The sequence below is a fragment of the Siphateles boraxobius genome, unplaced genomic scaffold (assembly GCF_051911475.1).
Source record: "Siphateles boraxobius isolate OS27281-9 unplaced genomic scaffold, OSU_SipBor_1 24, whole genome shotgun sequence".
NCBI lineage: Eukaryota > Metazoa > Chordata > Actinopteri > Cypriniformes > Leuciscidae > Siphateles > Siphateles boraxobius.
Window position 1 is genome coordinate 611,782 of NW_027508855.1, and position 72,089 is coordinate 683,870.

The 72,089-nt window shown below is 38.2% G+C and overlaps 3 protein-coding genes and 1 long non-coding RNA gene across 7 annotated transcripts in view; 3 read left to right on the plus strand and 1 right to left on the minus strand.

The window, feature by feature from the left end:
- The window catches only part of LOC143748509 (uncharacterized), a 4,241-nt gene extending 2,525 nt beyond the window's left edge, over positions 1 to 1,716 (plus strand). Inside the window, exon 2 of the long non-coding RNA XR_013206805.1 lies at positions 1 to 1,716. This exon is cut by the window's left edge and continues 2,187 nt beyond it. This is a non-coding gene — a long non-coding RNA (uncharacterized LOC143748509).
- A 26,956-nt stretch (positions 1,717 to 28,672) lies between these two features.
- On the plus strand, positions 28,673 to 32,858 carry ntmt1 (N-terminal Xaa-Pro-Lys N-methyltransferase 1). The gene is made up of 4 exons (XM_077240614.1): positions 28,673 to 28,825; positions 30,473 to 30,647; positions 31,425 to 31,677; positions 31,812 to 32,858. The coding sequence occupies exons 1-4, from the start codon at positions 28,773 to 28,775 to the stop codon at positions 32,066 to 32,068; spliced, it is 738 nt and encodes a 245-aa protein (XP_077096729.1). The 5' UTR covers positions 28,673 to 28,772; the 3' UTR covers positions 32,069 to 32,858.
- Positions 32,859 to 33,418: 560 nt separating this feature from the next.
- Positions 33,419 to 40,466, minus strand: ndor1 (NADPH dependent diflavin oxidoreductase 1). 4 transcript variants are annotated; one of them, XM_077240615.1, is made up of 15 exons: positions 40,185 to 40,466; positions 39,510 to 39,651; positions 39,323 to 39,400; positions 39,131 to 39,228; positions 38,842 to 38,940; positions 38,501 to 38,602; positions 38,190 to 38,393; positions 37,980 to 38,107; positions 37,643 to 37,860; positions 37,211 to 37,318; positions 36,243 to 36,357; positions 35,549 to 35,695; positions 35,128 to 35,246; positions 34,146 to 34,240; positions 33,419 to 33,959 (listed from the first exon to the last, which is right to left on the minus strand). In XM_077240615.1, the coding sequence occupies exons 2-15, from the start codon at positions 39,642 to 39,644 to the stop codon at positions 33,815 to 33,817; spliced, it is 1,791 nt and encodes a 596-aa protein (XP_077096730.1). In that variant the 5' UTR covers positions 39,645 to 39,651; positions 40,185 to 40,466; the 3' UTR covers positions 33,419 to 33,814. The 4 variants fall into 4 exon arrangements, with proteins under 4 accessions (XP_077096730.1, XP_077096732.1, XP_077096733.1 ...); XM_077240617.1 differs by having other exon boundaries at positions 37,643 to 37,857; positions 40,185 to 40,457; XM_077240618.1 differs by lacking the exon at positions 40,185 to 40,466 and adding an exon at positions 39,926 to 40,058 and having other exon boundaries at positions 37,643 to 37,857.
- gpr107 (G protein-coupled receptor 107) lies at positions 40,010 to 59,432 on the plus strand. Its single transcript, XM_077240619.1, has 18 exons — positions 40,010 to 40,604; positions 40,818 to 40,940; positions 41,153 to 41,203; positions 41,451 to 41,539; positions 41,649 to 41,791; positions 43,396 to 43,424; positions 43,534 to 43,590; positions 43,741 to 43,863; positions 43,947 to 44,080; positions 44,246 to 44,321; positions 44,572 to 44,645; positions 45,101 to 45,218; positions 45,495 to 45,625; positions 45,807 to 45,850; positions 48,539 to 48,588; positions 49,132 to 49,215; positions 50,620 to 50,741; positions 58,378 to 59,432. The coding sequence occupies exons 1-18, from the start codon at positions 40,506 to 40,508 to the stop codon at positions 58,466 to 58,468; spliced, it is 1,638 nt and encodes a 545-aa protein (XP_077096734.1). The 5' UTR covers positions 40,010 to 40,505; the 3' UTR covers positions 58,469 to 59,432.
- The last annotated feature ends 12,657 nt before the right edge of the window (positions 59,433 to 72,089 follow it).

Sequence of the window (72,089 nt, forward strand, 5' to 3'; positions counted from 1 at the left end):
TTCTTTAGAAATAAATAATGGACAAATGAAGTCTTGGACGCCTCAGATATAAAGTTATTCGCTGTCAAAGTGACGCCAAAATGAATGGGAGTCAATGGAATGCTAACAGCAGGTGAAGTTCTGATACAATGGCGGCTCCCGCGAGGCTTCCGTTTCCGGCTGATGGATTACCCCCTTGGGTGCAATCGAATTGACATGAGTTCAGGAATCAGAGGAAAAAATTATTTTGTTGATAGGCCTTACGGTTCAAAAGTTATTAGCATAATAAAAGTGAAATTTTGAACAGGTGGTGGCGCTAGAGGGAATGAGTTAGAGACACCAAAGTTTGTGTATTTAATGTTGGGACTATCCTCTATCAGAATGTCAAACCAAAACAACTTTCCCGCAAACGGTTCTATGGGCTGCCATAGACGCCCAGTCGGAAGAAGAAAAAGAACCGGAACAATTACAAAAATGTGCCCGCACCTTCGGTGCTTGGAAAACTTAGACTTGATGGAGACTGTATAGCCATGGTTGTTCACTTGAGCATTCTCAGTGATTTTTTAGCAGGACATGGATTAACTGCATTGAATGTTATTATTCTATTTATAAAATTTTGCTCAATTTTGACTTTATAAGAACAAAAATATAATTTCAGTCTGTCAATCTAGGAAGAGATACACATTAACCTTGAAAATTTTGTAAATTGAGTGATCTTCACATTTTCGTTTGTATCTGTAATTAAGAGGTGATCTTTCTGAAGCTCCATAATGCATAAAAATCGTAGATGCACCATAATGAGATGCTCATGATTAAATATTTATGTTACTTTTCTCAATCTCACAGCTTCATATTTAGATTCAAAAGCCCTCCTCCATCTACGTACAGCAGGGAATTTCCAATTCCATCATGTGAAACTTCTCTTTTCAACCTCTAGCACGAATCTGAAGATGTAGGGCCGGCCAAGGAGAGCCGGTTCAGCGAAGCCTTTATATCTTTCACCTCTTCATCCTCATTTCTCCCAGACTTCATTAGAGTGTACTGATTTTCCAAGTAGAAGATGAGCATTAAGAGGTGAGATAAACAATAAGAGGTGTTCTTCCAACCATTTGAGCAAATGAAATGTTTGGAAGATAAGGCCTTCCAGTAAACCTCCTCCCTCCCCTCTTCGTACTGTCCGCTGCCAGGACAGTCCCAGGGCCCTCAAACATCAGGCCGCGGCAAGGCGCTCAAGCGCTGTCTGTAATTGCTTCGGTCTAGACACTGTCTGGTATGGGAAACAGACACGCACAATGAGCATAAGAGGAGGGGGGAGGGGGATAGAGAGAGAATGCAATGGGATTAAAACGAGTTACAAACGGCCTGGATCCCTCCGGTGAAATAAAGGATGTCAGAGCCTGATTGCAGTGGGTGGATGATTTACAGTACAAGAGCTGCATTCGATGGACGTGTTTCGTTCAGCTTCAGTTCTCATGTGGTCTATGGTGGTGATCAAATGAGTTCTCCTGGATTACTGACCTCAAACCAGATTTGTTTTGACTCTGATAAAGTTGGTGTCTGAGAACAATGGTCCATGATTAGTCTACACATCTACAGCATTATTTTGTGTAGCTCTGTGCTGCGTCTTTGCATTTGTCATGGAAACCCTCATCAATAAGCATATGACCCTCTTTTGAGTTCCAATTGTTACATTTTATATATGAATACCTTATTAATAAAAAATCAAAACCAAAACAATCAAGATACTTAATTTTGTTAACTATATATGTCTCCATTTAATTTACTCTTAACATCCCTTAACATTGTTTTCATGCTTTTACTTTGTGTTTTCTGTACCAGAAATGGTGCTATTGCACTGATGAGCCAAAACATTATGACCAGTCACAGGTGAAGTGATATCGTTGATCATCTCCTAACAAGGCCATGTATTAAGGTGTGATTAGATTAGATGGTAAGCAAACAATCAGATCTCATAATCAACGTGTTGGATGCAGAAGTAATGGGCAGGAATAAAGATCTGAGCTACTTTGATGTGACTGGGTCAGAGTATCTCTGAAACGGCAAGGCTTGTGTGTGGCTCCCAGTCAGGAGTGGTGAGAATGTACCAACAGTGGTCTGAGGAGGGACAAACTACGAACCGGCAACAGGGTGTTGGGTGCCCAAGGCTCATCGATTCACAAGGGCAACGAAGACTATCTTGTCTGGTCCAAGCCAACAGAAGGTCTACTGTGGCACAAGTCACAAAAAATTTGAATGATTATTACATTATGAGAGGAATGTGTCACAACACACAGTGCATCACACTTTGTGTGGCCAAGGACCAATCAGAGTGCCTATGATGACCCTGTCATCGAAAGTGCCTACAATGGGCACACAAGCATTAGGATTGCTGCGATAGTCAGTGTTACACGGTGTTCGGCCGTACACTGATTGCATTACTTGCCCACTGTTGTTTTGCTGTTTTATCAAAATAAAAACCATTTAGTTCAGCTGGACAATGGACGTAACAATTTAAAAATGAAAGTCTCTGCTCTGCTTCATACAGCATGAGCATTCGCAGCAGGAGTAAGATTTCACTTATCATGTGACGAGAGTTAGGAGAGATGACTGGCAAGACGACGGAGTATGATCGCAAATTCGCCGGTTAAAGTGAAAAGCTTGCGTGCATAAAGCGATTTCAATACCCCACGTACCCTCACATGATGTGATTATATACAATATCCCCCTTCCCCCCTGGTGTTATCAGTAATACCGGTGTTTATTTACCGGTGTGAAAATTTCCTCACTGTGGCATCTCTAAAGAGAGCATTGGAAAAAGGTCACCTGGGGAAGTGATGTCACCAGGATGCACCGTGGGACTACGATAAACCAGCGGAGTGTGATGCTCTGGGCAATGTTCTACTGGGAATCCCTGGGTCCTGCCATTCATGTGGATGTAAATTTGACGCATGCCACCTAAACTGTTTTGCAGACTATGATGACAATGGTGTTTCCGGCGGTGGCCTCTTAAAAAAATTAATATAATTAAAGGGTAACTAAACACTAAAACTACTTTTTTTAGTTAATGATCTGTAAGAATGGAGCTTCATTAATGCTGTTCATTGATTCGAGTAAATTTTTTGACAATTGGGTTTAACGTGTTTTAATTCTACAATACATGGTGTAAAAACGTCTGAGTGATGCCCTCTTCAGGTTGAACGGTGGCTACTGCAGTTGAATTTTCCTATTGGAAGTTGTGGTACCCTCTGACGTCAGAGGGTACCAGCTAACCACGCCCTTGCCTACAAAGAGATGCGTCTCAGGTGCACGCCCCCCCTCCGCTGGGCTCTGCCCACTTTTCCAGCATTTTTCAAATATTGCCAGTGGGTGGAGTCAGGCTCTGACCATGGTTTAGTTACCCTTTAAACAAATGTATTCAGCAAGGACTCTTAAAATTATCCAAGGTGAGTAAATGCATAAAATCTGTTACAAAAGATTTCGATTTCAAAAAATGCTGTTCTTTTAAACTTTCCATTAATCAAAAAATCCCCCTCATAAAAGAATCACTGTTTCCACAACAATTTTAAGCAGCACAAATGTTTTCATCATTGATAATAATAGGAAATGTTTCTTGAGTAGCGAAACAGCATATTAGAATGATTTCTGAAAGATCTTGTTCTCCTGAAGAGTGGAGTAATGATACTGGAAATTCAGACAATAATTTTAAAAGTTTAGATTCATGCAAAAGCCGTATAAGTTATGAATATGGAAAGTCCCCATAAACCACGTGTGTGTGTGTTTGTGTGTGTCGGTGTGTGTGTCTGTGTGTGTGTGTGTCGGTGTGTGTGTGTGTGTCGGTGTGTGTGTCTGTGTGTGTGTGTGTGTGTGTGTGTGTGTGTGTGTGTGATCTTCTGAGAGAGAGAGAGAGAGAGAGAGAGAGAGAGAGAGAAGAATGAGTAAGGGACAGAGAAAATGAAGTTTACTGGGGGAAAAAGTTGTATGAGAGGAGTCGTCTTGTGGACGATGCATGCCTTGCCTGTGCTGTGCTAAACTGTAGTAACCTCTCAGTGTGTGGCTGCAGTGCTAGAGCTCAAACAGACATGAAAAGGATTTGGGGGACAATAATTTAGCTTTTCCTCTGCTTCTCGTTCAAACTCTTTCCATCTCTCTTTTTATAGGGATTTCAAAACCTGGGCAGAAAGGCAGAATGGGGTATTGTTCACACAATATTGTATCTATTCAATATTAAATTCGAAATGTTTGCACTGACACTTCAGGCCCCCATGAGTATACAGTTTATTTTTGGTTGTGCAAGTCGTTTGCAGGTTTGCCAGTCCTTCCCGAATTTAGCAGTGTTTTTGCGCTTGAAATACTGAGTGAGTTGGACTGGAATGGGTGTCCTGGAGTCCATTCCTAGCAGTGTGCAGTATGCCTGGCTTTCAAAATGTCATCACTACCATCATTAGTGCTGGTCTATTTTGTCACAGATGCCGACTACGTAAAAGAAGGACATGCAAATATCAGAGCATATCCACAAATAAGTCTCATTCTGGCCAAGAAAGCCTCTAATGTAGAGTGTAAGTCAAGTCTCAAGTCTTTTGTCTTGATGATTTGAGTCAAGTCTCAAATCCTTTTGGAAATTCCTTTTCTGTAAATACTAGTTCAATCCATTGTAAATGGGGGGTAACTGTGAAATTTGTTTTCCTTTGCTCAAAGTCTTAATCTCAGATTTAAGTTTCTATCTGTGGGCTGAGAACCATATACTGAACAACATATATTGACCAATCACAATTTAGTTTATTTTTATGTGCCCCTTAGGGGCATATCATATTCATAATAAAATAGTTATTTCTAAATTATAGACCAGCACAGAAACAAAATAATTAAAAATATGGTGTGGCAGTCTCTGCAAATGATAAAAAATAAAAGAAAAAAAGAAGATATTTTCATACAATAAAAAAGAAAATTGATTCCAAACAACATATGAACCCATATGCTTTCATTGTATGGACAAAAACCTTTTTCCGTGTTCCACAAAAACAAAAACAAAAAAGAAACCTTCATACAGGGTTGGAACAACATGAGGGTCAGTAAATTATTTGGTTACGCTTTAGATTACAGCCCGGAAGTACTGTGTAATTAAGAGGAATTTACAGTGTAAGTTTCTGTAATTATAGTGTACCTATAAAGTACTTTCATGTAAGTATGAGGGAACAATATTTTAAGTTTGGGGAATAAAGGGGTAACAACCAGGAGAATTAAAAAATATATTTATACTCTAAGTATTATAGAACTAAGGGGTACTTATTCTACTATTATGATACAACAATCTTACATTTGGGAGCAATGTGTAATTTTTTAATAATTGTGTACCAATACATACTGTGTAATTGCTCCCTTTTTGTTATAATTGTGTACCAATACATACTGTTTAGTCTTTTTAAAAATGACAGGGTACATATCTGTGCATTTATATAATTTTTCTTCTTTTTTTTAGCGCTAAAGTGCAGATGTTTAAGTTTGGGCTAGCATGTTTCAAGGCGAGAAAAGCTAAGACTATTGCAATTTTTTGTAAATACTGGGAAATATATCTTGTTTGATGTGGTTACAGGGTAAGTGGTGCTTGTATAATAAATAAAGGTTTCCGAATCAGTGATATAAGATTGTGTATGCATTTTTATTGTACTTACCCTGTAACTACATGGAACAAGAGGGTAACAAGCACCACTTTAATTTACAGCCCGCAATGTCACACTTACCCAGTAACTACATGGAACAAGGGGGTAACAAGCACCGCCATGAAACAAGAATATCTTTCTCCAATATTTAAGCAAAAATTGCAATAGTTTTCGTTTTTAGTGCATTTTTGTTAAAAAAGATTACTTTACAAATGCATAGATATGTACCCTGTAATTTTTAAAAAGGCTTTACAGTATGTACTGGTTCACCATTATTACAAAAAGGTACGCAGTAAATTGCTCCCAAATGTAAGATTGTTATATCATAATAGTAGAATAAGTACCCCTTAGTTCTATAATACTTACAGTATAAATATTTTTTTAATTATCCTGGTTGTTACCCCTTTATTCCCCAAACTTAAAATATTGTTCCCTTATACTTATATTGTAAGTACGTTATAGGTACACTATAATTACCGAAGGTTACACTGTAAAATCGCTTTAATTACGCATTACTTTCCGGGCTGTAATCTAAAGCGTTACCAATTATTTTATTTCTGAGGTATAAATTTGAGGCCTGTTTACAACAACAAGAATTTTCGCCACGAAAAATGGTCAGATTTTCGCATGCTGTTCAGACCAATGCGGAAAAAAAACTGCTAATGCAAATTCTCCCACTGACTGTAGGTGGAAATTCAGAAAAATCGTGGTACACAAGGAAAGTATTGCACAACTTTCTGTTTTTGTCACGGCGAAGAAAGGATGTCAAACAGAATTTAAATGTTCTCAAACAGCCATGTTTTTGTAATCTCAATAGTGTTTTTCAAACTGAATACAAGAGTACAGAGACAACAGAGAAGTTCCGGATTCTTCCGTTGCTATTCACTATCGCTTAGAAAAATACTCTGTTTGTGAGTGGCACCATGCCATAGTTTTATGTATCAGCAGCTCTGTTCATGTGGCCAAAAGCACAAATCTCATTGGGTTGGTCAGTTTTCTTCGCAGTGCGATGGTACCGAGATTTGAAAACCTTTCCTTTGCAAAATACCATCATATGGACAACATGCGATCGGGCCTTTTCTCTTTGCCTAACTGAGGCGTTTAACTAACTAAATGACTTTACAGCAACCACTTCCTACCGATTTCTCTCTGTCTTCTATGAATAGAAAATGACAAGGATGTTTGTTTCCGTTATGTATCTACAACACATAAACCAATAAAACTACAGCTCCATTCCCATAACCAATCAACCAGCTCCTGCCTCTCACACAAACACATACATGCACATGAACACCTATACATCGACTTCAGATAGGCCAGGCTTAGACAACCTCCTGTGGCCCTCAGCTAGCCTCCCAGAAAGTCTTTTCGTTTCACAGATCCATGGACGGGAGAAAAGGGAGGGAAAAATGAAGCTTTAGGAGGAGGGGGGGCCATTGTGGGGGAGGGACCGAAAGGGGAGTGTGTGTGTGGGGGTGTGGGGGGGTTGGGTGTTAGGCAGCATTGTAATGATGGAGAGCAACTCGATACTCTTGCATGCTGAATATTCCCCTGGAGGGCTTTTTCCATTACCCGAGCACAGCAGAATGGTAGAGTCGTTTAGTTTAGCCCAAGCTGCCTAACGCTCTCTCAAGCTCCCCCTCCCTTTCTCTGTTCCCCTGCTACCCCTCCCCTCTCTCTTTCTCCCTCTCTTGTGTTCTCTCCCCGCTCTGTGTTTTTCCATAGGCACATTGTGCAAATGTAACCTTTCAGTAAGCCCCTCCCCTCCAGGAAGTTGGCTGGCCCATTTGCTGCCAGGAAATATGAAAAACTGGCAGAATGCCCATTTAATCTCCAATCAGAGAGAGGGAGGGCGAAAGAGAGAGATATGGCAAAGCAGTTTAGATGGAGAAGTAAATGTTACAGTTTGACTCAACAGAAGGGAGGGGGAGAGAGGACAATTTTACTTTAGTGAGTCACATTAGCTATAGCTCTCTGAAAAAGTATTTGATTTTCTGTTTTGCTTATACTGAATGTCACAAGTTCTTTAGGTAGACTGGAGACTGTTGTAACATAGTTTGACTTGTAACACTGTCAGTTTAACCACTTAGAAATTAGGTAAGAATGAAATCTCTATGATAAATGAGCAGCATCTTCCAGATAATGTGTAAATAATATGGTTGCATAGGACAAAAAAACTATTTTGATGTAGAAAAATCAACATTCCACTTCAGTGTTACAATTTGACTTGCAATCAGGTTAATGGATGTTAAATAAGAGAACTGTTATTTTCTAAATCAGGTCCTCTTGTTTAATTTGATATAGCACTTACTCAAAACTTTCACCTAAATCTAAGTAGTCGAAATATAATTCCTAAATGTAAAAATAAAATATAATGTCTGAGTAGGCAAGGAGGGTTACAGCATTACTTTTCACATTTACTTATACTGAAGTAGTTTCGAACATTGAACAAAATGGGTTTGGGTTAGGGTGGGTTAGAAATAAAAAATATTTTTTAAATATTCTTTTGTAACTAAATAACTCAAAAATAAATTGGGTAGAGTTGGAGGTTGGTTTAAAAATAATTTTGAAAAAGTTCAAAATGAATAATAATAATAATAATAATAATAATAATTTGTTACATTTATATAGCGCTTTTCTAGGTACTCAAAGCGCTTTACATATGGAAGGGGGAATCTCCTCAACCACCATCAGTGTACAGCATCCACCTGGATGGCCATATTGTGCCAAAACGCCCACCATACACCAGCTTACTGGTGGATGAGAGACAGAGTGATGAAGCCAGTCAGTATATATGGGGATGATTAGGAGGCCATGATGGACAGAGGCCAATGGGCAAATTTGGCCAGGTTAAACCCCTACTTTTTTTTCGAAGGACATCCTGGGATTTTTAATGACCCATTATAATCAGTGATACTGTCTACATGTGGCATGATGCAACAAATCCCCATCAGTAAACTCAAGCCACGTTCTATTTCTGACATACTCCACATACCTCTGCGCTGCTTCTGACAAGAAGGACAATTGGATTTACAATGGTCACTTTGTCCCGTCTAGTGTGAAAGCCTCAAACTGTTTTGGCATGGCGTGACACGATACAATAACAATTACAAACATTCTCTATTTGGATATTATGGCCTTTTTCGTCATTAGCCAATGTTTTATGTATTTGTTCAATAATTTCATATTTCTTCTTTTTAAACTTTGTTAAATTGAATAGCTCATAATGAAATTGGGTAGAGTTGAAGGTATAAAAATCATTTTAAATTTGTAGCATATAAATGTGGAAAATTATATCAACATCCGGTGTAGACGGTGTAAAATTTACAACTTTTCCAAACAGTCTCGATTCAGACATTATGGCTCTGATCATGGTTCTTCTGAGCCCTAGAGCCTTATAAACGGTGTCGTAATTTTTTCCATACTGATAAGCAACTTTTTTTCATTCTTTTGGGGTAAGATACACCTGATTTTCCAAACGCAGTACTGTCAAATTCACTCTGACTCTAAGGGCAAATGTCTTATTTAAATTGGTTAGGGACAGCTTAAATAAACACTGCTCATAAAACAGCTAAACAAAATTATCCGTAGTTTGGCCACGACATTCTGGGGGCAAAAACACCAAAAAAATTAACAAAGATCTGTGTACAACCACAATCTTGCCACATACAGAGTTAAAAAAGAGCACAAACACAGTTAATTAGTTAATTAACCGTTAGTTAATTATAATTAAAATGAGATTACTAAATCAAAAGTAAAATTTTGGATTAAACTATCAGCAGCCAGTATATGTGAACAAACACAAACCTGCCTTGCCACACCCAGTCATTCAGCCTATTGAGCACGTCACACACCCAACACAGAAGGTGATATTGTTTCTTGGTATGGTGTAGCCTAGTTAACATTCAACGAACTGGTTTTAAAGATTGCTCCATACCACTTTTTGTGCAAGGCAGACTCAATCTTATGTAATGTCCCACGTCATTCTCTTCCCGGTAAATAAGAGCTGCTCTGGAGCTGAAAATGGTTTAGAGCTCACATTAAACCTAACTTTGACAGAGACAGTTTTGCCTACAGTACACAACCATCCAGCTCTTCTTTATGCCTCCATGCAAAGACACATGGAATGTGGTGTAGAAGAACATTGTTATAGGTTGAGCTGGCAAAACTTGTGTTCATGAGGTTTGTCTGTTAGATGGGGAGAAAAAAAATATACGCTTGAACCCTGTTGAGGTTTTAGTAGTAAAGTAGCTTCAAATATGTATAGCAACTTTTAAACTTTTTGGAACCGTTAAAAAGCCCTTTACATTTTATAAGATGTTCGTTTAAACCTAATTAAATGAGGTTGAATTGAGCCGCTTGTCCTTGTTCCCAAAACTGTGGAATTTTATTGTTAGTGAGTAAACGGGAACAACTTTGATTTTTCATCAACAAAGTGAGGCTGTGAATGTATTGCTGATCTACTTGCTGATAAAAGCATGAGTAGGCTCAAGAGTTCTGCTGAGGCAGATGAGGTTGACTCACCTCCGCTCCCTGCCCTATCTCCTCTGTGATTTCCAGTCATTGAACTCAGTCCCATGTACTTTTGTTGGACCAAATAGTCCACTTCATCTCTTTCTGTGCTAGCAGCCCTGAGTAGCTTGCAAGTGCTGGGTCAAGAATACTGGGAAGTGCCCTAACTAACAGTGCCACCTGATGGCTAATGGTTGCTACTACGCTAATCACATGATTGTGGATAGGAACTAGAGCACCACCACAGGATAATTGCCACAACTGCACAGTTGAGATTTTATCAGCCTTAACCTATTTGTCATAGCACTACTTTGATTTTTAGAAGTGAGTTTCAGTTAGACCTAAATATTTGTATTCTAATTTTATTTATTTATTGCACATTTTGATGAAAAAAATAAGCAAAAGAAAGAATTGCCATTTCTTCAGCATATTCATATCCACCCCCTTAATTTTGTGCTTTTGCTCCGTTTCCTGGAAGTACTTCCTTTAGTTATGACGCACTTCCTGTCTGTTTCTGTGCAATAAGGGGAAATGGTGGGTGGAGGAGAGAACTCATGGAAGGAGATGACTGTTTTCCTGACTCACATTTTCAGATTGCATCAATATTATGTGGAAGGAGAAGGTTAATCTCAGAACAATAGGTGACATGAAGAACAGAAGATGATCATTATGGGGACTCCAGCTCAGATGGAGATATGACATTATATGTATATTACCCTCATGTTATTCCAAACCTGTTTGACTAACACAAAAAATATTTTGAAGTAACGGTTCCCATTGACTTCCATTGTATGGTCATAAATATAATGGAACTCAATGTGAACCAAATCTGTTAGGTTACCAACATTCTTTAAAATATCTTTATGTTCCACAGAAGAAAGTCATACATGTTTGATTGACACACGGATGGGTAAATGTTTTTCGTTTTTGGGTGAACTGTCCATTTAACATTCTAAAAACCACAAAGGTTCGCAAGCACAGTACAAAATCACACATCAAGACCAGCAAATTGATTTCACCATTGATATATTTGCACTATGAATGGCTGCTATTCCTGTATTCTAGAAAACCCTGTCTTTTATTGAATTCTGGAGGTCATTTCTCACATGAAAGAGAGTGAAGAGCTCTCGTTTCCATAGATCACCAGTCATCTCATCTGTTGAGAAGGACAAATATCATTTCTCTCATAAAACAGAGTGGTAATTCCCACAAGCCATTTGTTTGATAGAGTTGCATGTGTTACGGTTAATCTTTACTCTTGGTTAGCCATGAGACCAGCTCCCCTCTCTGGAACGTGGGTTATTGGACTACTAGAAATTAGAGGTCTAATGGACTTTACACCAAACACACACACACACACACACACACACACACACACACACACACACACACACACACACACACACACACACACACACACACACACACACACACACACACACGGACAGACACACATACACAAAAAGAGGCTAAACCAGAGCCAGGTGATATGTGGTAGGTTCCAGGAAGCACTCTTTTTCCATTTGGGAGAGCAAGTGGGGGATCCCAATAAAGTAAACATTCCTTTCACCCCACAATCTTGCTCTCGCGATGACCCCAATACACCCTCCCTGCCACATCCCACAACCATGCACGGCATGAAGACCCTTATCGTACCACACTCCCCCTGAAGCCAAGCTGTACAGCTACCCCCGCACTACAGAGCCCTGACAGGCGCATGAAAAGGCGGGGGCTGGGAGGCATTTGGGCCAAGGAGGTTCGAAGGGAGGAGGGGGAGGATGAGGGGTTCCATTTAAATTCCTGCTTTGTTCCCGTGTTCTCCACCACCCCCTTTACTATTCCCGTTCCTTAGTTTTCTCCTCCTGGAGCCCTGTTTCCCAGCCTATAGAGATCAGAAGAGAGCAAGAGCGTACGGAGCTCTAAGAGCAGGAGGGCTGTGGGTTAATTGAGCTGAGGTTACTGCTTCCTGTTTGACTACAAAATATAACTTCTGCTTAAGTAGTCTCTTGGTAAAATTGTAAGGCTGTCAATGTTAGCAAAAACTAAATGAAAACATTTTTGTTAATGGAATGAAACTAAACACTAATTGAAACATTTTCATGATGTCAAAACCCTTGCAACTAAAATAAAACAAACTAAAAATCTTACTGATCCCAAAGCTTTGTATGGTACATTCAAATGTTATATCCCACCTTCATTAAACATGAAAATTCCAACAATAAAAATCTAAACAAAAAGCCATAGAGTGAAATAAATAAACTGAAAACGAAAAAGTTATAAATGATAATTACCCTGAAAACGGTTTAGGGGTCAAAATTAAGCAGGAAGAAGAGAATTAGAAGTTAAATCTATTTCTTAGATGTAAAATTTTCCTTTCATTTGTGCAGCCTTAATCTGAACCCTGACAAACATGAACAGACAGCTGTTTTCCAGAACTCTGGTTTTGGTAGACAAATGGCGGCAGCAGGATAAATGAGCCAACAACATTGTTGCCAAGCACAGAATCTTCCTCGTTCCCTAACTGAATCACTTAAGTGTACATGTCAGTTCATTTTTGTTGTGCAATTGTAATTTGAGCACAAATCATTGACACTTCAATTAATGGCCCAATCAGAGGCCAAGTCCTTTTCAAGCTGCCTACCTGGTGGCGTCTATACTTGATATGAGAAAGCAATGCAGCCTGGGAACATGAGTCAGAAACTTTACCCTGACTTTTTAAAGCTACTGAATAATAAAACGAATAATAGTTTTACGTTAAGTATCAGTGCTATACTTTTTCTGTATATTGTACGAGATTAATAGTGTAAGGCAATGTTTACTGCGTAGGCTACATAATTTTCAGAGTTCAGAGATCAGTTAAAGCAACACCAAGGAACTTTTCCTCTGCGTTCGCCTCTACAGGTTGGAAGCGGAATTGTCCATTACCGCTGTCGTAAATATTTTAGCCTACCGCAGCCTACTGTCACACGCGCACGCTCGGTGTTTATCCAGCACCGGCTTTGGAATCAACAATGGCCACAGACAAGGTAGAGTATGATGCATGATTTTATGAAAGACATCACAAACAAAGAAAAACTATGTATGCCGTAAAGCAGTCGAATTTTGAAGTTCTTTTTGTGCTCCGGTTACTACCTGAAACCCGAAGTTACATAGTGCCAGTAAAAGCGATACAGACCACGTCAGGCTATGGCAGACGTCTCATTTAACCTATTGTAAGTCGATGTACCATCACAAGGGTCTTGGAAATATATTATGAAGGTTGAAAAACTACATAGTGTTACTTTAATGTGAGGGAAAGCTAAGGTAGAGGGAAAGGTAAGGCGTGATCCTCCATCTTCAACAGACTTTCAAATCTGCCGGCAGTCACAAGTAATCTCCCCCTCGCATTTGTCACGGTGCCACTGACTGAAATTTCCAGGTATGTCCCTCTTTGGCTAATGTAATTTCAAGATGGAGGCGCAACATGGCTGCCGCCATTCGAGCGATTCGCTCATATGTATTCTGAAAGGGAGATTCTACGTTTACGAGAATACTTGATTAGTTGGTGGAAGTAATTACACACGAATGAGCACATGTAATTTTGAAAGAACAAAGTTTTTTTTTTGCTAAGAATCAACTTAAAAAATAACACAGTGTAACTTTAAGAATGTCAGTTCAATGTTCTCTCCACTAGTTAATGCTTATGTGCCCGAAGGAATTAAATTAAGTAATGTGGGGGCCTCTCTCTGTCCTGCTAAAGGAAAGAAAATGAAAAAGAGAAACAGAAACAGAAGACAATAAAACTCCAGAGCAACAACATAGTGCCACAAAACTTTCTCTAAAGCTGTGTTTTTTTTTTTTTTTTTTGGTGTGTGAACCTCTTTTTATTATTATTTACAATGCAAGATTTTCATGAAAAACTACCACCAACACAAGAGTTATAAAGGAACATTCACACGCATTAAAGAAAGATGTGTTCTATATATATATTTATATACCCCCTTTACTATTCCCGTTCCTTATTTTTTCCCCAGCCTATTGTGAGATAAGAAGAGAGCAAGAGGCTGATGGGCTACAACAGCAGAAGACCCCACCGGGTACCACTCATCTCCACTACAAATAGGAAAAAGAGGCTACAATTTGCAAGAGCTCACCAAAATTGGACAGTTGAAGACTGGAAAAATTTTGCCTGGTCTGATGATTCTCGATTTCTGTTGAGACATTCAGATGGTAGAGTCAGAATTTGGCGTAAACAGAATAAGAACATGGATCCATCATGCCTTGTTACCACTGTGCAGGCTGGTGGTGCTGGTGTAATGGTGTAGGGGATGTTTTCTTGGCACAGTTTAGGCCCCTTAGTGCCAATTGGGCATCGTTTAAATGCCACGGCCTACCTGAGCATTGTTTCTGACCATGTCCATCCCTTTATGGCCACCATGTACCCATCCTCTGATGGTTACTTACAGCAGGATAATGCACCATGTCACAAAGCTCGAATCATTTCAAATTGGTTTCTTGAACATGACAATGAGTTCACTGTACTAAAATGGCCCCCACAGTCACCAGATCTCAACCCAATAGAGCATCTTTGGGATGTGGTGGAACGGGAGCTTCGTGCCCTGGATGTGCATCCCACAAATCTCCATCAACTGCAAGATGCTATCCTATCAATATGGGCCAACATTTCTAAAGAATGCTTTCAGCACCTTGTTGAATCAATGCCACATAGAATTAAGGCAGTTCTGAAGGCGAAAGGGGGTCAAACACAGTATTAGTATGGTGTTCCTAATAATCCTTTAGGTGAGTGTATATATATATTGAAGTTTGAATATATATATATACATATATATATATATATATATATATATAACACTTTGGCATGATAACATTATTGGTATTACTCAAGAGTCGGCCCATTCTGACCTAGAATTATTCTAGATTTATTCTAGAATTATCTAGAATTATTATTCTGTCCATTCTGATCTAGAATTTATTAGGAACACCATATTAGTATGGTGTTCCTAATAATCCTTTAGGTGAGTCAGGGCCGGATTCAGGCAGCCCCACTAGGGGGTGCAGGTAGAATATCAGGGGGGGCAAGTCATTTAACGGAACATTTAAATTTGACAAATATAGTGATTTGATTTATATTGTGATATATATCGATATGGCCAGAAATGAAAAAATATATTGTGAAATGAAAAAATCCTACATCGCCCAGCTCTAATCTATCAGCTCAAAGCTATCAGGATTTGATTTGTCTTATAGGTTTTATGTTGGATGCCCTTCCTGACACTACCCTCTGCATTTACCCGGGCTTGGGACCGGCACAAATAGGACACTGGCTTGTGCCCTGTTGAGGCTGCATTTATTTATTTATTTATTTATTTATTTATTTATTTATATTTTATTTTCTGTCTGTCTGTCTTGTCTGTCCTTTTCGTTTTTTATTTCAATCTTTTTTTTTATTTTTTTTTAGCTCTGTACACAGCATGGCTTATATCAGTCATTATAGCATCAGTCGTCTGCTTTTCTGTGCAAAAGTCCTAACAAATGCGTCCATATCTAGACCTGTTGTTATGGCCTTCTCGTGAGCCAGAATAACTAAATTTCTTTTTCTCTCATGTAGCATAGTGTGGCGGAAGGGGGTAAGAACACGAGACAAAGTGGAGAAAGAGCCCTCGCATGATGCAGATAAAATTCCAATCACAAGTGAGGTCACATACATGCGATGGAGCTGAGGAAAGGCATTCTTATACCCGTGTAGATATGTGCAAATGGTGGAGAGGTCTACAAACTCTACTTTCTCATCATCATTAGTCTTTTTGAATTTTTTTTCCAACATAATTTTTGCGACAAGAATGTCATTGCAAAGTTTGTCACTGTCACAGTGTGTCTGCGTGCTCCGCTCTGCAGTGACTGACTGAGACGTGAAGCTCAGCAGGTTCACCACAAGCCGGAGAAGCGACCACGCCCTCCCTATGCATCTACCAATCAGTAGCTACTTTGAATGAGGGATAGAGAGCAGAGAGCGCTCACTCTGACCATTTTTCTTGAAATATTTTTTAAATTTGGGATCTTTGCATGCCATCACGTTTGGGGGGGCAGTCACGGCATTTGGGGGGGCATTCCCCCTCCTTGCCCATGCCTATATCCGGTCCTGAGGTGAGTGTATATATATATATTCAGAAGTTTGAATATATATATATATAACACTTTGGCATGATCACATTATTGGTATTACTCAAGAGTCGGTCCATTCTGTTCTACAAAATGAAGGAAGGAGTCCCAGATCTTGTAAAAATTAGTGTTTTGTTGGATTGAGTAATTCTTTCCATTGCTAGACAAGAAAACAATTCTTTGATCCAGAATGATAAAGATGAACCATAAATACTTTTCCAGTGTATGGCAATCAGGCGTTTCGTTTGCAATAAACACAGGTTTACAAACTTCTCTTCGTGTATTTTCAAAGATAAGGCAGGTGCAGACAACAGATTTTGGGGCAAACCGATTTATTTACTAATCCTTTTAGATATTACACCAACTACTTCTTTCCAAAAGGACTTTAGTGCTCACATTGCCCAATATTGAAATAGTGTTCCCTTATGAGTTGTACATTTTCCACAGACATCCAGAATATTTTGGATCAAATAAATGTATTCAACTTTTCAATAAAGTCCTCATTATCCAATTATATTGGAATTGATTGGTAATGTTTGCGCTTAAACGCAATTTTTTACCATTCACTTTCTGTAACTGCCATTTGAAGATCATCAATCCAAGCCAATCTTTTATGATTTGTTGAGTCTTTGGCTGCTTTAACAAATTTGCTATACATCACAGATATTTTACATTTAACACTGGGATTTTTAACTGCCATTGATTTAGACTCTTTAAAGGTATAGTTTTCATTAATGAACGAACTGTCTTAAACTTGTATTAATGGCATGTTAAAGACAAGTCAGAATGTGTTGTATAACTTGTGTACAATTTAAAGATAAGTTGACTGCTCTTTAACATGTTTTTATCAAGCATACTTTGCCATACCTCTATATGCTGATAATATGATTCCATAACTCAGAAGACACAATGCAATTATATTAACTGCAGCAGATAAATCCAGGCACTGCTCAGAAGGAAGTTCAGAAGTTTGAATAGCGCTCATACAGACTCTATTTAAGCTTTGTTTTGTAGATGATATCAGCCTTAGATTTCTGTTTTTTTTTAATTTTATACTTGAAAATGTAAGGTTCAAGTTTGAAAATATACAATGACGATCATTGTAATATTTGCATATGTAGATTATGTAGACGTGCAAATGTTGATTATTTATGTTTATTGATCAGTATATCCAAAGAAGACCAATTATAATTATTTTTGCGAGAAATAATTGTAAGATGTAAGGAATGCTTCTTTTCAAAAACGTTATCAAAATCTTACTGACTGCAAAAATTTGAACAATACTGCTGCAATTCTGCATACAGAATTGTAAATGGTCTTCCTTTCTTGCATCTGTTTGATTAGTTATAGCCACTTTGACACTGTTTCTTTACATATTAATGCTTATATACAGAACACAAGGCACACACTGAGTGTCATGACAACAGCGTCTCATTTACACAGAACCTAAGTCTTGACTAAAACTTAAACTCACCTTTAGGTTTAACATTATTTTTTGCTGCATTGCGATTGCAATAATCATATTTTTTAGCTACACATAAATCTTGATCATGTATTAGTCACAATGGCATCATGTGTTTCTGCTTAGTTGTTGTGTGTGCTAATATGTGAACACATATTTTGTTTTGTGTGTAAATATGTCTTTTTTTCTAGGATTATGGCGTAACCATTGACACATTCTTAATTTCCTGTCCCCTCACTGCACCAATTACATCTGCATTTATCCCTCAGCACTGTCTCTCTCTCTCCGTTATCTCTCTTTTTCTTGCTCTCTTTCCTTTAAATTATAACTAGTGTGTGCAGCTGACTGCAGAATTGATGCAGCTGAGAGAAAGGAGGCGAAGACGAGAAATAAAAAGCAATGGAAAAGAAAGTCACTCGTGGATGAGAAAAGAACAACAAGGGAGAACGATAGCACGACAAGGTTGACGGAAGGCAGTGGATGGGAAAGAAAACAGAATTAAAAAGAATGATAGGTAGGCAAAGAGATAGAAGAAGTTATGGTATAAGAAGAGAGAAAGACATCGGCAGAAGGTTAACCAATCAGAGAGCCACTGATGAGAGAAAGAGAATTGATCAAAACCACGGAAGGCTGGTTCTAGGCAACAAAGGGCTGAAAACGTTAAACACGGATGTATGTATGGAACGAAAAGGGGTGTCTGCTGAAAGAGAGAGCCGGGGAACGAATGAGGAAGAGGGGAACAAATGAAAAAGAGTAGGAATCAGCAGAAGAGGCTATTGCGGTCCCAAAGCAGAGGGGGAGGAGGAGGGCAAGAGAGAGGCAGGTTGGGGATGGGAAGGCAAGATCAATAACTAATTTCAGTGGCGAGCCTCAGTCGGACTGTTTTCCAATAAGCCCTGGACATAACGAGTTAGCTTGAATAGCTGTGCTGCTGCTATTGCTCTCCCTCTTTCTCTCTCTCTCTCTCCCTCTTCATCCATCCCCCTCTCGCTCTACCCGCCTCATGTCTCCCAGGGCCCTGGTGCTAGCGATGGCTGGATCGATCCTCTGCACGCACACAAACACACACATACTTAGACACACAGGCCTGAGTTCTGCAACAGGATCTCAAGACATGTCACTGCTACTGCTGCAGCCTTGCATACTGTTTGAATGCGTGTGTGATTGTGTGTTACAATTATTTCCATCATTATGAATCGTCTCATATGCAAGTATGGTGAGCAGATTTCCATGATAAAAAAATAAATGTTTTTAAGCATTGGAAAAAAACTACTTGTCAGCAATGCAGCAAATCTTCTTTGCATGTGCAGCTTGTGAATGACAGGCAAGGCAGGCAAAGATAATTCATATCCATATATTTATAACAAATCAAAAATCTGTTTCTTCAAACTTGAATCTATTAAATAAATAAATAAAAATGCAAGTAGACCCCTTTTTACGCTGGCTCAAGTTCTAGTTAAATACTTATGTGCCCCAGTTAAATATTACTAATGATAAATGCTTGTTCGACAATGAATTTGACCAAATACTCACCTGTGAATTTTTTTCCTAATATTATTTCCACAATCATGTCACATGTGCGTTTTCTTATCAGCTGTTTCGAATCGGAAATAGAATCACTCTTTTGAACAAATGCCTTATGAAATTGTATCCAACTCATTTTGATTCCTTCAGAACGTTCACTCGCATACTGAAGCGTCTGCAGTGGTTTCTCACACCCGTAACTGGATTTATTTATAAGAGCACTGGATGACGTGGATATTAACCTACAATGTTGAAAAAACAAAACATGCAATTGTCTTCTATCGAATGTTAGCGATGAAGCAGCTCGTTATTGAGCAAGCAGACAGTAAAAGACTATACTGCAAGTGAAGACAATTTATGTATACATCCATAACAGTATTTTAAAAAAGAGTATAAAAATATGGGGACTTTTTTTTCCCCTCAGTCCTGATGAAAGGCTAGAGACACTCCCATGGTCTGAACTGAAAGTGATTGCAAAGAAATCGTGGGTGTTATGAAATAAATAAGACAATAAACAGACAACATGTCCTTATATTGTGTTATTACATGCTTGCCCACGGCAACAAAAACTGCAGCCAGTTTGTTCCCATGAGTTATCAGTTTAATTCAGTCTAATAATCTCTCACTAAATCAGTCAAAATGGTTGTTGATTTACTCACTGAGCAATTTCATCATGTCCGACTCAAAATTAGTTTACAAGTTAAATTGTTTGTTGTTCTAGAACTGCACAAAATTATCTCTTTGTGTAATTGTTCTTATGTGTGTCTGCAAATGTGAGTGTAAAGGTGCTTTTGCAATGCAAAATAAAATCCATAAGTATCCATGAGCACAACAGTTACTTGTGTCATTTTCACACGTTATCTTTTGTAGCAATGCCATCGGTTTCTTCAAACTTGTTCCTTAAATAAATACAAACGCATTTTGTATGGCATTTATATGTGAACTTACAATTAAAGACAATTTCATTCAATCATTTCTAAAAGGTAAGAATAAAGGGACGACCAGAAACTGACTCATAAAATAGTTGTTTGTATGGCTTGTATCACTAAAATTACAAGACATAATACAGTTTGGTGAAGAAATGCAGAATGATAGAGATGAAATGGTATGGTTAATGCTTTAAACTTTTAATTATGCTTTGATTATGCTGCTTCATACAGTAGCTAAGTTTACTAAGTTTACTAATTTTGTGGATATATACACCACCATTCCAAAGTTTGATGTTTTCTGATGTTTCTTAAACACCAAATCAGATCATATTAGAATAATTTCTGTAGGATTATGTAACACTGATGACTGGAGTAATGAGGCTGAAAATTCAGCTCTACCTTCAAGGGAATAAATTACAGTTATTGCTGTTAGTACTGTAATTTTTATCAAATAAATTCAGCCTTTGTGAGTCAATGTCAATGCTAACATGGGGGTCAATGTCTTTTATTCTTCCTAAATACAATTTGTGCATACTACCACTAGATGGTGCTACTCTACACTATAGGCTTACAGTGGTCATTGAAACTTATTCACTTCAATGCAAAGAGAAAATATACTTGGTTATGAATAAAAAAAACACTTCTGCTGTACTGTCACAAGAGTTGGTCATGTACTTGATACATACTCATGTTTTGTACAAAAGTGAGAAGCACAATTCACAAATTTGGTTAAATACACATTTCATTAAACATTTGAGCTTTAAATCCCCCAAAACATTCTTATGTAGGCTATACCTAGTCTTGCTTGCTTCACATGATTCTACATATTGATGGTTTAAGAACAATAGTCTGGTTACATTGGAAAACAGGGTTCCATCCTATTTTCTTTTTATTCACCACATTCCCCTCCTTTTCTTCTTCACTCTTTTATACTCTTTTAGTCTCTCACTTTCTTTCTCTCCCTCTCTTCCCTTCTCTCTGTACTGCTTGCATGGTTATAGCTGCACTGGTGATAGGGTGCTTACTTGTGTGAAATATTAATAAGAAAATGGCTTATGCATTTTTAACTATGTGCCAGGCAGACGTAGTCTCACAGAGGAATACGAGTGTAAATTCTCTTCCAGACCAGGAGTGGAGCTCCTGTTCAACTAACTAGTTTAGTACCTCATAACCTGGACGAATCGTCTTACACAGTACATCTTTAATGATATATTTTGTCTTAAATTCAGAACATTATGTTCATTGCACTAATCTTTCCCATGTGAGTTCAATACTAGCCTTATATATGATTATAGTTATGAATCTTAAATGTCCCCAGTGGAAGCTTTTGTCAGATTTAGCTCACTTGTAGGGGTGTGTCCCCATATCATAGCTAAGTAAAGCCACCCACACAAGACACTTTTATCCTCTCAGTAACCTTTTAGTACTCTCTCTCTCTCTCTCTCTCTCTCTCTCTCTCTCTCTCTCTCTCTCTCTCTCTCTCTCTCTCTCTCTCTCTCTCTCTCTCTCTCTCTCTCTTTGTTTCTAGGTCAGGGGAGGCAGTAGTGAGCGTGTGCTCTGCACCGCTGTCCACTTCAATCTACCCAGCCATGCTGATCTCAGAAATATATATATACAGAGAGAGTTGTTGGCGGTGATGGGGATGTCAGAGGCTCACATGGGGGAAAACAGAGACAGAAAGGAAAAATCCAGAGGAGAAAAGGCAGAAAGATAGAAGGAAGTTAGCATGGCAAGCATAGGCGTGGGTTGTGTAACATTCTATCCTGTTTTGTTCCATAAACGCACACGCAACATTCCCGCACACACACACTCGCACAACCTCTGTTCTCAATATGCAAGGCACTGCTGCACTGTGAAACCAGAAACCACATCAAACCTCGGACCTTCAAAGACAGAAATAATCCTGCTCTCACCCAAACCTGATTGTAATTCAGTCATTACGCATTCAGCTCGACGCACTGCAGAGCTCTGGCTTCGATTAAGAGCCTGGTGTTGACTGCTTGAAGTTTGCTGCTGATATACTGCTGCATTTTACTAGAATGATGCACCTATATATAAAATTACACAAATATTGATAAATACTAATAGTATATAAATAACACTAAAATAACTTTTATTTTAAACATTTTATTTACAAACATTATTACATCAATCCTATATAATAACTATCATCTGGCTGTTTAGTTCATGCATTCCCTCAGAATCAAACCCATATTATTAATACTAAATATATTATAACTATATGTTTTTGTATTATTATTAATAATAATTATACCATGGTCTGGGTGAATACCCGATTCTGATTGGCTGCAGGGTGTCCGTTAAAAAGGGATAGAGGACACCTAGTAAAGTAGTTCTGGTGAAACTGCCTGTTTACCATTCGAAATTAATAAATAAATGCGCTGCCTACAACAGCTGTGAGTAACCATAGCATTATGCAGTCAAAGTATCCGTTAACAATTTGCTCTATCAAAACAAACTATATACATTATATATATTACATAGCCTACTAATACAACAATGAGCGACTTCGTTATTTCTTTTAACATTTATGGAGAATATGACAACTTTGACGACTGGGATGCTGCTGAAGAAAGAAAAATTTTAAATAAAACGGAGAAACGACACAAAGAGATAACACCGGGAGAATTGAATCAAATAGAAGACGAAAAAGATGAGATCAACACGAAAAAAAATTCGAAATGGGCAGTAAATACACTCAGAGACTTTATTGTTCAAAAAGAAATGGACTCCAGCTTTGAAAATTACACCGCTGCTGCTCTGTTTTTGTTGTTTGATTAATTGTTTTATGTGTAATAAAAAAATAACTATGCCTACCTTTGTGTTTCATGAAAAAAAAAATGCATTTTTGAACCTGAAGGGTTCTACAAGCTGAGCGGACTATAAATATCTCCGGTTGCTAAATAAACCGTCAGGCAAGTTATTATTTATTATTTGTAAAAACTAGATTTAGCCTAATTAAAATATAAACTAATGTTTTAAACATGTTTTATTTGACAAGTGACCATGGTATAAGCGGGTTAATGCCCTCCGAGGTGTCCATTGTCAGGTTTTAACGGACTTCGGCGGAGGCAACCGTCCTCCGCTGCGCGTCGGCCGGTGTTCTGACGATTTGTGTTGCCTTGTCGAAAAATGCTACCGTAGCGCGAATCGATAGCAGAGTCTGTCGATTTGTGCTGCCTTCGCAAAAAAATGCTACCCGAGCGCGAATCGATCACAGAGAATGTTGATTCATTCTCTATTGTTTCCATAATTGTGTAAATCTCACAATATTATGACATCGTTATTTCATTTAAATCAGGGTAGGTGTATGTGGAGCATATTTTGATGTTTTAAATGAACTAGCAATTATCACTTTTGATATAACAAGTAAAAATGATATTATTATATGAAATACTATTATAATAAAATTCGAATTTAAGACCTCGCCGTCGTCCATTAAAACCTGACAATGGACACCTCGTCGGGCATTAACCCTTACATAAAATTTGTTTAAAATGTATTAGTGTTATTTACGTACTGTATATATATTACGCTCTACACTTTACATTTAACGTTACACTCTTCAGGGGTATGTCTGAAAACAAGCTTGTCTTTTTGTTTTCTTCTTTTCAGGAGAGACCTCAGTCCAGGGCCTCTTTTCATCTGTGTATTTTACCTTGTTTTTTTCTATCATAATACAGGTGCTCCCATCCAAACTACCATGATGTAATCCGACTGTAATCCCAATCATCGAAGAACCACATGTGTAACAAACACACATACACACACCCTTCAAAGTCTTCTGCAATGTTTGTTTAGCTAAAATGCGCTTCTGATTTATTTTTGAGGTTCATTTTTAAACACTGTTAGTGATTTTTTAACATTTGTTAGTTAGTTACTTCTTTGTTTTTGCCTTTTGGCTCTGACAGACATTCAGGCCATATGGTTCCGCTTGAATAAGGCATAAAACCTCCAGACCCTTCTGTGTGTAGAAACACAAACATTTGCTTACACATATGCACAAGCACAACCATATGAATGTGTAGCAAATGGCAGACAGGAATGCAACTGTCTGTCTCATATTTATGTGTAATTAAGTACATAAACAGACAAATTCAACAAACAGACACAAATTCGCTCACAAGCTTGTATCATGTTAACAATGCTATCATAGGCACTATGTACACACATATATATATACACATTAAAGTTAATTATTATAGCAAATATTTGTTATTGTATTTTAGCATGTATTGTAAATTTATATATAATTACATATAAATAGCCATTTGCTGAATAAAATGTCTTTAAACTATACAGCTGTGCATTATAAAATTATATAGATATATTATTTTATTTTATATTAAAGTTATATGCTATTTTAACTGTCAGGTTTAGCATCAATTAAGCACAATTTCCAAGGGTACCTACAGAATATCTACTTTATATTAAGTGTTAACATTTTAACAATTATATTTATTTTAATTTTGTACAACTCTATGGTTGTCTTCAATAAAACATTTACTTCAGGGTATAGGAGAAATAGGGCAACACATATCTGAAATTCCACTGTTAGCTGTTGTCAGCCACTGTGATCTGAGCTCTGACCACTATGGGGCATTGTGTTTATTGCTTGATAGAACTACAGATTCTCTGGTGACTGCCTGAATGAATGAGGGAATGATTTTAACCTCAAGCTGTCCCACTGCGCTTGCATACAGTACAACAGTGCCATCACGTGGCTACTGGAATTAATGCACACGTGTTTTGAACACTTATTCAGGGGAATGTTTATATTACAGCTATCATACACATTTGTACATTCCAATACTTATTGTAATAACAACTTAAGAATATTTCATTATTTTGTGCCACTTTTGTATTCATATGAATTGTAATCACAATAATATGACACAAACCAAGATTGTCCTAAAAATGACGTAAGAAGACTTTAAAGGTAGGGCAGGCAATTTCTTTCATAAACACTTTTTGTTATTCTGGTTGAAACTGTCTTCACATTCTAATAGCAATCAATAATATAAGTGGTCTAAATATTATTAAATGTACATATATCTTCTGTGGAAGTATCAGGACCAAAAAAGTGTACTACCTGCCTGTCAACATAGTATTTCCATAGCACGGCCCACTTGCTCGCGTAGACATCCCACACGTTATCAGCACGTTCCATACACTGGTTTCTTGTATAGGCCTACAAACAATACCGGATGCGCGCGCATCCAAGAGGCAAGACCGCTATAATATTTTAGGCCAAGTTCTGTAAAAGAACATTGCAATTAACGTAGATTTTGCATTATTTGTAAATTCTTGTTGACTCAATAATAAACTGCAATTTCAGAGTTGGATCTGTTTGTTTGTGTTTCATTTGCATATTAATATAACATTATGTAAAATGTTAGTTAGTTGACTAGTAAGCTAAGTTATAATGTTAGTCATCAGGTCTCTGAATGAAATTGTCCAACTAAGTTTGCGAATCATAAAAACCTGACATACCCTATGCATTTAGGTTAGTTTACAGTACAACAGCTCCGTGTCATCTCTGCTTCTGCTAGAATAGACGTAAAGAGTGTTGATTTCTGCCTCTTAGATGCGCGCGCATCTATGTGATGAGGTTGCACAGAAACCCGTGTATAGAGCTATGCAGAGTTGTAGACAGACAGTCACTGAGTGCCGCAAACAAACAGCAGCAACATTTTACAGTTCCTCCTGGAGCTGTTTAAGTTTCATGCGTTTCTCTGGCAACACTATCAACGCCGAAATCAATCTGCAGCAGTCAGGTGGTACAATTCCAAAATTGCCTACCCTACCTTCAAGGAAACTTCTGTTGGAGACATTGTTTGGTTCATCTGCTTAACAAGCAGCGCAAGATGTAGCTTATACATGTAACAAACAATTTTCAAACAGTAGTGAGTTTAACACTCACTTTGACTGCAATTCATTACATACGGTTGCAGTGTATTTGCACACATGTTCATAAGTGCCCTTTTACTGTCCATTTCTTTTTTCCAGGATGACATAGCCTATGTCCTTTTTTGCATGAATGAACTGAACTCCTTGAATGCACAAGAATGCTGAGTTTGCTCTATATGTGTAAGTACAGTAGATTTATTGATTGAAGCATGTGTCCTTGTGTCTGAGTCAGGGTCTACATGTGAATGAGATAAGAACTTTGTGACCTCCACCCTATGCAAGACACATCTCCTCACCTTTCCCTTCAACCACCCTCCTCAGCTGAAAATCCCTCCACGTCCAGGAGAAACAAAAGGATTGATGTTTCTTTTCTAAATACTTACATTGCTATTTTAATCAATATTACTGATATTGACTAGATTCTAGTTGTCAATGTTGTGTAACTAATAGCCATAGCCAGTGTGTAGCAGTTTAATTTAGTTACAAGACAGCATCAAATATCTCTATAAAATAAAGTAAAAATATTAGATTGGCAAACAACTAAAATAAACAAGATGAAGTACAAAAATTATTAAAACTAAAATTTAAATAACAATAAATATAGAAATAACAGAAATAAATGAATTACAAAAAAATACATAAATTAATAGAAGCAATACATAACAGCAACATTACTAAATCTTAAACTAACATTTAAATGAAAATATTAAAATAAAGGATAATTCAAATACTATAAAATAAATAAATAAAAATGTTTATTTTGAAACATATTAATATTTAATATCAATATTTAATCTCTTCAAAAAAGTCTAGAATGAGTCAAAACTAGGTGACTATACTGTCAAACATTTAGCAGTGGAAAAGAGGTTAATCTAAAAGGAGAAACGTGAAAAGGACACTCACACACACACACACACAGAGAGAGAGAGAGAGAGAGAGAGAGAGAGAGAGAGAGAGAGAGAGAGAGAGAGAGAGAGAACCCATAGGCAGAGACAGGTAAGGAGAAGAGCCGGCCAGCTCTGCTGACTCAGGACATTTCAAAAGTGTTGATTTCCACTCCATTTCTCCAACCTCTTTGTAATTCTAATGAGAATGTAAAAGGTGTCAGGAGACAGAGAGGGAGTAGACAGAAGAAGATAGGGTGAACGAGAGCAGATCAGATTAAATATCGACTGACTTCAGGCTGTCCGATGCAGACAGGCAGTGTACTGAGTCATCATATGTATACCCTGCCAGCTCGGCTGAGAACGAGAGACAGAATAAGGTTGAGCAGACAGAGCCAGGGAGGGAGAAAGAGGAAGAGAGGAGTTGCCCAGGGGAGTGAGAGGAGAGCAGTGAAACGTTGGGCTTGTGGGGGAGGAGAGATGAGCATAAGTAGTCGAGACAGAAAGCATGCTGTCATCTAATAAGGGGAGTGAAAATAAGAGACGGGATGAGAAGAAAGAAACGGCAACAGAAAACAAGAGGTTGGACAGAATACAAAATAAATACAAGATTGGTAGGATGAACTTACAGTTCAGATAAAGATTTATTAGAAAGACATGGGAAATAAGAGTAAAAGGATGAGTAAACCAAATAGACACTATAAAGATGAAAATGTGATGAATATAGTGAAAATACCTACTTAAAGACCAACCCTAGGAAAAGAAACACCTACTAACTTCCATTGCTCTGGTGTCAAATAAGTGATGCAAACCTGCCTAAAATATAAGAAAGTTGTGCTTTTGGTGTCTAGGACAAAAAACTGCTATACTACTTAAACTGTAGTAATTTACCGTTACTTAAAGTGTATACCTTTAAAGTGTATACCTCTACCTTTTTTCTATAATGCTGCTTTAGGTCTCAAGAAATGAAAATAATGTTATAACCCTTTCATTTTCATATGAAAATGAAAGGGTTATGACATTATTTTCATTTCTAGAGAAATATATGTATATATGAATATATTATATTCAGAATTTCTTACATTTATTGAGGGAATGCATTTAGCCTCTTCATATGCAAGGGGACAGGACCCATAGGGGCCTCAGTAAACTTAGTAAACTATTCAAATGAATATATTATTAACAACCAATTACTGCCAATAGACATAGAATATAATTAAAAAACAGTAACCTACATCAAATAATGTAGGCTACTAACCCCCCACCCCACACACAAAGACTTTTAGCCTACATACTGTAACTATTGTTTCTGTTTTTTCCTCCTAGTTTCAGTTTATATAAAAAAGATTAAAAAAGAGCAGTTTTAGCAGAAATACTGGAGGAAATATCTTACCTTAAATCTAGGAATGGCCTTCGAGTCAAAAAGGGTGAGAACTACTCTATGCAGCCTTAACCTTGTGTAAAAACACAATTTCTCAAAACACCATTACATTTTTGACAATTTAAAATAAAAATGAAACACGTTTAATTGAAGAATTGACAGTTTCTTAGCCATCTACGCAAGTTTACATGCTGCCACAAGATGGAGACAAATTAAAAACAATTCGCTGAGGGAAACACGTTGGTCAAATAAGGAAATGACGTACGGTGTTCAGCATTTCTGCTTTGGGAAGCCAGTAGAGCTAGCCAGGAAAGCTTTCATGGGGCAGTTCTACTACAGTTGTTCAGTAGTGACATGACCGATTGTAAGAAACGACAGTCAGCGGCAGCGAGGGCACGAAAGCAAAGGTACGGTAGTGTTTATGGTCTGAATTACTGTTAAGACAGAAACAGCTAAGAAAGACCTGTCGGAAGCATGAATAAGTATACCTGTGATTTAGAGCTAGTCGTGTGTCAACACGTGTAACTTTTTGTCATCCCTAAATATAGCAAAAGGAAAAGCACGATAGCAGGGCCACATGTAGGCTATGATCTTTTTTTTGTCCAAGTAAACCCAGTAAGTAATGAGACTGTAACAGTAACATGCTACTTTTTCCATCGTATTATTAAGTATTTATTACTTCGTAAATGTGCCAATTTCTAAAAATATTTTGTGGCTATTAGTATGTTCTGTAGGTCCTCTTTATTTATTCATGCTTCCATTTTTGTTAGGAGATTATATCTTATTTGACCAGTCATTTGTCTGTCAGTCTACGGTGAAGTGATGCTTCCCGACAGCTGAGCTCAGACAGCAGTGACACATTTAGATTCAGGTGTCTAAATCTGACAGCTTCAGCACGTTAGGTCTCATCAGGGGATCCGCAAGGGGGGGTTAGGACGATTCTTAGGGCCCACGCACTTTGGGGGGCACCCCAGAGGTCAATTTTATCAGTTGTAACAGCACTAGTAGTAATGTAATAGTTACCTCATATTCTTTCATAGGCCCAAAATTGCTAGCGGCACCCCTGGGTCTAATTACAGGCTAAAGAATTGTATCTTTACCATTTCATTGAAATTATAATAATTTCATAAACTAAGAACTCAAACATTGTCTTGCTGACAGTAAAAGCATTACTAGGTTTACTTACTATGAATAATATTTGACATTTGTTTCTACTTATTATAAAATGTAACTTGGTCCTTGCCATATGAGAATGGTTCTGCACAAGGTTTTCCCTTTGTCACATTCGCCTTTCTCATTGGGGCATTAAAAAAAAATTGTATTGTGAAAAGCACTATACAACAAACTTGACGAATAGCAATGGAGTATAACTGTTTTACAGGAATGGCATTTGCAACCAATTCATTTATGCATTTAAATGCTAATGCATTTTTACACTGCACAGAAGCTTCATCTGAAGCAGTAAGATGCATTTTGTTACGTTCACCTAAAGCAAGGTGAAGCAACATAAAACTGGGGAGACCACACATGGAACTCAATTTAACAATTAACATTTAATTGACAAAACATACACAAGACAGTAACCATAAATCAAAAAATAAAGAAAAATAATTCATTCTGGAACTGAAAAGGAAAGAGCCATCGTCCCAGTCCAACTCCGTCAGTCCTTTTGTAATCGCCAACTCCTGACAAAACGCAATCCAGCACACCTGAGCACCAGAGATTCACCACACCTGTTCCTGACACGCCTCCAGGACATAGAACAACGCTACCTGGTGGAGAAAATACTAAAGACCATAACAATTTACAGACTGTGATTTTCATGCAGCATATGATTTTACACAGAAACTATAATTGCTATGAAATTGATTTAAATATGAACTAATGAATATAGGAACATGAAATAATAAAAATCTACTTTTAAATGTGTACTTGTATACTTCTAATTGAATATATACATCTATAAAAATGCATAAGATAAAAGTACAATAAAAAAATGCTGACTCTGGTCAGCTACTTTCTACTGATCTCTTTCTTTTGATCTCTGTGGTCAGGAGTTGCACAAAGATGGAAGACTGCTTGATAGAAGACCAGACAAACTTTTACTCAAAGGCAGAACATTACTGGAAAGATGTCCCGCCCACTGTGGATGGAATGCTGGGAGGTTATGGCAGCATTTCCAGCATTGACATTAATGGCTCCAAAAAGTTTCTTCAAAAATTCCTTGGGGTGAGTAATTATTCTACATTTTAATACACTACTGTTCAGAGATTTAGAGTCAGAAATATATATATATATATATATATATATATATATATATATATATATATATATATATATATATATATATATATATATATAATATATACACACACACACACATACCCCCCGCCCCCTGCAAATCAGGTTTATTGGCAAAATTTACAGACTTTCAGCTGTTGGCTATGAACAAATCAAATAAAAGTTATTGAAATAACAATGTTTCAAGTGGTTTTCCCAAATTCAACTGACTTTTAATGACTTCTGCAGTCTCAAAATTATTCTACCCCTTCATGGCAAGCATCTTTAGCACTTAGTTGAACCCCCTTTGCTGTTATGACCTGCTTCAAACAAGATGTATATAACCAGACACCAGTGACACTCTGAAGACTTGAGTAATGATGCTGAAAATGCAGCTTTGCCATCACATAAATAACATTTTAAAATAGAACATTTTAAATTGTACTAATATTTCTCAATATTACTGTATTTTGATCAAATAAAAGCAGCATCGGTTCACATAAGAGACTTATTTCAAAAACATGAAAAATAGTACTGTAAGTTGGTAGTGTAAATCTTTGACATTCTACTACTCCAAATTTTAGTTCACTGTTAGGTCTTATTAAGTGATTATTTGAAAGAAATATCTTGAACAGTAATCTTGCCCACAGTTACTAAGCTCCACCAAACCTTAAATGAAAGTCCATGAGAAACACGCTATCGTCTGGTTTCCTTTTTTACACAAAGGAAGGCCAGGGTAAGACTGGGACAGGCTGTTCTCTGGACTGTGGTGCTGGAATTGGCCGTATCACCAAGCGGCTGCTCCTGCCGCTCTTCCGTACAGTGGACCTAGTGGACGTGACGCAGGAGTTCCTGGATAAAGCTCGTACATACCTGGGTGAGGAGGGCAAGCGGGTGGAGAACTACTTCTGCTGTGGCCTGCAAGATTTTCAGCCCCAGCCACAACGTTATGATGTCATATGGATTCAGTGGGTGATTGGTAAATTGATTTATTTGGCTACACCATCTATCATAAGAACAATTTTATAAAATGGAAACAGTTAATATAACCAGATGTATCTTCCATTATGTTTTGCAAACACAATAAAGCTCAATCGCTTCATGTATCTGTAGGTCACTTAACCGACGACCACCTGGTGGAATTCCTGAGGCGTTGCCAGAGCGGTCTGCGTCCGGATGGCCTGATTGTGGTGAAGGATAATGTTGCGTTTGAGGGTATAATACCTGATGATGTAGACAGCAGTGTGTGTCGGGACCTGAATCTACTACGTCACCTAGTAGCCAAGGCTGGACTCAGCATCATCTGTGAGGAGCAACAGCAGAACTTCCCTGAGGAGATTTATCAGGTCCACACTCTTGCGCTCAGATAGCCGCAAGCATTGCACGAGTATGTTTTTATGTGTTTGTTCTGAAGCCAATGATGTGAAAGGAAATTAGGATCAATGTTAGCTACGCAAGAAGCTACATGTTACTGTCAGTGTGATCACCGTTTTTTGAAAAAGGCACACAAGACCTGAAGGTGATATTGGGAGCTTGGGATTTTACTTCTAGAGCTTGTAATATGACAGCTAGGACTCATAGCGGTCGTGAATGTAAATGGGGCGAATGGTAGCTTTTCAGTTATCCAAACAGCTTCACACTCCAGTTAATCCTCGGTTTGAAGTCTTCTGTCTGACTCAGAGAGGTTTTATCACAGTAGGAAAATATGTGGAAGATGGAAACAATCAAGAAAAAGCAGCAGTGGGTGTACTAAATACTTAAAGGGATAGTTCACACCAAAACAAAATTTGTCATAATTTACTCACCTCTATGACTGACATTCTTCTGATGAACATAGTATATTTATGTAATTTTTTATTTTTTTTGTCATACATTGGTCAATGGTCCCCAAAACTGTTTTGGGAATTTTGTCAAAATGTTGTATTTTGTGTTATACAGTCATACAGGTTTGGAAACGCATGATGGTGCGTGTATGGAGAGAACTATCCCTTTAAGACTATTTAATCATAGTTTATGGCACTGAACGGCGTGTGTAAAACCTTTTAATAACTTATTTCGAATGTTCCCTTTTAGTATGTGTGAATTTGCATCTGTTTACAGAAAACTCTCAACTGAACCATATGTTGTATTTTGCGTTGAATAAACGAATATTTTGAAGTAGTCTTTGTATGACACTGTTATTGTGTGTAACAGTGGTCTTGGCCTTTTTGACTCAAGTACCATTATCACCTTCCCCCGTCGCTGCTAAGATATTTGTCTATATGCTGTAATAATTAAAACATTTTTATTGATATTATTGATTTTTATTTATATATTTAATGGATGTGGTCGGTAAATTTAATATTGAATTAACCACAATTCATTTTGTGATTCCAGAAGGTATGTTCTGCATTTTATGTTCTTTAATAACAACAATAGTTAAAACCTAACAATTACAAAAAGGGGCTACAGCGCCACAGGAAAATATGTTAACATTTAGATTTTTGTATTTTTTAGTATTTAATTTATAGTTTATATTAGATTATATTAATAATAATTTTTAAATGTAAATACTTTTACGTCATCCTGTGGCCACCCTGCAAGTTTGCAGAGGCCCCCGGTTGAGAATCACTAATGTAGAATATACCAGTGTGAATTGGAATTTTTGTGGACTATCAGTGTCCATATGAACACAGAAGCCATTTTGATACTTCAATGTAAATTAAACAAAGAATCAGTTCTTATATTTCAGTCATGATTTATTTTAAGACATTAAAAGAATAGAAGTTTTTCCAACTATTAAGACATTTTACAAGTCTTTATTACTTTGTCCTTCAATAAGTCAAATCCATACAATAAAAATGAAAGCAGTAACACCAGCCTAGATTACAGCAAATATCAAATCAAATTCATGGTCTGGTAGTGTGTGTTGTTTGTAACTTCAGTTAAGCTTATAGGTCCCAGTTACATTGTTAAAGACAGTGGGGAACTTGTTGGGAGAAGAAAGTGGTTGGACTTGGACCACAACTGAGGTTTGAAGTCAAAGCACTATATAACACCATTTAATCTCAGTTCAACTCATTTTTCACACTTCAGGCCGTTTTTTGTTTATTAAGGCTAAGGATTTAATGGAGAGATCAGGACCAGGTTTCACTTTGAAAGCGTCCAGTTTTTTCCATGGCATCCAACATCTCGTGTGCCTGGTTTTCAGAAATCCCACCCTCTTTCTGGAATACTTCTTTAAGCGCGTCACATACACTTGTGGGCATCTGCTTGGCATTTCTGGATGAAAATGGAAAAGGGTAGCTAATTTCTGTCCTGCTCCTCATATATGCTGTAATACTGCTCTATAACCAACCGTACATACAGTATTAGGGTATAAGATTCCATAAAAAATGTAAATGTTCAACACTATAAATGTTCAACAATATTTTGTTGAATGCCTCAACTTGATGTTAAAAAACTTACCCTGCTATGTAAAAGAACGCATTCTTCTTTGCTATCAGATCCCATAAAAGTTTGCTTTGTTCCTTTACACGATGCTGAACGTAGATTTTATCCTCCTATAAATTAATCATATACAAATGTACCTAATTATATCCCACAGCCTATAAAAGGAAATATTTCCAGCCAACAATTATTGAAAAAACAATCAAATGAACACTGCAATTATAATGTTTCAATTACAAATGTCATTAATTACTGAAAATTACATTAACATAGATTGATGTGCCTTCTTTTACAGTAAAAAAATGCAGTATGGAACACATTTGATTTCAAAAGTCACATTACCATAACCTGCATTATACTACTGACTTTATAACAAAAGACAATAGGTGTGTATGACTTCATGCAGTGCTGTGCAGACTGAGCAGCGAGAGTTGCCGTTTATCACAGACGAAGTGGATTAGGTGTGATATGTCAAAAACACTTTTCATGCAATGCTTAATGCAGCGCCATTTGTACAAGAATAAAGTTTAACATAAGTCTATACTATTTAAATACCAACAAAGTGGGTCTATACATTTCTTATCAGTGTAATTTTGATAAACATTGAGAGCACAACATTATGGTTCCATTTTATTGTTATGAAAACATGGCTTTGTGAGCATTAGCGGAACTGAAGGTGTCAGAATAAACACGTCATTGTTGTCATCTATGAATCCGGCCAATCGCTGAACAGCAGTGTCATCATCTGAGCTTGTGGAGCCGCTGCTCTCGAATTGCTCTTGCGGCATGTTGATGCCTTGCATCACTGTGACGCTGTCTCAAGTCGGACAAAATTTCTTAATGGCATTCACTGCTTCAAGTCAGACGTTGATTGGTCTGTGCAGCGCCACATGAAGTCGAACACACCTCATTTTTTTAAGTGTTCCTGGGTTCTCCCCTCTCTTTATTTAGACACACCTGCAGTACTCTTATGGTAAGAGCTAAATAATTATCATCTGACCTGATCTCTGGAGAAGGCTGTGACAAGGATCATGTGGCCCATATGCACCTTCTCCTCCCATTCTGATCGACAGTAGAAGTCTTTTGATTCAGAGCGACAGCCAAAAAATAGCACATTAGCTGAAACAGGAGATGAGACTTTAGTTAGAATGTATTATGACTAAGCACTCTTGAGACTTACCAACAGCATTATGCGTCATGGCACACATTCGGTCACTACTTATCAAATGATGATTGTTCTAGGCCATAAAGTACACATTTATAAAGATATAATCAGAAAAATAGGCACCACATTTCTTGACTCTTACCCTCAGCCCAATTCAAGAAGTGTCCCTCAATAAATTTTATTAGCAAAATACATGTTTGACCATCACTTTTCATCTTTTTCACTTCTGAATAACAACCAAATCCAACAAACTCACCCATTTTCCCATCAGCAGCCCTCTCCTGTATGGCAGATCTGAAGGGAGCCACACCAGTCCCTGGTCCCACCATTATCACAGGGGAGTCTGGGTCGTGAGGGAATCTCAAACTCCCCTTCTTCACCCACAGCGGTACGTAAACATCTCCTACACAGTATTTTGGACACGATTTTTTAAAACTATTTATTCGTACAGATTTCATCATTTGTGACCCTGGATCACAAAACCAGTCACAAGTTGCACGGGTATATTTGTGGCAATAGCCAACAATACATTGTATGGGTCAAAATTATCGATCTTTCTTTTATGCCAAAAATTATTAAGAGATTAAGTAAAGATCATGTTCCATGAATATATTTTGTAAATTTCCTACCGTAAATATATAAAATATTTAATTTTGTGAGTGAATGCAGCACAATCGCGAACATAAATGGACAACTTTAAAGGCGATTTTCTCAATGTATCAAGATTTTCAAATAGTTGTATCTCCGCCAAATATGATCCTATCTTTACAAACCATACATCAATGGAAAGCTTTATTATACAGCATTCAGATAATCATGTATAAATCTCGATTTCCAAAAATTGACCCATGTGACTGGTTTTGTGGTCCAGGGTCACAATTTGTCTGACTGCATTATTGGCAGTTTTTGACTTTACTACTTGTTAATTCTTTCAGGTCGATCAGACCAACCTTTCGAGGGCTCCAGGGATGCCAGCCAGGAAGAGCAGAGGCCTTTGCGTGGCTTAAAAAGCAGTGTTTTATATTTCACCACAGCAAGCAAGATCTGGATTCGATTAGGGTGTTGCTGTGGAATCAGAAACAAATATTTATATAACATTTACAATACTGTTCAAAAGTTTGGGGTCGGTAAGATTTTTAATTCTAATATGCTGATTTGGTGCTCAAGAAACTTTCCTTATTATTATCAAACAGTGCTGCTTAATATTCTTGTGCAAACCATGATACATTTTTGATGATTCTTTGATGAATATTAAGTTTTTTCTATTTATTTGAAATAGAAATCTTTTGTAACATTATAGAGATAGTTCACCCAAAAATGAAAATCCTGTCATTAATTAATTACTCACCCTCATGCCGTTCCAAACCCATAAATCATTTGTTCATCTTCGGAGCACATCTTTAATTTTAAATGAGAGGTTAAGTCCAAAATTTCTGAAGAGACGATCACTTTATATGTTTAACACATCAAGCAGGTTCGCTTGAGCTTCAGTTAATGTTCTCTGATCAATGTTTATATGCGAGTAAAAGCCTAAATTCAATCTGTTCATCGTATAAAGCGATCGAGTCTCTTGAGACAATTTGGACTAAACCGGTCAATTCATATAGATTAGTTTTATGATCTCTTCATGAACTTTTTGAAGCATCAAAGCGTTGTGTAGCTGTCTATGGAGGGAAAGAAATCTCTCAGATTTCTTTAAAAAGATCTTCATTTGTGTTCCGAAGATGAACAAAAGTCTTAAGGGTTTGGAACTACATGAGGGTGAGTAATTAATGATAGAATTTAAAATTCTGGGTTAACTAACCCTTTAAATGGTTTTTATTGTTACTTTTGATCAATTTAATGCATCCTTGCTGAATAAAAATAGATTTTTTCCCCAAAAATATTCATATAAATAAATACATTAAAAATGACTTACCAAGAGAGAAGAGGCAATGGAGAAGGAGCGAGGCTGAATTTCTGGAAAAAGATCCAACAAGTAGTCAATGCTTAACTCAGCTGTGGTGTGAGGGAAGTCTGTCAGTACCTGATCAACATGAGTATAAAGGTTAAATAACATCTGACAGGGATCACAAAACCTGTTCAAATCTCACTTGTACTAGCTTACAGGAGCTGTCAAAAATGCAGTAGATATTTCACTTCCTTTGTGTTAACATTAGAATGTGACAACACTACTTGTTCACTAGTTACAGATTTTAACAACCACATAAAAAAAATTTGTAGGCCACAAAATATCTGAACAAGCACACAGTTCTCGCATAGTCCTTATGACAACAGAAGACAGTGTGCAAAATGAGTCCGCAGACATCATGAAATGGTTGTATCATTTCACATCAACGTGACCTCTGACCTCCAGGGCTGTTCGGCGGGGTCGGTTGCAGTAGGAGTGAAGAGAATCCTGACCCTGAGCAGAGCTAAACTCCACAAGTTTTTCACGCTCCAGCTCATTAGTGGCAAAAGTGGCCAACACCTCAAAGAAGGAACGACGTGGAACAGCAGAAATGTCCAGGAACTGTTCCACCAGAAAGCGAACGGAACAGGGCTGAGGAAGACGCCCAGGGACTGCTGCTACAGAGAGGAGGGGAACACAGTCTTTTTCAAACTTTAAAAGGTAAGGCTTTTCTTATGTGGAACACAAATGGAGATGTTTTAGCATGTGGGTTGAGTTTTCAGGTGTTAAGTATCACCTGTGCTGCTGTCAGTGGAAGTTAGTGTAAAGTGGCACTCCGGGTCAAGCTTCAATAGTTGGCAGAAAAGCTCCACATCCTCTGCAGCATTACAGGGTCTCATCATTACAACATCCCCTGCATTGTACCTGTCAGAGATAGACACAATATTTTAATATCATTTTGTGATAACATATCTATATATTATTTTAAATGTTTCGCACTGCTCACTGGATGTTGGAGCCCGTGATGTCAAACTCGATATGTCTGACATCCTGGAAGTGTGAGGGATGAGTAACTCTCTGATTGAACACGACTCGAGCTGGAAAAGGCTGCAGTGAGGTGGGAAGGGCCTTATTATCAGGTGCCGGGAGATGCTCAATCTGCTTAACGGGGACTTCATCTAGGAAGTGGAAAACGTATCGGGGTGGAAGTCTGAAAAATCAGAACATTTAACATTAAATATATTAACTGTTAAATATTTCAATTAAGTAATCAAAGTGTTTGGAAGCTATGAGAGTTAGATTATGTGAAATACATACTTTTCTTCCTCACGGATTGGAGCGAGGCCAGCAGGAGGAGGATAGACAGACAGGGTTTTCTGCCAGAACGAAAGCAACCAGGGGTCAATCACACCATCAGGCCTGAGGAGTAATAAAGGAAATATCAGCTGTACAGAATGCGAACTTCACAAACACTGTGACCACCTTAATTTGCAATGTAAAGGTAAGCATTTGCTGTAAAAAACAACAATAAGCGTAATAAATGGTAAAAACTATTTGCGCTACAAGCCAATGTGCCTATGATTACAATAATGTCAAGCAGCATACAGCTGTACAAAAACAAATATAACATATATTTGTGTGTGAGGACCTCTGCTCACCCCAGATCATGTTGATCATCAGCCAGTCCAACAGGCTGCAGCATATTAGCACCAAGCTGAAGCAAACGCTTATACAGCTTCTTCGCAACAAAGTTGAACCTGGAAAGTGGACCGAAAAGGTCTCAGGGTTGTATCATCAATCATAATATGCAGCCTGAAAACATATATGTCCTTAGTTCTAAAAAAAAAAAAAATTACCCTTTCAAATTCATTTAAATATGCAGTGAAGAAAAACAATACATATGAAAGCATAACGAATGCTTTGTAAGCAGAACATCTGTCATCTTACTTTGGGTACGAGGAGTCTCCAAGGCCCAGCACAGCACAGTCAAGTCGACAAAGAGAATCAGCAGGCAATGACTTCCTGAACAGGAATCTCCAGAATTTCTATATGAAGTAATTATTCAAATATTTAACATTTCAATATATGTAATGCATTAGAGTTTATACAATAAATTCTGTTATGTATATACAGACTGACCTTCATATTGTCTGGAGGGTCCCCCTGTCCTGTGGTGGCGCAGATAAACACTACCAGAGACTCTGAGATCAGGTTGGCCTAATGAGGAGACGTGATAACATAAAGCAAAGAGATCATGAACTAATTAACTTATAACCCCAACTCAATGCAAAGCTTCGCATATGTCTGACTGCGGACGTGAACTGACCACATTGTAAGTATCCAGGGCTTCGACTCTGAATCTCATCCGCCTCCTCTGCGCCTGACGGCCGATCCGCTCTGCCGTGTCCTGCGCTGTTCCCGTCTGGCTCCCGTATAGAACCAGCAGAGTGTGGATGCTCATTTTTATACTGGAATCAGAGAAGCAAATAAGTGCAGTAATGAATGTTAACATTTGTTGTGGTTTTTGAGCAATCGGCATTAGAAATACTTTTCAATACCACCGGAACTTGTTATAATGAGATCAAAAGGCATGGGTGGGTTTGTTGTAAATCGAGGCAGGTCAATGACAGCTTTCAGTCATCCACCATCTACGTGACATTTCTCATGCATCATCATCACTCTGCATTTTTTCGAGATCTACATTTAAGAAAATATTCCATAGTGCAAGACAGCGTGGCTTACCTAAAATGTAAGTACCTAAGTGATACTCTCTCTCTCTCTCTCTCACTCACTCTCTCACTATCGTCAGCACATATATTGACAGAAATGACTAACGTTGTAAAACAGACTTCCAGCATGTTGCCATGGAGCGATTTACGGCAGAAGTAACGTTAAGTAATTTTACGACATTTGCCCAATTCATTCACGCCGCGAGTAACTTATTTTTTGTCAAATCTGAGCTAAAACTGGCGATAAGAGTGAAAGTTTTCCGCGAACATACCTGAATGGTATTAATTCGTCTCTCTTCTTTTTGCCACTTGACAGCTCCAGCAGAGTCAGAACGTAGACTGTAAAAAAATAGACAGAACACAAACAGACCAACAGAAACGCGTCCTGCGTTCACCAACCACTATTGATACTATTTATTTTCTGATCTTTTGCTGGCGTTTGGAATAACATTTTGATTGACGTTGAAAAGAGGCTGACTGTTATTATATTAAACTATCTTTTCAGCCCGTTAGCGAGCGTCGTTCTTTAAAAAATGTGAACCGGAAATAATACCCAGATTGACCTGCTCTTATTTTTATAGCGGGTTTTAAAAATGGCGTCTAGGAAGAGATGTATGTTTACAGTTATTAATGCGCTTATTACAGCTCTTATCATAGAAAGTCAATGTCGACTCCATCATCTCATACTTAAGGTATGTGTGTGATGTGCTTCCAATGTTTTTAAAAGCTATTCGTACAGTCACTGTATTGTCATCGCTGTTGTTTAATGCCAACAGATGCTGTCTTAAGTGTCGTAAGATTTATCAATCATAATCGTTTTGTTGCAAAAAACACTTACAGATTATTCAAAAGGATTTCAGCAGCTAAATGCCCGTGCGCCACTAAACTCTCTTGTTCTGTTTTAGGACGACATCCGTCAGCAGGTTCATCTGAACACATTCGGGTTATATAAAGATGGTTACATGAGTATTAACATGAACAGCCTCAGCTTCACTGATGTAAATACGGACAACATTGACAGCTCAACGGTCAGACTCTCTCTCTGCTGTCTGACAAATGACCGGCTTTCAGATTCATACAGTGCACTTTAATAATATGATAAAATAACACAGTTTGAAAATGTCTCGCACATTATTAATGAAACTTTTTAATCTCATTTTATACAAGGCATAGTTTCAGCATATATAAATCATGTGTCACATAGAGAATTAAAATATCTTTGTCATATATTATTTTGCAGATTGGTTTTAGCCTAGATCGTGCAAACAATAATGGCTTCTCCACATATCTGGTCAGTATCTGTCTTTGAATGTTTATTTTTTTCTGCAAATATTAGCCTACTGTATTTTTGATGTCTGTAGACTTGTTATTGTTTGTAAATATGCATAAATTAACTTGTCAGTTAAGCATCTTATATAGAATTACAGTATGATTTATATAATATTATATTAAAGTTAATATTACATCCAGGCATTCTTTTTATGATCTTTCGGTCGAACTGATTCAGATAATTGATATCCTTTCTTATGAACATGCAGGATGAGGGTCTGGATTATTGTCCTCTGAAAAAGGTTCCAAGTAGTAATTTTGTAGGGGTACTTCTATTGCTGGACTTCAAAAATAACCTGTGAGATTTATTTTTGTACTTTGTAGCTTTTTTATTCATTACAATTAGAATGAATTTGGAAGTATTATCTAGTTTTTGAATGTTCTGCCATGATTTGCGATATCCTCAGAGTGAGGAAGAAGACTTCAGCGGAGGCTGGTGTTTTTCCCAACATCATACCTGTGTTACCCAAAAGCATTGTAGAGGACCTGCAAGCTGAAAAGGAGAAAGATCTCCATGACAATGGGCCAGATGATGGATCTCAATCTAAGAGTAAGTCTTTTCTTTTTATCTTTGACTGTAAACATAACACGTGGTACACTACTGTTCAAAAGTTTGGTGTCAGGTTTTTTTATTTTTTTGAGAATTTAATATTTTTAACTGATCAAAAGCCACAGTAAAAATATTTTTAATATTACAAATGATTTCTATTTCAAATAAATGATGTTCTTTTGAACTTTTTTCATCAAAGAATTCTTCAGTGTACACAAAAAAATATGAAGCGGAACAACTGCTTTAAACATTGATAATAATAAGAAGAAAAACATCTGAGCTCCAAATCATCATATTAGAATAATTTCTGAAGGATCATGTGACACTGAAGACTGGAGTAATGATGCTAAAATGTCAGATTTGCCATCACAGGAATAAATTACATTGGATAGCAATGTATTTTGTACAATGTTATTTTAAATAATGTTTCTAAATATTACTGTATTTTTGATCAATAACAGCAGTCTTGGTGAGCATACAATAAGAGACTTCCTAGCCCGGCCTCTCCGGTTACTGTGCCCCCTCACCCCACCCAGCCCCGGAGTGGGCACCCTGATTTTAGTTTGTGAGGCAGTACTGCCCTGAGATGGGGAGTAGATGGGTGTAGGCTGTCAAATACATTGATTAAAAATGAATTCTTTTATTTTCGGTTCGTTCCTAGCAAAAATATATATATATTTTAATATGAGCAGAATAGCGTTCGCTTCATAATGAGAGTATTTTGCTAATAATCTTTGAAAATAACAACAACAAAAAAAATCAATCACTGCTGATTTATGTTCAGAGACTGATACAGTTGGAACCTAAACATATTATTTATGTAGCTATTTAACATCTTTAAATGGTCTATAGCAACAGAGCCGTCAACAGAGGAGTGCGGGCAGCGTGCCTTCAGTTGCAGATGCGGCCATAAGCTTAAGATAATGGTTTTAAAATTATTTTAGAGCTCTGTGGATTCAACTCACTTTCGTGAGTTTAAACATTCGTTTAAAATAAAATTACATTACATTATAATAAACTGTAGGCTATATACAATTATTTTATTATTTTATTTTTTATTAATTCAATTAATAAATTCTTACAATTTAAACAAAAATTAGTCTTGTGTATTTATGACATCAATTACTGCTTTATTTGATAATAAACGGAAGTAACTTAAAATGCTATTTGTGTGTTCTACTTTTCATATTTTTAGTATAGTACAGTAAAACTACAGTGCTTCCATAAGGCTATTTTATGGAGCTGTCAACACTGGATACTCCGGCATGCCTTCAGTTGACGAACACCCCATGCATATATAAAACTATATGTTATTAAATTGTATGCATCAAATAATTTTATTCACAAGTTTTACGCCAACCGTGCATTGTTGCCTGTTGTGACCGCAGATGGCAGGCAGTTTGTAAATGTCATAGTTTAGTGAACCCCCTGCCCTAACTTTTGAACAAATAGTGGTTATCTGTTCTCATTTTCTTTGTATTGCAAATGCAATAAAAAAGCCTTTTAATTAAGGCAATTTTAATGTTGGGTAAGCATTCCTATACTTTGTGTCAGTCTACCTTCAATTATTTTTTTGTGTTTATTTCTCTCCTATTTATTTGCAGTGGGTTCTAAATCCAGGCAAGATGTTGAGGTGAGATCTGCCTAAACATTTTTATTTATTTTTTATTTTAGGACTGCGTATCGTCTTAAAAAATATGTTAATTCTGCATTCAATGATTTTGATTTTATTACTCCCACAGAGCAAGGCAGAAGATGCATATCCTCTTCAGAGCAAAGACCAAATCTATTCCTTTGAGGTATGATATACATGAAAGGGTATTGCTGAGGGCTCATGAGTTTCTGAAGCGCATCAAGCTAGTTCTGAGCTGAAGTAATATCTGTCAATTTTTAGGTTTATTTTTTAAAATATTTTGTGCATCCCACTGACTCTCCTGGTCTTGTTTTAGTTTTACTTCAACATCACAACGGATGAGCAGCAAGGCCTTTATAACTTTTATTTCTACAACTGCTACTCCATGACAAAAAAACAGGACAGCTCTGCGTCAGACATGCTGCCTTTCAACATTGATGTGAGTGTTTGTATAAAATGTAGTGTCTATCAATATAATGAAATCATACAGTTCATATACTTGGGCAATAAATATAATTTCAGATCAACATCATAGAGAAGAATCCAGAAAGCTTCCTCTCAGCGGGAGAGATTCCTTTACCTAAGCTTTACATCTGTATGTCCATGTTCTTCTTCCTCATCGGCACACTGTGGGTTCATGTTTTGCGAACCCATAGGTAAGTACTACAATAACAGACCTTGTGTAAATTTTCTATTCGACAGTTACATACATTTTACAAGAAATTACCAGTAGAGAGCAGCAAAGTCATATTCCAGATTGTCTTCTGTAAAACTAGTATAGCATATTATGGGATCTCTGTGTAATTCTCTTTTTTTATTAGTGCTGATGTTTACAAGATTCATTGGCTGATGGCTGCTCTTCCATTTACAAAGTCACTTTCCCTTATTTTCCATGCAGTGAGTTTTTTCCTCTTTGTTTATATGTGAACCTTTGAAGGAAATGCTTATATTTCATGTAAATATCATTAGATTTCAAGAACAGTATCTAAATCATATGCAATAAATGATCAAACCATGATAGTTCCACCAAAACCTTGCAATTTAGGGAAAGTGCATTTGAAATGCAATTCCATTTTAGGCTAGATACTCAAGGCAAAAAGCAGTATTACATTGCCTTTCTTTTAACCTTTATATTCCTTTTTTACAGATTGACTACTACTACATTTCCAATCAGGGCTTTCCTATTGAAGGCTGGGCTGTGGTCTATTACATAACTCACCTGTAAGTTCACCAACATAAACTGGATAATACAGGAATATAAGAAAAAAAATAGATAGATGTTTATGTAATCTTTTTGCTCTAAAGCCCCTAACACACTACACAACCATTCAAATCATACACTTGCTGACTTTGAAAATGGTTACAGGGGAAAACTGGGCATCATACATCATAAACAACTGAAGATCACACACTACCAGACTTTCAAGTCATTCTTGAACACAAAATCTGCAGGCTAGCTTTGACTTTCAGCAAACTAGCGTTGAATCGTCCAGACTGGGAATCGGAGCAAAAATGTGGACAATAGTTGTTTAGTGTATTCCAGCCTTATAAAAAGTTCTTTAGGTTGTTTTAGGTGGGTAGTGAACTTGTATTTTGAATGAAAACCACTGTGCTGTTGTCTTGCTAACTGTAAAGAGCTGAATGTGTGACTTCTCTGAGTGTTTTACTTTGTGCAGGCTGAAGGGGGCGCTATTGTTCATCACTATAGCATTAATAGGAACTGGCTGGGCATTTGTCAAGCATATCCTCTCAGATAAAGACAAAAAGATTTTCATGATCGTCATTCCCCTGCAGGTATTGGTTCCCCCCACTTGAAAATAGCATCCGTCCTCAGTAGTTTCTACTAATGTTTCTGCAAAGTGTTGTGTATTAATGCATGTAAAATCCCCAGTTTTTAAACGATTTAGAGGTCACGTAACACTAAAACATATTTTTCAAGACGTTAATAGTACAGTTTTGCACAACATAGAAGATGTCAGCACATTATTTTTTAAAGACAAGGTTGTTAATGGGATTTTAAGCTAAACTACTGCTGTCCTATGATACTTACCGTTATAATTGTGATTTCAGGTTCTGGCTAATGCGGCATACATCATTATTGAGTCTACAGAGGAGGGCTCTAGTGAATATGGCCTGTGGATGGAGGTCCTGTTTCTAGTAGATCTGCTATGCTGTGGGGCTATTCTCTTCCCAGTCGTCTGGTAAGTGCTCTTCCGGTTTTCCTTTTGATGTGGCCTAGATTTAATTTTATGCACAATAAATTATATCATTTGTAGACTAATAGACCAAAGTATGATGTCTGTCTTACATAAGTAAATGGCAGGCTGTTTTGGCTTTTTATCTTTAGTAGTTAGTCTTAAAGCAATTGTTTTTGTTTGGTAGGTCCATAAGACATTTACAAGAGGCATCAGCTACAGATGGCAAAGGTATGTCGAAGTAACTTTGTCAGAGCACTTTGTGGTCAACAGTTCAGTGAAGTTTGATATAAAACTTGATCATCACATCTACCATTTGGAGTGTACATTTTTTTTTTATGACCAGTTGTAAAAGACGTCAGCCCTGTCACAATGTTGAAGCCACTTTAATTGAAATATTGTATAAAATGCGTATTTTTAATCTTTCCAAATGCTTTGCTTGGTTGATTGAGTTGTACTCCTTCACATTTGGCTGTTCTCTACATGCTATTTTATAAGACTTGGTCTTTACAGCAACTTTCTAGGCATGCTGCTCTAGACATACGTTAAACAAATAGTATAACTTGTAAGTAAATGCTCTTACTAACAGTGTTAGTCTATGGATTATTAAGAGGATACTTCCATTCAAAGAGTTTTTTTAAGACATTAATACTTTCAGCAATAATATTTGTTTTTACTGTATTGTTATCACATAAATGCATCTTTGGTGAGCACAAGAGACTTCTTTCAAAAACATTAAAAAAAAAATCTAACCAACCTCAAACTTTTGTATGCCCTAAATTCTTTATTAAAAATCCATTCCAATGATTTGCTTATTATGAGCAACTATTATTGGTGGTGTTAGTTTTGTGGTGTTAAAATCATAAATCAGATGAATTGACCCTAAGCTGAAAACACTAAATGGATTTGATCATCATTATAAACACTGACCACAATGGTCATGAATGTTTGATCAGTTGTTAGTTTCCCATTCCCTTGAACAAACAGTACATGCGTCATCCCTGATTCATCTCTTCTGCAAGCTGTGTTACTAACATCAACAACACACATAGTATGTCTCCATTGTGGCTTGATAGTTTTAGGGTGGACAAACGGCTCCTGCTAGAGATGCTCTCTGGCATGTGCTCTGCCACTGTGCATTGTTGCCTGTTGTGACAGCAGATGCCAGGCAGCTTGTAAATGTCATAGCCCAGAGAAACCAGCCTGTGCTATGACTTTATCTAACCCACAAATCCAGGGAATGGATAGAGATTTGACCCTGCAAGGGATCAATGCAAATTCCATAACCTCATTACTGTTTTTTTTTTTTTTTCATTTAGCTTTATTGTAAAATACAATGAATAATTGCTTATTTATATTATTCTGTATCCTCCTGTATTTCATATATAATGAAGAAAATATTTTTTTTCTGTGTTACACTTTTCAAAAGTCAGGTTTTTTTGACAGAAATATCAAGCCAACTCAACTGATTACAACATTGATAATAATAATAATTTGTTTCTTGAGCACCTTTACATCCAGTGCCATCACAGGAATGAATTACATGTAAAATATATTAAAATATATAAAAAAAATTCTATTGAAATATTTCACAATATTACTGTTTTTACTGTATTTGATTAAATGCATCCTTGGTGAGCATAAGAGACTTCTTTCAAAAACATTACAAAAATCTTACAGACCCCAAAAATGTTAATAGTAATGCATCTAGACCTTACTAAACTTAATACTATCACCAAAATGTCATTTTAGTCACATCCACACACATACAGTATAACATACACTTTATAGGTTTATAATATCTGTGGTTATGCATATCTACAGAAATTCGTCTTAGCATTCAGCCTGTCCTCTCTGATTGACTGACTGTTTTTTTTCCTCCAAGTTGTATTTGTAAAGCTTATACACAACATGCATTTAGTCAGATCTACATTAATCTAATTGTATGTTTTTTAACTAGTAACATGTACATGGAAAATGCATGCTTTTTACTTGCAAAACATTGGCACTATCACAAGTCCTTGTATTTATTAACTGTGTTTCTTTTATGAGTGTATGCTTTGCTTAAACCCCCCCCCCCCCCCTCCAATTAACTCTTATTTATTAAAATATGCAGAAATAATCAGTTAATTTCTTTAAATCTTACATATAAAACTCTTAACCTCCTGCTAAAAAAAGTGTTTCATGCAGAGTGGTGTGTGGGTCTTAATGACAACGTCCTGCTGTGCCTTTAGCTTCTGCGATAGAGATGTTTGCTGAATTAAGGCTGAATGAACTAGAGCAGGTGTGTGTGTGTGTGTGTGTGTGTGTGTGTGTGTGTGTGTGTGTGTGTGTGTGTGTGTGTGTGTGTGTGTGTGTGTGTGTGTGTGTGTGTGTGTGTGTGTGTGTGTGTGTGTGTGTGTGTGTGTGTGTGTGTGTGTGTGTGTGTGTGTGTGTGTGTGTGTGTGTGAGGGAGCTCAGCAAAGAATGAAGCAGGTTATTCCCTTAACCCCAATGTCTGTGCCCCAATTTTTGCCACTGCAGAAATATGACTCCTCTCATAAGTTATATAAGTGCCAATATTTAAGCACAATATGAGATACATATACTGTAGCACAACTATAGGTTGCTTGGTGTGTTATGACTTTGTATACTCCTATATTGAAAAACGAAATCTCTTCACACAATCAAAACTCTTTTTTTTTTTCCTATCAAATAATCATTGTTTCATTGCTGCCTATCATATTTTTTCCTGCTTTCATCTTCCGCCTATCCCTCACAGGGCACAAAGATATAAACTTAAATTGCCTTCTGATTTTGACAATTTTCACAGCAGGAGTGAGAACCACTGTAATTGAAACATGAAAGTTAAAAGGAAAGCTCATCCCCTCTCTCACTCTGTTTTAATCGTAATGTTTGGCTTTCTCGTTCCCTTTGTAGCTGCCATCAATCTGGCTCAACTGAAACTTTTTAGGCACTACTATGTGATGGTATGTATTCACCTCACTGTCATTCTCACTTGCATTCAGATATTTTAAAAGGACATGTGCCTGGTGCTCAGTTCGGTGCTGGACTGACTGTCTGTTATGGCACGAGACTTGTTAGACTTATTAGTTTTGCTTTATTTTAACAATCACCGTCTCTATAAATGCATTTATTTATGAAGGTCTGTGTATGAATACATTGTATTCACTGTTTTTATACATAGATTATTCACTGGATTTTTGTCTGGATTTGTCTCCAGCCAGTCTGAGCCAAAAGCATTCTATTTGGCATGTTTTTAATTAAATTCATTAATTTGTAAGGACAGAAAAGATATTGTTAAATGCTTCAATGGAAAAAGGAACATCTGACTGTGAGGAGTTCACATGATCAATGTCACATTTTCTCATTCGATTAGTGACCTAATGAGTCCAAAACCTTAAATCAATTTCTTTATTTTGGCATTCTTTTTTATCTCATCAAAATCAGACTAGAATTTTTTTAGATAAGTCTATCTCTATCCTCTCTCTCACTCTCTTTCTCTGTCACAGATTGTATGCTATATTTATTTCACCCGCATCATTGCCAGTCTCATCAAGGTCATTGTCCCTTACCAATGGAAGTGGCTCTACCAGGTGAGTGATGGCAGCTTCCTCAAACATCAGTATAGTAAAAGTGCACTAAAGACTTGTTCACATTAAACATAAACTTCCTTATTGATCCCTTCACACAGACATTCATAAATGTAATATTTTAGCAATATTTAGTGTTTTACATGAAAGCTAGTTAAGTCATTCTTCAGCATCCCCAAGATAACAAATAGTATGTGGAGGACTTTGCTGTGTTAATTCTTTGTTTGGTTTGACTGTAAAAGACCAATTTTATAATGCCATGAGGGGTCACATGATTGTTTTACTTAGCAGTGTACATAGGGTGGCCACCTGGTTATTGCTCTGTTGCAGGACAGTAGATGTGATTTTGCGGGACAGTGCGATAAATTTACTGCTATTATTCTAGGTAAATATTGATTTACATAGTTGGAAAGCTTATGTTATTTATTTTTGTTTTAAATTGACAATTAAGCTTAGTTAATTGTGACCAGCTTTGTGACCTGGTGACAATGTATTTCACTTTACAGGACCTAAATTTTCGTATATATATGAATATATATATATATATATATATATATATATATATGTATATATATATATATATATATATATATATATATATATATTAAATATTATTATTATTATTATTATAACTGAATAACAGGCTAACAGTAAGCAAAAATCACATTATATAAAATAAATTTCCTTAAGTAGCAGCAAACTTATTTTCCTTTATTAGACTATGCAGATAATAAATGCATTTTACTGGATCTAGTGCATCTTGAACTTGTCTTTTGTTGGATCGGGCATGTTTAATCAGGATGTTGTCCAGTACTTGTCTAGAATAAGTCCTGGCTGGTGTAGCTGTATAAGGTCCACGTTGGTTCCTTTGCTCCGTCCACTCAGTCGTCATCAGCAGAAAAAAAAACCCTCTCTATGAATACGTTGGTTGGTTATTTTCCCGCTCTAGCTAGAACATGAGGGCTGCCCAAATGGATTTTAAAACGGCAATCACATTTTTTTGTAGTATATTTCTTATTTGTGGTTTTGTAATTTTAGGGAAGAAAAAAAATACAGACATAATTAAAATCTGGGACACTGCTTACGTCTTGCAGGACAAAGCTCCCAATTTTGGGTGGCTACCCTACATTTACAATGTTGGGAGGTAGTGCACTTCACAGATAATGTTTTCAGCTGACTTCAGTGACTTTAAGTTTTATGTCTGTTGCTTAGATTCTATAAGATAACACTGTTGGGTTACAAATACTTATTTAGAACCATTTGAATGTCAGATTTGATAAAATGCGTGAAAAGAAGATATCATATTGGGTCAACAATTGAAAAAAGTACACAAATACATACATGCAACCATTCAAAGTTGTATTGCTTTTTCAAGTTTTATAAGTGTTTTTTATTCCTAATTCATAGCTGCTGGATGAGCTGGCCACTTTGACCTTCTTCTTTTTAACCGGACACAAGTTCCGACCGGCCTCCTACAACCCCTACCTACTGCTGTCTGTGGAGGAAGAAGACATGGAGATGGATGACGTGTAAGAAATCATACTTAAATACACAGCTACTGGTGAATATCCACTTTATTTTTAATGTAAGAGCAGGCGTTGCCAATGTTCTTCTTGGCAATATTCTTCTATTTATTTACCTATAGAGACTAATGAATCAGAAGTCTTGCACAGGAAATAGCTTATTTCCGCTTTGAAAAATAAGGTGTATGTCAAGTTACAGACACAATGAACGCTAAACATTCACTGTATTTCATGATATGTTTTCATAGTGCGTCATTCTTTTATTTCAAAAGATCAAGGGCAATTTGATTCCTCAAGATGGTATGACTCACTCACAGCAGAGAGAAAGTGATGTCGGATGACCATAACCACACACAAGAGATGATATAAGACTCTCTCAATTTAAAGGGATAGTTCACCCAAAAATTAAAATTCTGTCATCATTTACTCACCGTCAATTTGTTCCAAACCTGCATGAATTTCTTTCTTCTGTTGAACACAAAAGAAGATCTTTTGAAGAATTTGGGTAACCAAACAGTTGATGGTCCCTATTGACTTTTTTGCCCCATATTATAGAAGTCAATGGTTACCATTAACTGTTTGGTTACCCAAATTCTTAAAAATATTTTCTTTTGTTTTCAGCAGAAGAAAAAAATGCATTCAGGTTTGGAACAACTTGACAATGAGTAAATGACCATTTAAATTTTCAGGTGAACTATCTGTTTAAAAGCTCATTACTCTCAATTTTTTTTTTTTTACAATTATAAGAACCTGTGTACGCTCAGCTCTTCTACGTACCATGACCCTGTTGCGCTTCATTACCAGCTGCGACCTGGTCACACGGACAGGCTTACAATGATCCAGCCACCTGTCATGGCTCTAGAAGAAGCCCAGAGGGGTTCCTTCTGATTGGAGGACCTGGTAGCCATCCTCATTATATGCCCTAGCTGAAAGCACCTGTCATACCCTTTTATTTACATACGCACTCCCAAACTTTCATGCTGGTCATTTCCTGCTTATTTTAAAGCCATGCCATGTACTTATTCCAAGCGGCCAAATCAGGTCAGAAGATTCTTTGTTTTAATTTCTTTCTCTTGCTTCATCTCTACTGGCTGTTGTCGTTTGTTTGTTTTTCCTTCTTTTTTCTCCATCCTTGTGATTTTCACGCTAAGGTCTCAGTGGATTGCGTTTCTCTCCACTACCTGATGTCCAAGTCTTGTTCTGTTCCATGACAACCTCCCCTCCTTCCCCCAAGTTCCCATCTCCCATACCCCTTTTCCACCAAAGCATTTTGAGAGCCGGTTCGGAGCCGGTGCCTACTCGCGAACCGGTTCTTTGTGTTTCGACAGCCAAAGAACCGGTTCTCGGCCAGGAAAACTGGTTCCAAAGCGGCACCAACTCTTTGCTGGACTAGAACCAGAGAACCGTTCTTTTACCACCGTGTCATGCTTACGGCGGGGCTGGAGGCGGGTTTAGATGTGTCCTAAACATATTTTATGACCGCAAAGCCAGGAGAAACATTTGCAGAAACACGATGTAGTCCACCATTGTAATTATTATGCTTGAAGTTGGCGCAAGCGTTTCTAGCTTTTTTTAAATTTTATTTTTTTATTGAAAACATTATGTAAGCAAAGAAGAAAACAGTCAAAATATAGAACAAATAAACGGAAAGAAAAAAAGACACAAGACAGAGGTACATAACTAATCAGAAATGATTACATATCAAAGGAAAAGATTAAAAGACTTACTTATTTCAATTGTTTTTAAAGCCTTCATGGAACACAAGTTAGAGATAATCCCAAAATAATGTACTTGCTAGCGTTTCTGTATGGCGACGTACACAGTGACGTAACGACGTCGTTCGCTGGGCGCTCTAGTCAGTGGGAAAACAAACCGGTTCTGAGAAGGTTCGCAAGTTGAACCAACTCCGAACTAACTTTGAACCAGCACCAGTTCCGAACCCGTTCTTTTTTGGTGGAAAAGGGGTACCATTCACCCCGCATTCAGCATACCCTCAGGCGGCGTGTGCTCTATCCCCCCCACCCCGGCACTTCCCAAAATAGCCCTGTGACTCCGTATGTCCTTGTTCCTTGCTTGCACTTTCCCCCTCTTCTTTTTCTTCTCCTTCTCCCCCCGACAGCCTGCCATACACAGGACATTTTGCTTTACTCTGTGTTATTTTTTTTTCGTGGCCTATTTTCCCAAAACTTTTTTTGGGTGACTTGGGGTGCGGCCTGATTCAGCTGTCCTCATTGAGTCTCGCAAAGAACACAAAAAAGATGGATGACGGTAACCACAAAAATAGAGGACATTGCTCTCATGAGCATTCAGAGTTTAGGTCCACACAGCCCTGTCTGCTTTTATTATTATTATTATTTAATTGGAAAAATAAAAGTATTTCCATTTTATCTTTTTTAACAATCTTTTGCAACAGATTAACAATCTTCCATTCATTTTCTCCATTGAAAAAAAATTTCCGTTTAGGGACAATAATTTGTCATGGTTATTTTAACTTCCTTTTAAAAAAATGGTTTAATATCCAAATTCAGGTGAAGGACTATAGTACCCATGAATCTAGTACCCATGAAGGGATCGCCCACCTACTTAATATATTTGTGGAAACTGAGATACATTTATTTTTTCAGGATTCTTTAAATAGAAATATCAACAGAGCAAAAATTATTTGAAATATAAATCTTTTGTAGCATTATAAATGTCTTCACTGTCACTTTTGATCATCCTTGTTGAATAAAAGACCAAAAAAATAATCTATAAATCTATCTCGAAATATTTATATTCATTTGATTGTGTTTGTGGGGTGCACTGTAACATATGTTCATGCTTCGTTTTTAAAAAAAAATCATTATTTTTCTCTTATTTTAACTTTTTTCTACACTGCTCTGTCCCTCCTTGTAAAAACGGTCTGATGGTTTCCGGGTTCTATGAAGCCAGTCCCTCAAAAATACGCAATGGGCTCAGATTGGTTAGCTGGCCCAGTGTGTTTTGATTCGCTAACCGCCTAGTGTACGTTTTTCAGGCCCCTTACCTTTACCGGTAGTTTGTGCTTTGGTGTATTATTAACGATGGTGTCAATCGGACCCAGAGAATGTTAGTGAAGATGATCGAGCAGAACCTGTTCAAGAACGGCTGTTAAACAACGCTTCAGAAAGGTTTTTTTGTTGTTGTTGTTTCTGTCTCATTACTTTTTAGATGCGCTGTAATTAAATTGTACTAATTATTATAGTATTACAAAAAATAAGCTTCATATTCATAAACAAGAATTTCAGATAATCGTTCTAACAAATTATACTAACGGTACAGTCCTCAAAGGGATTTTTTTGAGTAATGACTGGGGATCTATAGTGATTGTTACTGACTGTATGGCACCATTACTTTTGTATTTTTAGAACGATTGTAGCCAAATATCTGTCGCCAGAACTATTAACCCAAAACGAACACTAACCATTGGCTTTAATGTTACAACAGTAAGTTAGCCAAATCAAACACAGAACCATGTTTAGCATGCCTGTAGATAAACAAGCATGTAGATAAACAATACATAAAAGCTCTAATCAAAGAATAATTTACACTAATTCCAAGTTCGCTGTTGAAATTTAAAAACGTTTGTAACATTAGGTTTGAATGAGCATTTAACAAGCTGATTTGCAGAGCCAAACAGCATTGTCATTTGTTTACTTCCTTGCTGCAACAAAAGAGAGAAAACAGAAAAAAGTGGTAATAAACAACAGCAGGACTAGGACAACTAAGGCAAAGGCACAAGTTGAATACGCAGAAGCCCACGGAGCAGTTAAGAAAAGCATTAGGAAGGACAAGAACGATTACATAGATGGACTGGCAGCAGAAGGGGAGCAGGCAGTATACTGTATAGTGGCAACATGAAACAGCTGTATGATACGACAAAGAAATTGTCTAAAAAGTATATCAAGCCAGAACGAATCGTCAAGGGTAAGGATGGAAAGGCCACCACAGGAATAACGCAACAGATGGATAGATGGTCTGAACACTTTGAAGAGTTGTTGAACAGACCAGCGCCACCAAACATCAACTCAGCGGACGAAGATCTCGCCATCAACTATGACAAGCCGACCAGGGAGGAGATCAGGAACACCATCACCTTGCTGAAGAACGGAAAGGCGGCTGGACCCGATGATATACCTGCAGAGGCCCTGAAAGCAGATCTGAACGTGTCAGTGGAGATGCTGTACCCACTCTTTGAGAAGATCTGGGAGAACGAAGAGATACCGGCTGACTGGAAAGAGGGTTATCTAATCAAGCTTCCTAAGAAAGGCGACCTCAGCAATTGTAACAACTACAGAGGTATCACTCTCCTGTCTGTGCCAGGCAAGGTCTTTAATCGGATCCTCCTAGAGCGAATGAAAGACCCTGTCGATCTACAACTACAAGATGAGCAAGCTGGTTTCCGGCAGAACCGATCATGTATAGACCAGATCGCAACGCTGCGAATCATAGTGGAGCAGTCTTTGGAGTGGAAATCACTAATGTATATTAGACGAGAGGTCTTATGGAAGCTCCTCCGGTACTACGGCATTCCATGTATATTAGACGAGAGGTCTTATGGAAGCTCCTCCGGTACTACGGCATTCCATCCAAGTTGGTAAAGCTGATAAAGAGCTCATAAGAAGGCATGACATGCCAAGTGATCCACGCAGGACAGCTCACCAACAGCTTTAGGTTGAATACTGGAGTCCGACAAGGATGCTTGTTATCCCTGTTCCTTTTCCTCATCGCCATCGACTGGATCATGAAGACTTCTACAAGCAAACGCAGAAATGGGATTCAGTGGACATTATGGAATCAACTTGATCTAGACTTCGCCGACAACCTCGCACTTCTCTCCCACAGCCAGCAACAGATGCAAGAGAAGACCAGTGTGTTGGCAGACACATCAGCGCAAGTTGGACTCATTATTCACAAAGAGAAGACTAAGATTTTTAAAACCAACTCCAGTAACACCCACCCAATCACACTGAGCGGAAGTCCTCTGAAGGAGGTGCAGTTATTCACCTACCTGGGCAGCATCATCGATCGACATGGTGGAACAGAAACAGATGTCAAGGCAAGGATAGGAAAAGCAAGAGGCGCCTTCATCCAGCTCAAGAACATCTGGGCATCCAAAGAGCTGACCTTGACTACCAAGATCAGACTGTTCAACTCCAACGTGAAATCAGTACTGCTGTACGGAACTGAAACCTGGAGAACAACCAAAGCCACCAACAGTAAAATCCAAACCTTCATTAACACCTGTCTCAGAAGGATTCTCCACATCCGTTGGCCCGACACTATCAGTAACACCAATCTATGGGAAAGGACATGCCAACTTCCAATAGAGGTAGATATCAGGAAGAGAAGATGGAGTTGGATAGGACACACCCTTCGCAAACGCCAACAAACATCACCAGGCAGGCTCTCAGGTGGAACCCTCAAGGCAAGCGGAAGCGAGGCCGCCCAAAAAGCACATGGCGACGTGAACTCGACGCAGACGTCAAAAGGATGGGCTTCAACTGGAGTCAACTAGAAAGAATGGCTCAGGACAGAAATCTCTGGAAGTCTATTTTTGGCGGCTCATACCCCGGGAGGGGTGGAGGACATAACTAAATAACTACTAACTAAACAACAGCTTCTGTTCTTAAAGTTGGAACTGCTCCATCTTTCAGAACAAGCCGTTGTTCGAATCCTGCATTGAACTCGCGAGGTTTGTGGAAGCTTTCATCCGTAAAATGTGCAGCACTGAGAGCGAGATTTGGGTAATAATTATGAGGGACCGAGTTAAAAATAAATTTTAACCATTGCTCCCTAACTCCCCTGACCCTAGGAAGGCTGAACAAAGTGAACCTGCAATCCGGATGAAAATAACAGCTTTTTGACGGCAATGCGGCAGCAACAGCCTAGTATACCACAACAACTCTTCTCCAAAGCAAAAACGGCCTCGCCCCCCTTATTTAGTATTCTAGGGGGAGGGGTTTAGTGAGGTTAGTGATGTCAGCAACCCTGGAGGAATGTCGTGTAGTCCCTACTGGCCGTTTGCTGTCCTTAGAAATTGATTTCTTTAAAAAAAAAAATCTCCCTTTGCTTTGAACTTTGAGCACTGTAACTTTGCAGATGTTGTTTATGCTCAAACAGCAACATTACACACTAGCTAAAGTTAGAAAAGTAAAATCGTGTTTTACCACCCCTTTAATATAATAGAATATAATACAAATGGATCTCAAATGGGTAAATCTTGTTGCTTCAACAACAGTAGATGTGTGGTGCATCTGAGCCGTGAACAGTATGGTGATACTAGTGTGGCCATATGCAGTCCAGTCTGTGCTCGGAGTATAAAAGCAAGAGAGTTTATGCGTGTGTTGCTCTCACTTGGTCTCAGTTTTTGCTCGGAACATTCTGTCCACATTCAAATCTAATACAGAATGCTTTCCCAGTGAACTCATGGTCACATTTTATTGGAAATGCCTGTATATAAATATGAATGCAAATGTTGATCTTGGTTTAGGTGATTCAAACATTTGTGGCTCAGGGGGAGAAGATTCAGAAAGAACAATAGACACTAAACTTGTACTTCATGCCAAATGTAAATGATCATTTTAATCACACATTTGTTGTAATCTTCTTAGAAAAATACAATGACCAGAAGGGGACATGTTCGGTTGATTTAGTTTTGTTGTGGCCACGACATATTAACTCTAGGGAATGTGATGTGTTGTGGCCTCGAAATCGTATGTTGAGTGAACGATATATTTTTCTAGTGGCCACGACTTCTTTATGTTGAGGGAAGGACATATATTTTAAAAAACATAAAATGAAGTTAGAGATAATGAGATCAAGGGGAAAAATTATTTATATATCATTTTATGTTCTTACATATTCTTTTATAATTTATTCATAAACTTTATTTCAATGCTGTCTAGGCAACATTGTGTGCAATATAATAGGCTATTATACAGGTTAATATAATAATTTCTTAATTCCGTGCTTATTTTGTCATTCTTAGTTAGAAATATATATTATTATAGGCCTATCCAGAGCCGTTGATCATGACGCAGGTTGTTTACACATTTAATTCATGGCCATGAGAAATTATGTTTTTCCCTCAACATAGGATCTCGAGGGCACGACATAATGATGTCATTACCTCGACAAAATGATCTTGTGACCACGACATAACATGTTCCCACAAGTTTATATGTCCTGGCCACGACAAAACTAAGTGAACCAAATATGTCCCCTCGTGGTCACCGTAGAAAACAGAAAGATAAAGAGAAGGATTGTTTTGTTTTGTTTTATGAATTAAACATCAGTTGTATGCATGCGAGATCGCTGAAGGGCTTTCCTCAGAAAATTGGGACAATCTGAAATTATTTAAGGACCTGTTTTTATTTAGCTATTTCAGAGCATTACTGATCCAGATTCTGTCCACACTCATATTCACAAGAAGCGCAAAACCAAATCTAACGTAGAAATATTTTAACCTCTTGAATGTTTTGTGGTTGAGTATTTAAGAATATTGTTTGGCTTCAAATGACAAATCATCCCTGTTGTTGTGTTTCAGAGTGCATAATTATAACGCCACACAATACAGCTTGTTTTTATTGTTAATGATACTCTTTTTTTTGTTTGATTTCAGGGTAACTACCTCAACAGCCATGGGAGATGGCGTTAAGAAGGTGAAGAAACTGTCAAACGGACCATCAGAGGAGAGGGAGAGCATGGCATGATGGGAGATATAATTCTCTGTCGGTTCTGTGTGCCTCTGGACTTTGTGGCCAGCTACTGACATGTGAGACATTCTTGAAGAGCTTAACAGCTTTATGTGCAGAATTCCCAGTGGACCATCTTTCATGATCACATGTGAAGACATCACATTCCATATCCACATATATGTCTATCTCTGTAAATGTTGCACAGACAGTATGGAGAATTCAAAGTACGCAGCTCCGTGATTCCCTCAGCCACTGTAGTTTTAATTGAAATGCTAGGTGCTGTGCATTATTTTCATTTTACCTTGATGATTGTGTTTTTATTTTATTTATTAATGACCTTCCTACGCATTGCTTGATCTTAGACACGCTGTGGCACTTTAACAGGTAGACTCCAGGCGAGTGAACGCATAATGTGAGGTCACTGGAAATCTGTAGAAAACTGCCATGCCTGTGACGTCTCTTTCAGCTATTATTTAAATGATTATTTCCTGCTCTGAGTTCTCAGAATGAATCATTTTTATGTAAATATACAGGCCCTTAAAACAAACGCAACCCAGATTAATGTTACAAAGAATTAACTGTACAGTTCTCAAGCTTAGTCAGGATTTGATGACAGTTGCTTAGTATTTTCGCAGTATTTGTGGGTTACTGTATGGATTACGATGGACTTTCATGAAATAGATCCAGGTTGTCCAGAAACGTGTTTCAAATGTATTAAACATGGGTTAAAATGATTTCAGGGATCTTGTAATTTGCGTTTATTAGTAATGCAGTGGAGGATTTTATTTTGATGTTTAATATTTTGCTTATTTTTGGATATCTTTGAGCAAGCTTTATGAAAATGTGTTTCAGTATTAAATTGTGCAATGGTTTCATTTGCAATTGTCTTTTATGTTTGGTTAAAAGTGTTTATATAAATCATGTTAAGTTGTATGTTGATCTATATGATAAAGAACCCATCAGAAATCAACCCTGAAAATCTTATCAGCGTTTTTAATGATTTTGTTTTCGTTTTTAAAACGTACAGAAGGACAACATTTTCCACACCTTCATGTTTACCAGAAACGATCATAGGAAATAAGACCAATGCTAAAGCAGTGTCTTATCATGCTGGGACACAGTAAACATTCAACAGCACTGAAGCAAATGGCTCCCTTATAATTAATTCACAAATCTCGAGTCCTGTGCTCACTTCTGCTCAAGTGCATTAATAGCATCTGATATTGACAAAATGTCAGAAAGGGACTAATGAACGTTTGGCTGCTAAGGATGGGAGAATTGCAAATGCTAATTCTATTTCCCTTCTGTCTGATTAGAAAATAAAGCATGATAAATGTTTTAAATTAATTTCCTATCGATTATCCCTTAATAATAATAATGAGGACAGATGCAAGCTTCAGTAAAACAGTTTGGAAGAGATGTAGTGAGGCGCAAGACACTGACATGCATTGGATGAATTTATTCTTGCAAATTTCATTCCTTATTTGGAATCCGTAATAACCAGTTATCAGAAAAACTGTCGTTCTGTGCTACTTAATTACTTCGTTCATCAGTTTTTTGTGTCAGTCTTGATTAGAGAATCTTATGTCACTTGGATGGTCTATTTATAACCAGACTGCATGGTGATAAGGAAGTTTTAGTAACTATTTGCTTAAACTAGCTAGATTTTCAATATGCCTATATAAAAGATAATGGGATATACTGCAATGTATTATCTGGTTTACTTATAGGTTTGTCTTATTACCCATAATCACATTATTTAAAATTATTATTTTAAAAATTAGCCCTATATTTAGTCTACTCAGTTTGAAGCTGTGTTTACCATCTTAAAAGGCTAATTGCGAAGTGTTTACCCTAACACGTGGAGGTCAGGGGTTAGCCAGCTTTATGGTGGTGATAGTTGCACATGGTGTAAAAGAGAGTGACTAGAAGCTGGATTAGATGGCAGTTGACAATATTAATCTGTGCCCAGGGTAAATGGGGTTAAAGATTAGCTGTCTATCTGAAGCTGTCTGTGCAATTGCTTAAGGAATGGTTTGAGGGTTGTTGAAAATCCAGTGTCTTGGAAGAAGTGATTAACGTTTCTTCTATTTCTTTTTCCATTAGCTAAATGAAAAGAAATGCCTCAGTTTTTAGAGTTTTGAGTAACACAATCACAATTTTCTGGATCTAAGTGGCTTACATTTCCTACATCTTAATGTTAGAAGTCTCCCACCTAAAATTGAGGAAATTACACAACTGGTGAAACAATCAGAGGTCGGGGTTATCTGTTTAATGGAAAGTTGGTTAGATGAAACTGGTGAAACTTTTATTAAACCCTTAAAATCTCTATATAAACAGACATTAAACATGTTAGATAAAAAACCTAACCATTTTAATTCTTGTAGGATCATAGAGAAACATAACTTTTTAAACTTTGATAATTTTAGACTTTATTCAAGTTTGTGTATGGTTCATAAAATATTAAACGGTCTGGCTCCTTCTGTATTACGTGATTTTATCAATCTTCGCTGTGACACCTCTGTGAGATCTACCAGACTATCACTTATGAGTAATTGTCTGGTTCCTTTTCGTCGTTCAGCATTTGGACTATCATCTTTCGCAGTGAAAGCCACAAATCAGTGGAATGCCCTACCGGAGGATATAAAAGGGTGTAAATCGTATTGTCTTTTTAAAGTGAAGTTAAAATCTTTGTTAAAATTGAACCAATTTTGTAACCATTGAGATTCTTGTAGTTACATTTTTATGGCATTGACAGTATGTGTGTATGTATGTATTTATTGTCTGTGTAATGTTATGTTAGTTTTTACCTCTTTGGGGGACTGCGGATGAAAAATAGCCTTTGACTAAATCCGGCACAATACATGAAATGGCAATTTTATGTTAAAGGGCACCTATTATGCAAAATTCACTTTTACATGGTGTTTGAACATAAATGTGTGTTGGCAGTATGTGAGCAAAACCACCCTAGAATGATAAAAATCCACCCAGTGTTTTTTTTTACAATCTCAATAAATCATAAGCACTGTCTCAGAACGAGCTGTTCTAAGATTCGGCTCAGTGTGACGTAGAATTGAGCAAGCCCCGCCCACCGACGTGGTTTGATTGACACTGTGGTTTTGGCATAGACCCCGCCCTCGGTGATCTGTTCACCATCCTCCATTGTTTCAATGAAAGCCGGTGTTCTGATGATTTGTGCTGCCTTATCGAAAATGTCTCCTAAGAAACATAACATGATTCTGTTGTGGGATGTAATAATGTTCATAGTAGTTTTCACTTACTTCCGACATCAGAGCCACAATAAAAACGCAGTGGATGGATTTTATTTAGGAAGGAAAGGCGCCACTTAAACTTCCAAAATACATTTATGTTTGCGCGAATCATTTTCTGACTGTTTTGTGAACGAGGGTCAATTCAAAGCAGGTCTTGCTTCAAAGTTAATCCTCAAGTGTGGATCGTTGCCTACTGTTCGCGATCCAACGCCACCTCCAGTAGAAGTAAGTGTATTTTATGATTTCTGAGCAAATAGTCATTTCAGTCGATGTCAGCCAATTCAACAACAAATGCGTCTAAACTTGTCTTCGTCGTAGGATGTCTGTGTAATAATTTAAACATTATTTGTATAGTATGTAACCACACGTTTATAAATATATTTTTAAAGATATTGTATTAAAAACTGCATGTTTTCTGTAAAGACAAGACATCAAAATTGCTGTTTCATCCGTCTTGTAACCTTCCATACAACAAATAGCGTCAGACAGTTTTATGTCTCTTATTATTTTTTGCAACAATTACAAATGTAAATAAATTAATACCTGTTCTATCTCTCTGCAGCATATATTTTCTTGTTCTGTAGCCATCTTCTCACATTTGCCACATAAGCACCTGTACAACAAGTAATGTAAACATGACGCAACAGGTCCCTCGTATAAATGTAATTTCGTTTGTATGTAGCAAACGTTATCACAGTATTTGTGTTTGTAGTTTAAAAAAATTGCGCCAACGTTATCAAAGTTTGTGTGTGTCTGTGTGTGTTGCACATCCATAATTGCAAAGGACACGATTACAACTCTATAAGTACATACATGTATCAAATAACCATTCCGAGACGTCCTGGTCCATTCTCACTTGTGTTTCTTCTGCCGGAGTCTCTTCATCATCTGGGTCTGATTCCGGTTCTACGGCTGAATGCCATACAAAACAGCGGGTGTCGGTTTGGGCTTACACACTAGCACTTTTGGTGCGCACCCGGGTTCGAATGACGTCAGAGTTCGGTTCGTTTGGATGATGTGAACGCTGTCTTCCGCACATGTTCTTGTGAGATAAAGTATATTTTATATATAATGCCCATACGTTTCTTTTAATTAAACAATCACAACCAGGCATTACAAATTCATATTACCAATACATACCTTCAATATCAAAACAATTTAAATTTTTTGTAAACACAATAAATAAATAAATAAATAGAACATAAAATATCACAGAGGTCTAATCAGTTATCACGTTGTGTATAATTTTGAAAACCTCCAAGGCTTGTCTTGTTTTTATATCTTTCAAAGCTTTCTTATACAGAGTTAACTCCTTCATAAAAAAACAAAAGGTCTTACCTTCATAAATCTACATTTATGTATAAACTGCTTAGCTAAAATAATTAAACTGTTACATTAAAATGCCCATAAGTTTCAAGCATTATTTTTCACCATCATGATCAGGAAGTAACTCTGTCACGGGTCTATGATGGAGGACTCAAATGCAGAACGAGTGTTAACAGGTTTTATTGACAAACAGTAGACTGAAGACAGGATGTGTTGGGAGAGGTGAACAGTCCAAACAATAGGCAGGGATGAGACACAATGACAGCCGTAGTAACTAGCCGAGCAGCACTTGTAACTAGCAAGAGAACTGGAAGCTGGAGAGTAGAAATGGCAGAGCAGAATGAGACCTCAGAATACTAGCAGTAGCCAGACAGGAACTTGTAAGTACTCCAGCAAGGCACTCAGGGATCTCAGGCTCAGCACCAGGCTACCTCCAAAGCCAAGAGTGTAAACAGTCAGGGACACTCTGCTAGCAGGACTGGAACTAGAGACACAGAAGACAAGACAGACAGGACCGATGGCAGAACTAAAGAACAAAATACTTCTACAAATAAAACACTGTAGACTTTAGTCACAAGAAACAAACTATGTAGCAAAGAAGTACAACATCTAACGAACTGGCAACACATGAGGGAAAGAGCACACACATAAAGGGAGTTAACAAGAGTAACAGGTGAGAACACTTAGACAAGGAACAGGTGAACACACTCACGTAAACGAGGACTGAAAACAAGGGAGCAGAGAATATGAGGAACAGGTGACAACACTCAGACAAACGAGGACTCAACTAGACAAGAGGGCGTGGTACAGGGAAACAAGGAGGCAGGAACAGAGGAGCACATGGCCAACACAAACACAACCATATGTTCAAGCACAACACAAACATAGAGACATGAAACAAAGACAACACAGACAAAGCTGCCAGAGCAAGACCCTGACAGTACCCCCCATCTAATGGACGCCTCCAGGGACTGACTCAGGAGCGCCCTCCTGGGCTGCGCTGGCGTGCACAGGGACTGCGCTCTCTGTAGCAACGCTCACAGCAGCGGGCTCGGGGACCGCCTTCACAGCAGCGGGCTCGGGGACCGCCTTCACAGCAGCGGGCTCGGGGACCGCCTTCACAGCAGCGGGCTCGGGGACCGCCTTCACAGCAGCGGGCTCGGGGACCGCCTTCACAGCAGCGGGCTCGGGGACCGCCTTCACAGCAGCGGGCTCGGGGACCGCCTTCACAGCAGCGGGCTCGGGGACCGCCTTCACAGCAGCGGGCTCGGGGACCGCCTTCACAGCAGCGGGCTCGGGGACCGCCTTCACAGCAGCGGGCTCGGGGACCGCCTTCACAGCAGCGGGCTCGGGGACCGCCTTCACAGCAGCGGGCTCGGGGACCGCCTTCACAGCAGCGGGCTCGGGGACCGCCTTCACAGCAGCGGGCTCGGGGACCGCCTTCACAGCAGCGGGCTCGGGGACCGCCTTCACAGCAGCGGGCTCGGGGACCGCCTTCACAGCAGCGGGCTCGGGGACCGCCTTCACAGCAGCGGGCTCGGGGACCGCCTTCACAGCAGCGGGCTCGGGGACCGCCTTCACAGCAGCGGGCTCGGGGACCGCCTTCACAGCAGCGGGCTCGGGGACCGCCTTCACAGCAGCGGGCTCGGGGACCGCCTTCACAGCAGCGGGCTCGGGGACCGCCTTCACAGCAGCGGGCTCGCATTCTGCAGTCTTGACAGGCTTGGCAGAAATGTCTAGGGACTTGACAAGACTTGTAAGACATTGAGAGAAGGCCTCTGCGGCAATGACAACAGGCAGCTTGGGAATGACCTCTGTGAACATGACAGGACTGGGAGAAATTGTCTCTGAGGGAATGACATTACTAGTCAATGGCTTAGAAAATGGTTCTACTGGAATTGATACCTCAGGAACCACTGGACCTGGAGCTTGAGAATGGAGAATTGTAGACTGTTCTGCACAGGCCTCTCTCTTCTTCCTCCTTCGACGGGCTGATACTGTGTGCTGGACAGCCTCTGTAGTATCTACAGCTAACTCAGCCAAACCAGGCAGAATAGCAGTGACCGTTGACTCAGCAGTGACTGAAACAGACCTAGCAGAATCTGAAGTAACAGGAGCACTCTGGGTAGTTACTGGGAAAACAGAGGTTAAGTCAGCAGACTCAGAGGTGGCTGGAACTGCCTTAATTGTCTGAGAGATGACAGCGGTTGACTTGACTGGGTCCTGCATAACAGAAAATGACGTGACTGGGACTGACCTGGATGCCTGAGAGATGATGGTGATTGGTTTGACGGACTCTGGGGTAGCTGTGGTGGACTGAACTGTCCTATTCCCTCTGAATCTTAGTTTCTTAGTGGAAGCCAGAGGAGGATCATAAATGTGACGAGACAGGCGAGGAAGGGCAGGGTGGTTGTTGAAAGCAGATTCCGGTGGACTTGGCGGCATTCCCCACTTACTTCGATTACCAAGGTACCTGGAGAAACCCCAGAAATCCAGAATCCTGAGAGAATCCATCTCCCATGCAGGCAGGGGTTCATCCAAGCAGGAGTTAAAGATGTCCTTGAGAGCAGCGTCATTATAATCTAGCCCAACAGACATGGTCCAAAAGAATTGGGCAAAACCCCCCACCTCAAAACCATCCTGGCGAAGAGCAGTGAGACCACGATGACGAGCCATTCTCTCCTGGATGTTAGCAGGTGGCAGGATCTTGATGCTCATTCTGCTGAGTCCTGATTTGGCCAGTTCGTTCTGTCACGGGTCTATGATGGAGGACTCAAATGCAGAACGAGTGTTAACAGGTTTTATTGACAAACAGTAGACTGAAGACAGGATGTGTTGGGAGAGGTGAACAGTCCAAACAATAGGCAGGGATGAGACACAATGACAGCCGTAGTAACTAGCCGAGCAGCACTTGTAACTAGCAAGAGAACTGGAAGCTGGAGAGTAGAAATGGCAGAGCAGAATGAGACCTCAGAATACTAGCAGTAGCCAGACAGGAACTTGTAAGTACTCCAGCAAGGCACTCAGGGATCTCAGGCTCAGCACCAGGCTACCTCCAAAGCCAAGAGTGTAAACAGTCAGGGACACTCTGCTAGCAGGACTGGAACTAGAGACACAGAAGACAAGACAGACAGGACCGATGGCAGAACTAAAGAACAAAATACTTCTACAAATAAAACACTGTAGACTTTAGTCACAAGAAACAAACTATGTAGCAAAGAAGTACAACATCTAACGAACTGGCAACACATGAGGGAAAGAGCACACACATAAAGGGAGTTAACAAGAGTTACAGGTGAGAACACTTAGACAAGGAACAGGTGAACACACTCACGTAAACGAGGACTGAAAACAAGGGAGCAGAGAATATGAGGAACAGGTGACAACACTCAGACAAACGAGGACTCAACTAGACAAGAGGGCGTGGTACAGGGAAACAAGGAGGCAGGAACAGAGGAGCACATGGCCAACACAAACACAACCATATGTTCAAGCACAACACAAACATAGAGACATGAAACAAAGACAACACAGACAAAGCTGCCAGAGCAAGACCCTGACAAACTCTCATAATACAATGAAACGGATAACTATATACAATTATATTACACAAAATCAATGTTTTAAAATGCTTATTGTACTGTTCCTTAATGTATCATTATAACATACGTATAAAGTTTGACGTTTCGTGTGGGCCGTTTCGTGTCTAAGCAAATTACGCTCCAAAACATTAGGTGGCGTTACTCGGTTTAGAACGTAAGTTCCGCCCCTCACTTCCGGTCCTGGCGCTGGTGTTAGAACGTAAGCTTCGCCCCTTACTTCCGGTTCTGGGGTTCTGAAACCGGTGGTGCTGCGGGTCTGCAGCTGGATACTATAGGAGAATGGGGGGTATGGGCGGCGCCATCTTGGAAAATCTTGTGAAATCCTAACCCCGCCCACCTTCTGTCCAATCCATATATTGGCAAAAGTGCGGGCTTTGTGTGAGACAGAGCCGGCCGGTGGACCCGCCTCTTCAGTCTTCAGCCGAGCCAAGCAGCCTCAGCTATCTGATCGACTGGCAGACTAAGCTACATTTTATCATAGACTGTAGAAGCTTTTTATATTCACTGCGAAGCTGCTGGGTAGGGTTGCACTAGCCGTTCGTAAGTTCTTTCTTAAATTGGAACGTAAAGTCCACACTAGAGGCTTAGTAACTACTAGCTAGTTTGTAACTAACACTGTACTATATTCCGTTGCACCATTTGTTTGTAAGGCAGAACGTAGCTAGTAGGTCGTAAGCTCTCCGTAAAGTAATGCGTAGTCGCATATTATGACGTTTAGCCTCGATGAACCAGTAGCAGCCTTCAAATACGTGAGCAGAAGTTGTGTTGAATTGCCGTGAATTTCAGTTTATCCTTCATTCTAACAACTTTTACCTCAGGTTACTAACGGTAAAAATAAGTTTCCATTAAAAACGATACTTGATCATAACTTAAGTGTTTTTATATGTAAATAACATTCAGAAACTGTATTTGAAATGAAATAAACATCAATAAATAAATATTGATACAAAAAACATAAGATATTAGTACGTTTATGGATTATGACTGATATTTGACATGCACAACATGGACTGATGCACACAGCAGCGCTGTTTAGGACGGGTTGGTGTTAAAGAGCCGCTAACAAAGTTATCTTTTCACATAATGTTCTCTCTCTTAAAATGTAAGCGAGTGTAAATGTCAGCATTATCATATATATGTCAAAAGAATTTAAGTCTGTCAGGTAAATGAAGAGCTTATTGATGCAGTTTAGTCTGTCTGATATTTTATTCCAACCGTTACTCCTGATCGGAGGCTGCCGTAAATATTTAGTTGGAACGTAGAGTTAAGTTTAAACTAAGTTTAATGGTGCAGCGTAAAAATATTTAGTAGTTCGTAAGTTGTAACTTAGTTCCCATTTACGTCAAAACTAGGCTAAGTTGTAACTTACGCACAGCTGGTGCAACCGGCCCCTGAAGAGTACAATCAACTCATCTGAATTTGCTGGTAAGTTGTAACGTGAACAGTTAACAAGTTAGTACTACAACGAATGAACGGAGTTGTGTTTACTACTTCTAGGTAAAATAAGCTAACGTTAGCAGCTAAATGAAAAGCCGCGAAATTTAAAAATACTACAGTTATTGTGTCACGAAATGTAGTTTTAATAGTTTTTCAGTCGACAATGTAGTTGTTTGAAGCTCAAATCTGTGATTTATTTATAAAGATAGAGCCTATTTAAAATTTTGATCTGACGTTTTCGGAGTTGTTAGATCCAGGCGTTCACCGGGCGCTCAGCGCTCATGTACCCCGCCTGGAACAGCCTCACCTCGGCTAGTGTTGATGTCTCTAGTCTAGCGGTTGAACATGAGATATAATTCGTCTTGTATAACTTATATCTAACGGGCGATCTTTGGTCTCACAAAAAGAGACAGGGTTGTGACCTGGTTGTGAATTTTTTTTTTTATATAGCGTATGTTGGTATACTTTTTCACTAAAGACCATAGACTGTAAAAAATAAAGACCAATTTCAAATAGCACTGTCGCTATTTTGCTCGAGTGGTCAGTGGCAGTCTAACTTTAATTAAAGAGCCCAGCAGTATCTTGATATAACTTTACTTGGTCACCATTTCCAATTGTTTAATGTTAATATTCATTTTGTTTTTCTGCAGTTTTCGTTATGGACGCCATTACCGTAAGAGGTACGTATATAAGGGATGTTTTGTTATGGATTATGCAATATTATGTACGATATTTCAATACAAATTTTCAGAAAGGATACAGAGGTGGTATGATGTGTTGTGTCAGATGGCCGAGACGTTAAATTTCAGGAATTCCACTAGGCGCAGCCCGTTATCAGCTGTCAATCAAGCTGTCAGTCAAAGTTAACCACGCCCTTATTTGTCATACATTTTATATCTAAATACAATCTAAACTAACGAGGTAGAAAAAAATGCACCCCCCTCACAGTTGTCAGGCACTCGGAACCTATCGAAAAATACAATAAAAGTCCATGGGACCAACCTGTAAAAACATGAATTTATGCTGTGAAAACCGGTGAAAACGGACATTTTAACATGGGGGTCTATGGACATTTGCTCCCTTTTGGGACCTGCCCCTAGCGGATTGTAGTTTGTATGTATTGCAGTTTTTCGCACTTCCGGGTAGGCTTCATTTTTCAGATTGGAATGTTGCCGCTTGGTTTATACACTTACCTTGACGAAAAGCGGGATTGACGCACTGCAAGCAGAGAGATCATTAATGCTTGCCTCCGCAAAAATGTCTTCAGCTGACAGCCAGCTGTCTTTGGAACGATTTTAGTACTTTTGCGGCAGACAGACGCAATTGTGTTTCTGAATGTTTTCTTTGAAAACAAAACCAAAGGATAAAAAAAGAAGAACAAATGTGAAGCGAGCAATTCTAACCATTTTGACGTATTTTCATTCATAGCGGCGCTGGTTACCAAGCAACACGATTACGCGGCAGCTGCAGCTTGATGTACCGCGGTTCGGATACAAATAATATAATGTGAACACAGTCCATCGAGGGCAGGGGGAGGGGGGAGCAATCGAACTCGGGTTCGGAACAGGCAATCGAACCAAGTGTGAAAGCCCCCACTCGCTCTCAGCCATTCTGCTTCTACCGACTGTTTATTGCCATAGGTTTGCAAGTTATGCCCTCATCCAAAGGCTGGGCGGGGATATGCAGCTCATTTACATTTAAGGTGGTACACACCAAAACAGCTCTTTTTAAAACAGGCCCCAAAAATGACATTTTCAAATGGTTATAATAAATTAATTGTGGGGTATTTTCTGCTGAAACTTCACAAATACATTCTGGGGACACCCGAGACCAATATTACATCTTGTAAAAAGGGGCATAATAGGTCCCCTTTAAAAATTGTGCATGGTCCCTTTACAAATAAACAATAAAAAAAATGAAACTATAAGCAATGAGGAAATTGGCATTAATAATTACTGTTTAGTTAGGAAGGACAGGAATAGAAAGGGGGCGGGGTTTGTGTATTTGTGCGATCAGAAGTGGCTTTTAACTGTAGAGATGACATTGTTAGTGATTTATAGATTGTTTGGATGGATATATGTTTACCAAAAATCAATCCCATTTTATTGGGGACATGCTACAGACCGCCAGGACATGCCCATTTTGATGACAAGTTAGAACCAGTTCTCTCGAGCCTATCAAACAAATAGAGCTCTGAGCTGATTTTAATGGGGGATATGAACACAAATGTGTCAGGATGTGTTCATCCTTCCAGCAAAATGCTGGAGGACCTGTGTCACTCTTTTGGACTTGAACAGCTGGTAAAACAGTTCACGAGGATAAGCAAGACTTGTGACAGTATTATAGATCTGATCTTAGTATCAGACAAAAATAAAATATCTCAAAGTGGTACTATTACTTATGGCATAATAAGTGATCATAATATATTTTTTTTGCACAAGAAAAACTGGAAAAACTAACTTTTACTCTCACAAGACTATATTATCCAGATCATTTAAACATTACCCCCAGGAAACTGTCAAGATGCTGGCTGATGAGATGGATTGGTCCCCTGTTGTAAAATGTTCATGTGTTAAAGGGATGGTAGAACAAGATTTCACTTTTCTAACTTTAGCTAGTGTGAAATGTTGCTGTTTGAGCATAAACAACATCTGCAAAGTTACAATGCTCAAAGTTCAAAGCAAAGGGAGATATTTTTCTTTTAAAGGGGTGGTAAAACACATTTTTTCTAAGGCTTGATTGTGTTTGTGGGGTGCACTGTAACATGTGTTCATGATATTTTACCTTTATCCTACACTGCTCTGTCCCTCCTTGTAAAAACGGTCTGATGGTTTCCGGGTTCTATGAAGCCAGTCCCTCAAAAATACGCAATGGGCTCAGATTGGTTAGCTGGCCCAGTGTGTTGTGATTCGCTAACCGCCTAGTGCACGTTTTTCAGAAACGTCACGCCACTTACCTTTACCGGTAGTTTGTGCTTTGGTGTATTATAAACGATGGTGTCAATCGGACCCAGAGAATGTTAGTGAAGATGATCGAGCAGAACCTGTTCAAGAACGGCTGTTAAATGACGTTTCAGAAAGGTTTGTTTTTTGTTGTTTCGGTCTCATTACTTTTTAGAAACGCTGTAATTAAATTGTACTAATTATTATAGTATTACAAAAAATAAGCTTCATATTCATAAACAAGAATTTCATATAATCGTTCTAACAAATCATACTAACGTTACAGTCCTCAAAGGGATTTTTGTTGAGTAAAGATTGCGGATCTATAGTTATCGTTACTGACTGTATGGCACCATTACTTTTGTGTTTTTAGAACGATTGTAGCCAAATATCTGTCGCCAGAACTATTAACCCAAAACGAACACTAAACATTGGCTTTAACGTTATTACAGTAAGTTAGCCAAATCAAACACAGAACCATGTTTAGCATGCCTGTAGATAAACAAACATGTAGATAAACAATACATAAAAGCTCTAATCAAAGAATAATTAACACTAATTCCAAGTTCGCTGTTGAAATTTAAAAAAGTTTGTAACGTTAGGTATGAATGAGCATTTAACAAGCTGGTTTGCAGAGTCAAACAGCGTTGTCATTTGTTTACTTCCTTGCTGCAGCGTACAATTAAAAAAACGAACTATTGCAGGAAAACACATAGACGAAAAATAAATCATACTTACAGATTGTGGCCTGTAAACAACAGCTTCTGTTCTTAAAGTTGGAACTGCTCCATCTTTCAGGATAAGCCGTTGTGCGAATCCTGTATTGAACTCGCGAAGTTTGTGGAAGCTTTCCTCTGTAAAATGTGCAGCACAGAGAGTGAGATTTGGGTAATAATTATGAGGGACCTTGTTAAAAATAAATTTTAACCATTGATCCCTAACTCCCCCGACCCTAGGAAGGCTAAACAAAGTGAACCTGCAATCCGGATGAAAATAACACGGTTCTGACGGCATTGCGGCAACAACAGCCTACTAACGTTATACCACAACAACTCTT

Excerpts from the sequence above, each read along its gene's own strand:
- ntmt1 (XM_077240614.1), top strand. The coding sequence starts at position 28,773 with ATGACCGATTGTAAGAAACGACAGTCAGCGGCAGCGAGGGCACGAAAG. Across the intron at positions 28,826-30,472 it reads GCGAGGGCACGAAAGCAAAG|GAGTTGCACAAAGATGGAAG; the intron begins GTACGGTAGTGT and ends CTCTGTGGTCAG. Across the intron at positions 30,648-31,424 it reads TTCTTCAAAAATTCCTTGGG|GAAGGCCAGGGTAAGACTGG; the intron begins GTGAGTAATTAT and ends TTTTACACAAAG.
- ndor1 (XM_077240616.1), bottom strand. The coding sequence starts at position 40,041 with ATGCTGGAAGTCTGTTTTACAACGTTAGTCATTTCTGTCAATATATGT. Across the intron at positions 39,401-39,509 it reads CCCTGGATACTTACAATGTG|GCCAACCTGATCTCAGAGTC; the intron begins GTCAGTTCACGT and ends TCTCCTCATTAG. Across the intron at positions 38,394-38,500 it reads CCAATCCGTGAGGAAGAAAA|ACTTCCACCCCGATACGTTT; the intron begins GTATGTATTTCA and ends CTGATTTTTCAG.
- gpr107 (XM_077240619.1), top strand. The coding sequence starts at position 40,506 with ATGGCGTCTAGGAAGAGATGTATGTTTACAGTTATTAATGCGCTTATT. Across the intron at positions 41,792-43,395 it reads TGATGGATCTCAATCTAAGA|TGGGTTCTAAATCCAGGCAA; the intron begins GTAAGTCTTTTC and ends ATTTATTTGCAG. Across the intron at positions 43,591-43,740 it reads ACCAAATCTATTCCTTTGAG|TTTTACTTCAACATCACAAC; the intron begins GTATGATATACA and ends GTCTTGTTTTAG.